This window comes from Lutzomyia longipalpis, chromosome 3 (genome assembly GCF_024334085.1).
Source record: "Lutzomyia longipalpis isolate SR_M1_2022 chromosome 3, ASM2433408v1".
NCBI classification, from domain to species: Eukaryota; Metazoa; Arthropoda; class Insecta; order Diptera; family Psychodidae; genus Lutzomyia; species Lutzomyia longipalpis.
The window spans coordinates 8,046,395-8,102,435 of record NC_074709.1 but is presented as its reverse complement, the minus strand read 5'-3'; the positions used below and the strand labels follow the sequence as shown (position 1 = coordinate 8,102,435).

Here is a 56,041-nt window from a genome sequence, read left to right as displayed (position 1 = left end):
CCCTTGTATTCTTCTAATAAGATGTTTTATTGTGTTTTTTTCATGTTCTAATCTAGTTGGCATTTCTCCTACGTCTGCTAACATAGATGTTATTGGTGTGGATTTTGTATATCCCATTACGATTCTGAGGGCTTTATTTTTAACTATTTGTAAAATATTTTTTTCTAATAGATTTTCCTTGTGATCCCATACTACTGGGGCAGCATAGTTGATTCTGGAGTTGATTAGAGATTTATATATCATAGTTAATGATTTTGGATGGGCTCCTCCCCTGCTTCTGCTAAAGATTTTAAGGAGATTTATGTATTTCTCACATTGTGCTTTTATTTCTTTTTTGTGGATTTTGAAATTAAGCTGTTTGTCTATATATACTCCTAGTATTTTGTGGTATCTTTCTTCTTTTATTTTTATATTGTTAATTTTTATTTCACCTTTATTTTTATTTGTGTTATCGAATTGTATGAATTTGCATTTGTTTGGGTTTAGTTCTAGATCTAGTTTTTTCAGTTCTGTATTGAGTGTTTCGCATAATTTATTTGCGTTTTGGTATAGTTTAGTGTTGTTTTTTCCTGAGACTATTAGTGTTATATCGTCTGCGAATTGTAATAGTTTGCAATCTGTTGAGTTAATTTTGTGTAGATTTATGGTATATAAGTTAAATAGTGTTGGGCTTAGTATGCTACCTTGCGGTAGCCCTGTGCTTGTTAATATGGTTTCTGTATAGCTTTCTTCGTCTATTATTATTTCTCTGTTATTGAGTAGGTGTTCGAGCCAGTTTGTTATTTCTGTGGGAAAATTAAGTTCTCTTAGTTTTTTAATTAGTGTTTCAATGTTTACGTTATCGAATGCTTTACTAATATCTGTTATTATAGCTATGCTTTTCATGCCTCTTTTATTATTTTCTTTGATAGTATTTGTTAGATTTAGTAAGTAGTCTGTTGTGTTTCTGTTTTTTCTGAATCCATATGTATTATTTGGTAGTATTTTGTTGTTATATACTAAGTTATTTATTTTGTTTATTAGTATTTTATGAAAATTTTTTGCTAGTACATTGAGGAGTGCTATTGGCCTATAGCTTGTAATGTCCGTTTCATCTTTTTTTGGTTTTAGTATAGGTATTATTTTTGATTTTTTCCAACTGTTAGGAACTATTTGTTCTCTCCATGTCTTGTTATATATATTTGTTATGGCTTTAATGTTTTCGTCCGATAATTTTTTCATCATTTCATGTGAGATTCCGTTTATACCTGGGGTAGTATTTTTGTTTGATTTTATTATTTCTTTTACTTCTTCAAATGAGCAAAAATCATAGTCTATATCTATAGATTGAGTTGTTACCGTTTTGTATTCTTCTTCTATGAAGTTATGTTCTATAAAGTCTATTCCTTGTTCCTTAGTTTCTATAATGTTGTTTCTTCTTTTAATCTTTTTATTGTTAAATCTATTTATTTTCTCCCATATTTCTAAAGGGCTACTCCCTGGATTTATACTCTCTATAAAAGTAATCCATGCTTTCTTCTTTGATTTCTTTATTTCTAGCTTAAGTCTAGCTGTTATTTTTCTAAGTTCTTTAGCTGTGTAATCTGTTTTGTGTTTTTTGTACAGTTTGAATTTTTCTTTTTTTATTTTCCACAGTCTTCCTATTTCTTCAGTCCACCAATATTTTGGTATATATTTGTCATTATTATCTTTGAATGTTTTAATGTTATTGAGTATTATTTTCTTTATTTCTCCTTCGATTTCTTCTGCTGTTGTACATTCGTTTAGATTTAGGTTGTTTTTTAGTTGTATTTTTATTTCGCTTAAGTCTAATTTAGTCTTAAGTTTCTCTTGTAAATTCTGTCTTTCTACACTAATGTTTATATCTATAGGGAAATGGTCTGATCCTATTACTGTTTCGTTTACATTCCATTGAACTTTATCTATTAGGTTGGGGGATATTAGAGTTAAGTCTATAGCTGATGTTGTGTTGCGATGACTGCTGTAGTGGGTGTGTTGTCCGTCATTGATGCATATTAGGTTTGATAATGAGATTAGTTCAGCTATTAAGACGCCTCTTCCGTTGTTTATTGAGTTGTTTTCCCACATATCATGTCTTGCGTTAAAATCACCACCTAGAATCACATTGTTTTTGTTCACTAGCTCATTTAAAAGTTTTCCTAGTTTTTCTTTTATGTCTTTATTTCTTGTTTGGGGTGGGATATAAATTGAGATCAAAATATAGTCTTTATTTTCTTTTTTTATTTGCACTTCTATAACTTCTAGAGGTTCTAGATCACTTCTCACTTTGCTTTTGCTTATTATTTTGTTGTTTATAAGTATACCTACACCTCCGTATCCGTTTTCGCGGCTGTGGAGGTGTTTCCTGAATCCTGCTATATTAATTTTTGATTTTTTGTTTGTCCATATTTCACTTAATAAGGCACATTCGATTTTATTTTCGTTTATGTACTGTTCTAGTAGTGATTTGTTTGATTTTAGGCTTCTTATATTAATTTGTGTTATTTTCATTGGTTAGATTCTGTGTTAGGTTCACTCATTGTGGCTGTAGTGCGTTAGATTGTCTTCCAACGCGTCTCGGATGTACTCGATTGTTTCTTCGAATGTAGTTCCTTGTGAGTATGCCATTTTGCTTATTGTTTGCAAAATGTCGATTAGGATTTTGTTGGTGTTTTTTAGTTTGTCGTTCTCTTGGTTTATTTTTATGACTTGAGCCATGCTTTCATTTTTGATTTGCGTTGGTGTTTTCGGTTTGTCCTCTTTGTTTTCTTCAATCATCTTTATTGCGTCCCGATAATTGCATTTAGCTTCGATCATTTTTGTTTTGATTTTGATCTGCCTCTTTCTTTCTGGGCAGTTCTTGTCGTTTGTTTGGTGTTCTGTTGTATTACAATACTTGCAATAAGTATTGCAGTCATGGTTTTTAGTGTTTTCTTCGGCGCATTTGGGGCACCGTTCCTTGTTTTTGCAGATTTTCTTGAAGTGCCCATAGCATAGGCATTTTTTGCAGTAAGTTGGTGGAGGGACGTATAGCCTCACTCGGAAGCTCGCTCCAAAGATTTTGATTTTTTGGGGGAGTTTGAACGACCTGAAGGTTACTTTCAGTTTGTCCAATTTTTTCAATGATTTGTTTGATGGGTTGTAACTCATCATCCTTTCCATTTTGATTACGATTTCATCGCTTTCTGTTTCCTCTTTTAGTTCATTTTCTCCGAAGTCGATTGGGATGTTGTCAATCACCCCAACTGAGATTATGTACACCTCCGGTACATATATCTTTTTGTATTTTTTGATCCTTAGCAGGTTTGGATCTTGCAGCAGTCTATTTGCTGCATCGTATGTTTTAACTGTGACTTTGTGTTTATATTGTGATAGTTTTTTGACCTCAGCGACCTTATCTCGGCCGACTGAGTTGCATACATCTCTGGCCACTTCTAATGTGCTTGAGGTTTCCTTCTCAAGCATCACAACGAAGGGGCCTTTGTCACTCCTGTTGTACTTCAATTTTTCTTCTTGCTTTGATTTTTTGTTGAGCTCTTCGGTGGAAATTTCGATTTGTGTTGTCTGTCTTTTTTGTTCCTCCATCCTTGGTGTAAGATCCTTTGTTAAAGCTAAGATTTCGGCTGTTTCTTCTTCATCTACGGCCATGGTCGTGCATGTCTCGTCTCTTTGTGTTGAAGAGGATGAGGCCTCCATTTTTTGCTTTTTTGTCTTCTGTGGAGATTTTGATCTGTTTTTTTTCTTTCCTTTGTTCATTGCTTCTGTTGTTTGACTGGAATGTGGAAATAATTCATTATTTTGTATGTTATCATTTCTTTTTGTATTCTTTTTAATTTTGTTTTTTAGTATATTGAGTAGTTCTTTGTTTAATTCTATTTCGTGGTAATTTTTTATTGTTATCACTTCATTGTTAAGTTTCACTTTGTTCGTGCCCTTTTGGGCCACTTTATGTTGGGGAAAGTCACTTAATTTGGGTAATTTTTTATATTCACTGGTGTTTTATTCCTTTCTTATTTGAATTCAATAGTTTATCTTTGATTTACTATATTTATTTTGTGTTTTTAATATATTTTTGTTAGAGCTCTTTTGTTGCACTTCTTTCCACTTTGACAGTCTCGAGAAGATCGCGACTAAAATTCCAACTTGACCTAATGTTTTCAAAAATTCATTACTTTTTGAGGTTATGTTGAAAACATTGAGAATTGTTCTATCGCCCCAAGTGGGAAGTAGTGCAACTATGCTGTCTGTGTTTATTTTCCATTTTCTGTGTTTTTCAATCTAATTTCTCGAGGAAATCCATCAAACTTGACCGCAAAATGTGTACAAATCATTCTAAATAGCTGGAAATAGATAAATTTGATCAATTTCTAGTGTTAAAGAGGATATTTTTGAGGTAAGTTGTAGTTTTTCTTCTATCCGCAATTTGGCGCCACATTCGAGGTCATCATAACCTCACTTGCAATCGGCGCAAGGGAAATTCCATGGAAAAATTGTGAAATATTGCATAAAAACACCGGCAAAAAGTCATAAAACTTATCATATTTTTTACCCTAATCATTCCCTGATACCGCGGGAGTTTTTTGTCTGTACCTCCGTGTGGTTAATTTGCGAAATCCGTGAGTATTTGAAGGAAAATATTCCTTTGGCAATAGACCGGAAGTTATGAGGGAATTTTTTTGAATTCAGGAAGGAAGAAGGAGTGTCAGGATGTTTAGTAGATTCCTCTTGGGACGTCAGACACTGGCGCAGGTGAAGAGATGCAAATCATCAGCTGCAGCAATTAGGCCACAGGTGATTTTCAATCGAACAGAGAAGCAGGCAAAATTCACGGAAGGAAGTGACTATCATGGATTTGTCTGCACCCGGACGGAATTTGTGCCGGATTTCAATATGACGGCATATATGTTTAGGCATGAGACAACGGGAACGGAGTATTTGCACATTGATAGGGCAGATTCAAATAATATCTTTTCGATAAACTTCCGGACGACACCGTTTAATTCCTCGGGGCTGCCGCATATTCTGGAGCACACGGTGCTGTGTGGGTCTGAGAAGTTCCCCGTGAGAGATCCCTTCTTTAAGATGCTCACACGGAGTCTGGCTACCTTTATGAATGCCATGACAGGTCCGGATTATACAATTTATCCATTCTCATCGATGAATGAGACGGATTACCGGCACCTGCAGAAGATCTACTTAGACGCCGTGTTTAGGCCAAATCTGAAGTATTTGGACTTTAAGCAGGAAGGCTGGAGACTTGAGCATTCAGAGCTGGGGAATAGGGAGAGTGATTTTGTGCTGAAGGGTGTTGTTTACAATGAAATGAAGGGAGCCTTCTCGGAGAATGCCAGTGTCTTTGGGCAGCGTTTCCTCAATGAAATCCTCCCGGGGCATACGTATAGGTACGTTTCCGGCGGGGACCCACTGCACATTCCCCAGCTAACGCATGAAGATCTAGTCAACTTCCACCGGAAGTACTATCATCCCAGCAATGCCAGATTCTTCAGCTATGGCAATTTTTCAGCTGATAAATCCATGGCATACATCAATGAGCAATACCTGGCGCATGGGAAGAAGATTGATTCCACCTACAGCCAAGTTCCACTTCAGGTGCGTTGGACGGAGCCCCGGGAGGCGCATATTACGTGCCGGTATGACTCCCTGGGTGGGCCGTTTGAGAGACAAAATCAAATTGCCATTGGCTACCTCATGTCTGACATCACAAACTCCTACGAGACTCTCCTGCTCTACGTGCTGTCGGAACTTCTCGTGCGTGGCCCCAATTCCTACTTCTACCGCAGTCTCATTGAGCCAAACATCTCCGGTGGCTTCAATGCCCTCACTGGCTTTGATTCTCAGCTCCGGGATACGATGTTCGTCGTTGGGTTGCAGGATGTCGATTCCGGGGACTTTCAGCGTGTCCGGGAGATCTTTGATCGCACCATTGATGAGGCAATTGAGAAGGGATTCGAAGCGAAGCACGTTGAGAGTGTTTTGCACAACATTGAGCTCCTGTTGCGGCATCAAACGCCCAAATTTGGTCTGGGGCTCCTCTTCAACATCTCCCCGCTGTGGAATCACAATGGGGATGTTATCTCCTACCTCCAGGTGAGCACAACGATGAAGCAGCTGCGGGAGAATCTCAAGGATCCGCAGTATCTGCAGCGTTCCGTTGAGCACTTCTTCCGGAACAACAAGCATCGACTCACGATGACCATGTCCCCGGATAGGGAGTTTGAGATGAAGTTCTCCCAGCAGGAGGGGGAAGTTTTGAAGGAGAAAGTTGCCCAACTCACGCCGGAGGATAAAGTGAAGATTTTTGCTGAGGGCTTGGAGTTGGAGAAGTGTCAGAAGGGCGTTGAGGATGCAAATATCCTGCCTTGCTTGACAATCTCCGACATCCCCAAGACAATTGAGCGTACGAGGGTGGAAAAGATGATCATCACGGGGACTCCGACGCATCTCATCACGGCTGACACGAATGGGGTGACGTACTTCCGGGGAATCTTCAGTGCTGCCCATTTGAGTGATCAGGAACGTCTCCTGTTGCCCCTGCTGCTGGATGTGATTGATCAATTCGGCACAACGCATCAGTCCTACCGGGACTTTGATCAGCGCATCAAATCCAAGACAAATGGGCTCAGTTTCCGGCTCCATTGCAGTGAGAATCCCCTTGATCTTGGAAGCTTTGAGTTGGGTGTGGAATTCGGGACGTTCTGCCTGGATCAGAATAGTCACGATATGTTCAACATTTTCCAGGATCTCTTCCACAATTTCCAATTCAACGATGTCAAACGCTTCCGGATGCTCCTGGAGAACTACATGTCAAACCTCGTTGTGGGTATTCCCACTTCGGGGCATCTCTATGCTATGCAGGGAGCAAGTGGTTTGGTGTCACAGGCAGCAAATCTCCGGGAAAATCTCTCTGGGATCGGGCACATTGACTACATGAAGCAACTCATGGCCACGCAGAAGCCCGAAGAGATTCTCGCGAAAATAGCCAAAGTTGCCCGGAAGCTTCTCAGGGACAATGAAATGCGCTGCTCTGTGAACTTCAGTGAATCCCACCGGGGGCAACTTCTCGATCAGTACGTCACCTTCATTGAGAATCTTCCGCTGAAGGAAGCCAAATCTCCTGGCCTGACGTCTGATACAATCGCATCGGCGAATAGGCACATTGCAATGAATATTCCGGTGAATTACTGCGCCAAATCTCTGGCCACAGTCCCGTATGTTCATCCGGATTTCGCCCCGTTGCGCATCCTGGCCAAGTGGATCTCCTCAAAGTACCTCCTCCCAGTTGTCCGGGAGCAGAATGGTGCCTACGGGGCAGGAGCCAAGTTGGGCGTTGATGGGAATTTCTGCTTCTTCAGCTATCGCGACCCGAATTGCCGGAAGACTCTCGACACCTTCGACGGGACGTACGAGTGGATTCGGGCGAATGAGAAGTCCCTGGATGAGCAGCAGCTGTTTGAGGCGAAACTCGGGGTTATCCAGCAACTGGACGCCCCAACGGCGGCAGGGGAAAAGGGGGCGGAGGACTTCAAGTACGGGATTACGCATGAGATCTTCGAGGAGCATCGAAGTCACATTTTGACCGTCACAAAGGACGAAGTGATGAGTATGTGTGAGAAGTACTTTGCTGCGGATCCCAATCGTGGTGTAGGACGCTGCGTACTGGGTCCAGGGGAGGAGAGTCTTCAAAAGGACGGGGAGACGTGGTCTGTGTCCAAGGAGGAGTAATTTGTGAATAAAGATAATGATTGAAATGCAATAAAATCCAGTGATTTGGGAAAATGTTTTAAATGACTTTTTTTTTCTTTGAAAAACATTTCTTTTCTTGAGGCAGGAAGTTGAGGAAAACCTGCGGAATGTTTCACAGAATTCCGGAGATTTGCAAAGGAATTTTTTGGAGCTGAAATTATGTTTTAAAAAAAAATATATTTGAAATAAAAGAAAATTTTAAAATTATGAATATCTTTCAATTTTAAAATTTAATTAAAAATCGTTTTTTTAATTTTCTGAAATTTATTTTTAATAAATTCAAAATTTGTTAAAGCTTCCTGTTTCTAAGTTTGAATCACTATTTAGCAAATGAATGTTAACCTGCTCACAGAGTGAGATTCCTAGATCGGAGGTAATTGCAATGGCTGCCATCTCTTGGCAACGGTCAACTACACTTTAGTTAGATTAAAAACCCACAAATAGGCCTGGAGAACAAAAGAGAGCGGAGAATTAGACAAAGAGAGTAGCTGACCATAGAAAAAACGGGGATGAGAATCGTGAGATTAGAAGGAAATTCGGATCTTCAGAAATATTCGTATTATTCGTTAATATTCGGATTAATTGCCAAAGAAATCAAAATATTGGTTTAGAATAGAAAAAAATATTTTTATGCTTGAATTTAGGGAGCAATTTTGGACAAAATAAAAGACAAAATATTTTGAAAATACAAAATATTTTGACATTAAATGTAATTTTGCACAAAATATTTCTCTAAAACTTTTGTCAATCTCTCCACAAAAGAAATTTTTGCAATTTTAGGTACAATAAAAGGTGAAATATTTTGAAAAACTGAAAAATTTTGACGTTTAATGCAATTTTAGACAAAAAACAAAAGATTTTTTGTGTCAATCTTTTGACAATCTTGTGAGAACGTCTCCACAAAAGATTTTTATAGGAGAATTGTAATTTTGCACAAAATAATTTATACATTACACAAGAAATATTTTGTATTTTACAAGTATCTCGTCGAGGTGCTTTTATAAAACCAAAATCTTTTGTCAAACTGGTATTTACCCGTTGCATTTTTTAGAAGTTTTCTATCATATTTCTTGACATAGCAATGGACAATAATGCAATTTAGGTTAATTGTGAAGCTTTGTGCAAAGGGAAATTGTGGAATGATATGAAATTCAGCCAATTTAGCTGTATCCATTTTCCCTTTTCGCGGTGTTGGGCAAAAATGTTATGGAGAATTTCTGTGTCTTTTCGGCAAAAATTTGGGAGATCGCTGACAAGTTCTAACCCTATATAATCAGGATTTTGGGTCAGAGATCCCTTCCCTATGTTCCCGATGCGAGTTTTTATGTGCAAAAACGAAATATATAGGGCTAATTAATGCAATAAATATGAGTCAATCAATTCATGTAAAACAATCATATCAGAGTGACTCCATTAACATTTTCTTGGTGTAATGAAAATCGAACTGATGAGCTAAAAGCCAGATGGTTTTTTGGCCTTCCCAACATCCTTGGGGTACCTAATAGACTACACGCATGTTTGACTTGAATTTCTGAATTTCCCTAAAAATTGATTCAGTTCAGATTGTTCAATTGCCCCAAACGTAAACATAACCTTATAGGAATGTTATCTTCTTCTTATTTTTTCCATCTGTAAACTCTCCACTCGAAAGAAAAACACGTCACAAAAGGCGACAAAATATATCAAAAGTCTCCCAAAAGATATTTTATTCAAAATTGCTCTTCATAAAATGTCTTTTGTAGACTTCACAAAAGACAAAATATATTTTATTTTGTCCAAAATTGCTCCCTTAGTCTTTCTTAGGCTTGAACTTAGCATGTTTCGAGTTGAATTTACTAATTCAGTTTAAAAGTTCTTTTGTGACTGGAACTAAATATTTTTCAGGCTTGTTATTGATTGAGAAGAAGCCTGAAAAATATTTAGTTTCAGCCACAAAAGAACTTTTAAGCTGAATAGTAAATTCAACTCGAAACATGCTAAATTCAAGCCTAAAAAAGATTAAATTCAAGGAAAAAAATATTTTTTCAGTCCTAAGGCAGAGATTGATGAACAAAAGCTAAAAAATATTTAATTAATACCTACACAAAAAGGATAAAAAGTTGTAAATTCACAAAGAAAAGTAGTAAATTCAACCCGAAACGTGCTCAATTCAAACCTAGAAGTATTATTCGGTTTTAAATCTCAAAAAGCTTAAAAAATAATTAATTTAAGCCTAAGAAGTAGTAAATTCAATCCGAAAAAAGCTAATTTTTTATTTCTATTCGATTTTGTGTTATTTGACTTTTATAAAGGGATGTTTATGATGAATTTTAAATATTCAGAACACTTCGTAAATATTCAAATGATTCGCCATATTAACCAAAAAATATTCGTCAGATAAACACCCCTTGGAGAATAGAGTAACGATTTAGTCTCAATTTAGCCTTCGTCGTGCACATTTATACATAATATTGAGGGTCAGAGATTACTGAGGGAGTTGTTGAAAGTCCCTTGCGCTCACTAAGTTGGGGCGCCACAATATTCTCTTCAAATTTACTTTGCACTCAGGCTCCTTCTTCAGGTGCTAACGTAAAGTGTACGAAGTAGCCAATGAGAGCATTTTTCCAGTAATTAATCAGTCAGAGATTGGGAGGGGGAAGGTTTTTATGACCTTTAGCAGTTTCTCAAAATAATTCCACATTCGACGTATCGAAGGCTTTTTTCCCTCTTCATCAGGTAAGTCAAATAGATGGGAAAACTTCGAACTTCTTGCCCTTCCAATCAGAAATCTCTCTCTTCTAAAACACTCCATATTCATTTATATTTAATTTTTTTTTATTTTCAATTAAATTATTTATTCTAGAAACAATTTTAAAGTGAATATAATAAATTAATCTCTGCTCAAAGGCGTGGCTTAGGTGTACGGAGAATTTTAAATGAGGTTTTTCTTCTCTAAAATTTATCTAAAAAACTGATTACTTCCTTCTCTCTCCTTAAGCTTCTCAATTTCTGCTGTCTTCTCCTTGAGCTGCATCTTTAAATTCATGATTTCCTTTTCCTGTTCCATGTACTGTTCCTCAAAGGAATTCTCCTCAATGGTCTTCAAGTGTCTATCGTTGACTTTCATCATCTCAAATTGCTCCTTAATCTTGTAGTTTTCGATCTTTAGCTCCAATTCCGCGATCTTCTCATCCTTCTGGGCGATCTTCTCATTTAGCGTCTCTCCAGAATGACTCACAATACCCAATAAGCCAATCTTCTCGTCGTCCTTCCGCTTCTTCTCATCGAGGCTTTTAGTTATATCCTTCAGTATCCCAAGCTGCTCCTTCAGTTGCTTCAAAAACTCTTCCATTTTCTTTAATTTTTCAAAAAAAAAACTGAACAGAAATAAGATAAGATAATAGTTTATAGTTTAAATCTCCAAAGAAACAAAAATCTCAAGGAAACGTCTCCATGATCCCAAAAAAAAATTCTTTCCCAGATGGATGATTCCAAATTGGAGGACATAGTGGCTTTCTTAACGGATTTTCAGTGGATTTTTAAGCATTCCAATACAAAATTCATTGAGGCTGGCATTCTGGATACTCTCCCTAAACACTGGGCTGAAAGTTTATTATGCCTCAGTCATGCGGATTTCAATAACATCCCCTTTGGGAAGATTCCTGCCAGCTTAGAGAGAGATTTGAAGGATTTCCTTCAAAGAATCTCAGACTTGACCATCACTGTGCCAACGATCATTGTGGAGGAACGTCATTTGAAGCCAATCCGTGGGATTAATCCGAAGAAACTCCAAGAAATCTCCAGACTTTCCCGCCAAATTCATGAAATCTGCCAGGAGAGAGGGATTACCTATCTGGTTGATTTGGGAAGTGGATTGGTGAGATGGAAAAAATGATTAAATCTTTGAGATTTTTTTTTAATAAAAGAATAATTTCATTTACAAAGGGCTACTTGTGCCAGATGCTAAACGAAAGATTTGGGTATAAAATTTTGGGGATTGAATGTGATGAGGAGAGGGTTAAAACAGCTCAAAAGCGTCAGGAAAAATTCTTCCCAACTTCCACGGAGAGTGTAAAGTTCGTGAAGCATTTTATCAGTATTTCCTCGTGGGAATTTATCGCAGATGAGCTACAGAAAGCCTTCCATGTGGATCCAGCGACCACACCTGTTGCCTTGGTTGGCCTTCACGCGTGTGGGGATCTCACAGTGACGTCAGTGAGGCTTTTTGAACGCACAGAGGTGATTCAGGCTGCAATTGTGATGCCCTGTTGCTACCACAAAATGTCCATTGACCGGGGCAAACCCCTCAACTTCCCCCTCAGTGGGAGATTGATGGACATTTTGGGGAAGATCCCCGCGGGAGATGGTATCGTATGTAGGCCCTTTCTGCGACTCGCGTGCCAACAGCCGGCATCCAGGTGGAAGAGAATGACGGAGGAGGAGCATAAAATTCATGGGAAAAACATGTTCCAGCGTGCTATTCTCGATGCTCTCACTGACGAAGGTAATCAATCATTTTTTTTCAAACACTCATATATGTTGCGGCAGGGGGTAGCATAGCGAGGAGTAATTAGTGTCGCACCCGCATGACAAAATCGACATTTTTTCTATGCTACATTCATAGGCCAAGAAGTTCAACGGATGAAGAAATGCGGCGAAAGAGTAACCAGCAGTGACGACTTTGTGGGTGCAATTTGTGGCTTTGAAATTCGAGACAGCATCACCGGTAGCATAATACCGTGGAGCAGTGAACATAGATCAAAGTGGGAGAGTCTCTGTGAAAAGTATCCGCGTGGTGGGGAGTTGGCGGAATGCCTCACACTCCTCCAGACGACAATTCAAGTAATGGAGAAGACAAGGTGATTGGGAAGGTTTTCTCTGGAAATAATTTGATAATTTTTTTATTTCAGGAATTATGTGAGAATGTTATCCTTCTTGACAGGAAGCTGGCTGTGGAGGAAGCTTCCAAAGGATTTTCTTGTAGTTTAGTAAAAATTCTCGATGCCGACACATCGCCCAGGTGTATTGTTCTCATTGCAACGAAGGCTTAAGGTAGGAAAAGATTTTTTTCTTTAAATAAATTCCACTGTTACGTCCCTTAAATAAAAAAATAATTGAATTAAAAAAAATCGCTGAGTATTCCATAGAGGTAACTGGGGTAAAATGGTGAATTTGAAAAAAAATAAAAATTTATATCTCAAGAAATAGTGGGGGCTAATCTGTCTAGTTTTGTTAGTAGTTGCGCTTTATACCCCTGCCTAAGCCTAGAAAGTTTCATAATGATTGATCCAATATTTTGGCTTTTATTTGAAAAACATTTTTCGAACCTCAAAGTTACTCTGACCACTCAACTACAAATTAACTTTTGGCGAAATTCTCTGCAATTTTTTTTTGATCCAAATGCATTTTTAGATAGGGTAGCTATTGCTAAACACGAATCTAATCTGAATTTTCGAAAAAAAATTCCGAGTTTTTCCGTAGAACACTAATAGTAAAAAGTACCCCTTGGGGTAAAATGGTGAATTTGGTGTTTTTTTCTTAAATAACTTTTTAAATTATTGTAAAAATATTTTTCCAAAGTCAGTATAACTATTACATACTCACTATTACCAATTTTTATAAACTAAAAAAATTAAAAAGAAAATTTCTTAAATTTAACGTTTTTTTTTTATTTTTTTGTATTTTTTTATTAAAAAAAAGTTTTAATTGGTACTCAAATCTCTCATTCTCAATAGATATTATAGTGCCTTGCTAAAATAATTTCATTAAATTAAGATTAGGGAACAAAAAACCGCAATTCACCATTTTACCCCAGTGTTGGGGCAAAATGGTGAAAGTGCAAGGGTATGGAAAATGGACTTAAAATTTTCCCCAGGTTCCCCTACTTATTTGACTTTCTTGAGCGAGTATCATAATATTTGTAATTTCTGTTTATTCTCACATTGTTTTATATTTTCTTTACTATTGTTGAACAATTTATTTATTATTTGGAAACGTTTAATCTTCCTTTCTTCTTGTGAACAATAGTATTTTTTGCTTCATTCATTATTTCAAGAAATTCTCTGGGAAAAAATCTGCTTATCTCTACTGTTTGGTTTAGTTCTTCTGATTTATTATACCTTCTTTATCAGGAAAGTTTCCTGGATCATAAAGAAAAAGAGTTTTTTTGCTTCCTGTGGGACTACTAAATAAATTTAAGACGCAAGGAGAGTCAAAGAATTGCTTAAGATTAAGGAAGGTTGTCTCAAAAGTTCTTGTCGAAACTTGACTATTTGTTTAAAGCTAGAAATTAGGTAGAATAGAAATGAACCTAAATATCGAGTTTAATCGTAAAATAACCGAAATAAAAAAAACCATTTCGTCTGTAATTAAGTTTTTAATCAATATGTTTCGGAATGCAAACTCTCCAATTGAAAATATTAATAGCAATCTTGTAAAGGGAAGGATAATTTTTTAAATAAACCATCAAAGTGAATGGATAAAGTCCAGCCCAGCACATGGAAATTTCATTTGCAATGGCCACAGCAAAGAGGTAGGCACTCCTTTCAGCTGACATCCTTTCCAACTTATTAATGGATCTAAGTGATACGCCATATTTTTCCCCAAGACGACCTGTAAAGGCTTCTTCTTGAATTTCCGAGAAGAATGGTCCAATGCAGTAGATTGTTGTCTTAATCTGAGGATAATCCATATTCAGAGCGTGGAAATAAGCATTAATGGCTGACTTTGCAGCAATGTAGGATGACATGTTGGGCGTAGGAGTTAGGGATGAACTACTGGATGTCACAGCAATGTGTCCGTCAATTTTATTCTTCAGGAAGTACCTGCTTACGACCCTGCAAGAATTTTAGCGTTAATAAAACTCCGAAAAACATAATTTAAATCTCTTAAAATAAATGAATAACCTGGCTAGATGAATAGGACTGAAGACATCCAAGTCAAAGACAGCTTTATCCACATCCAGATCAATATCCACCCAGTCTGCTCTCACGGATCTCCCAGCATTGCTGACCAAGATGTCCAAACGACTAAAATTCTTTATGATAGTTTCCAATAACTCCACATGCTTATCAATGTCCAGAACATCCATTCTGAGTGCTAGAACATCCTTTTCCTGAAGTTTCCCACCAGCAGCGTCAAGGCAATCCTGACGAACCCTCTTTAGTTCATCAACTCTCCTTGCACTCAACACCAATTTAACTCCATGAGAAGCAAGGAGAATGGCTAAACTCCTTCCAAGGCCAGATGAAGCTCCCGTAATCCAGACTACCTTTCCAGCCAGTGACGCTGCATAAAGGAAATATTACAAATCATCCCCTTTAAAATTCATTTCTTTTAAAACGAAAAAAAAAATATCTTACAAATCTTCTTCCCGAATTTTAGTTTGAAATATAATTCAGCATTGCTATCGAGCTTGATCCACAGGAAGACACTGATTAGGTAATAAAGAAGGATAATTAAACCAAAGGAACCGAATACAGTAAGGACCATTGGCAGCATTTTGTCCAGAAGAAAGCTCAAATGCGACTGAAAATTTTTGCAATGTTCAAGAGAATTTTAATTGTCCCCAAATTGAGTTGATTATAATAAATTAAGTTACAATGTATGCAAGAAAAGCTATTGTAAATCTTTTTTTGTACAGTTTAAATGGAAATGGAGACAGTAGGACACGCAGCAAGACAATGATCATTTGGTACTCTTATACATATATCTCAAAGTCCGGGTGCTCTTAAGAAAGTGCCAGAAGACTTGAGTTGATAACAGCAAATGTTTAATTAACTCTTTCGCGACTGTGAGGTGTTCAATTTCAATTGAATAAAATTTATTATTATTAAAATTGATTTTTTTGTTAGAATCCACTCGGGTCAGGGGTGGGCATAACTTAGTTTTAGTAAAGTCGAGCTCAATTGAAAGAATATTAAATATTTAAGACGGAAGCATTTTCGTAACTGTCGAAAGTTGAAAAATTTAGGATTTTCAGGGAAAATTGGGACTATGTCAGGCCTCTGCTTAGTTTAGTAATAAATAAGAAATGATTTCTATGAACGACGATTGAAGGGATTATAGGCTGTTAGAGGAAATTTTTAGAACATTCTGACCAGCCAAATGAGCGAAAGAAGTGCAAAATCTTCTACTATTAGTTGGTGTTCCACTTCGTGGCCAACACCAAGTATTGTAATCGTCGGATTTTCCGACCGCCTCAGATCGGGCTCAAACTTGGTATGAGCACGTTTCAGACAACCTACATTCCAAAACTGGTGGTGGAAAATTTTTGATCCGGCCGGCCTGCCGGCCTGCCGGCCTGCCGGTGGTCCATACTTTGTCTTATAACTCGAGAATGGTAGAAGATAGAGACTTCCGGTTTGAAGTTTTCTATAGAAATGTGGGTGTAAAATTTCATTTTTTCGCATTTTGAAAATCCAAGATGGCCGCCATCCGCCATTTTGAACTACCATCAACCACTTCCCTTACAGCTAGAGGTCTAAAATTTTAGTATGTTGTAGAGCTCAGTGAGATATTTTCATCGATAATTCATACTTGAAAATCGGTCGAGCGGTTTAGCAAATATGGCGGTCTAAAGCAAAAAGTGTTTTTTCGATATAACTCAAGAACGGCTTGACCGATTTTGATCATCTTGGTATCAAATGAAAGGTTTCAAGAAGCCCTACAACTGTCTAGAATATTCCAAGTTCCAAAAACATCCGCAAGAGGCGCTAAAATCAAAAACAAAAATTGTCTAACTTTAAGGGGCAATATCTCCGAATCCCCATTAGGCAAATCTTTTAAATTTTGATATGTTGTAGCAGGACTAATAATCTTGCACCAGTCCAAAAATCAAGAAAATCTATGTCGCCGTTTAGAAGATATGGCCATTTGAAAAATTCTTGAATTTGAAAAGTTCTAATAGCCATATCTCTTGAACGGCTTGTCCGATTTTTCTGAACTTGGTATCAAATTAAAGATTTTGCAATTCCCTACAACTTTCTAGAACGTTAGAACAATGTAAAACCATTTTTTTAGGGCAAAAAATGCCAAAAACTGTTTTAGTAAAACAAATAGCCGCCATTTTGTGTTCTAGAGGTCACCTTGAAATGTATCGAAATATATGTCAGATTATAGTTTATTTCAAGACCTTTCCAAAACTGGTCAATAAATTTCTGTAGGTCTTATAGAACCAGAGATATGACCTTTTTTATGCATCAAATTACTGAATATCACAAAAAAAATCAACTTTGCCTACTAATTCTGCTCACAAATCGCACTACAACGCATAAACAAACTTCTACACGTTGTGGGACACCAACTCTTATAACTGGACGCGTTATGATTGACTTTCAAAATTAGTTACCTAATATTTTAATTTTTCACATTAATATCCAACAAACTGACCAATTGAAATAAAATTTTCTCGAAAAGATTGATCGTGAGGCTTTTGTTTTTATAAAAAGGAATTGACCTAATTTCTAAATTTTCTCTGCTTTTCTAAGACAGTGATTAGAAAGAGATTTGATTAGATCAATCATTATTTTCCTTAATTTTTTATTAAATGAATTTTTGACTAAATAAGATAAAAGAGTGATAAGTTAAAATGTCGAGAAAGGGTTAATTTTCTCAATCATGTGACTATGCTAATTATAAGAAATGAAAAATCTATAAAAAATGTTCCTTAATTCTCGATACATTGATCCAATGAGAATAGCTGATAGGAAATAATGTGAACAAACCTATAGAAAGGAGGAATAGATTTTTACGCAAAAATAAAATGAATAAGATAAATTACAATTTGATTTATACATTTCATTTTATCTCGAAAGACTTTTCATTGCATTTTTTGGCCTTCTTTACAATGTATAAATGAGATATGAAGCTTTTCGTACAATTAAATCACATTTAAACACAGAATAATCCACTCTTTTCTAAGAGAGTGCCTATGACGTCAGTCAGACTTCACGAAAAATCTTATTAAATATTTACCTGGGTGAAATGGACTCTGTCAACTTATGAACATAAGAAGTATTTACTTATGAGAAATTTTATAAAGAGACCGCGCGAAAATTTTTTCCCGCGAGTCATTATCATTGTGCCTGGTGGGAAAGATCTCGAGGATTCTTGTAGCGTGAAAAATGGCATTAAAATGGGGAATTGTAGCTACAGGATCAATTGCACAGGATTTTGTAATTGCCTTATCGACTCTTCCGGAAGAAGATCACAAAGTGGTGGCTGTTGGAGCGCGAGATATGAGTAGGGCAGAAGAATTCGCCAAGACTTACGATATCCCGAAGGCATACAAGGGGTATGATGCTATTGCTAAAGATCCTGATGTTGGTGAGTGATAAAATGCATCTGACATTTTTTACCTTAAGTTCAGTAATTTAAAATATTCGCATATCCTTTAGAAATTGTCTATGTGGCAACACTCAATACCTCCCACTACGATATATCCATGCAGATGTTGGAACATGGAAAACACGTTCTGTGTGAAAAACCTCTCTGTATGAATGAAAAATCAGCCAAAAAATTGATAAAATTCGCAAAGTCCAAGAATCTCTACCTTATGGAGTCAATATGGTCTCGCTTCTTCCCAGCCTATCAGTATCTAAAAGAAAAAATTGATGCTGGACAACTCGGGGAGATTAGGAAGGTTAATGCTTCCATTGGATTTCCACTGAGCAACGATAGAATGCTGAAAAAGAATCTTGGCGGTGGGACAATTTTGAATTTTGCAGTCTATCCCATTCAACTCTGCCAATGGGTGTTCAGGGAGCCACCCAAAGAGATAAGGACCTCAGGGAAGCTCAATGAAGATGGCGTGGATATTGAGATTGAATGTGAATTGATCTATAGCAATGGAGTGAGTAAATTTGAAATCAGCACAACGAGGAAACTCAAAAATGAGGCAGTTATTGTGGGGGCGAAAGGGCAAATTACGGTAAGTTTAGTAAGAGGAGAAAATATTAGCTCAAAAAGGACCTTTCTCAATTTTATTGGAACGAATTTTTGAAATTATGGAATTCATTAAGTATTAGAAACTGCATAAAACTGATTTCTTTTAATTTTTAAAATATATTTTTGCAGCTGAATGATATCTTTTGGTGCCCCATAACGCTAACAGACACGGATGGAACATTGAAAACTTGGGTTCTACCTAAGGGAAAGTATCTTTGCGCCAACTTTCCAAATAGCTCTGGGCTCAGTTTTGAAGCTGAAGAAGTAAGGAAGTGCATAAGGGCAGAACAAATACAGAGTAATCATGCTAGTCACGATGAGAGTCTTCTTATTGCAAACATTGAAGATGAAATGCGTAGACAAGTTGGTGTAAAATATGATGCTGATGATGATGGTCAATGATGGTTCGCAGTAATAAAACCTAATCAAAATCTCTGTTAAATATTTTGTAAAAAATTCTGTGTTAATAAATTTGCACTGATAAGAGGCAAATTATAATTTTATTTATTGCTGTTGTTTTATTCTTAAATTAACTAAACACTTGGGCACTTTATCGCTCTTTTGCGACACTCTAACGTTCACGAGTTCTCTGAATGGACTGAAATTAAACATCTTATTTAACATCTGAAACCGCTTGTTCAAGTTCAAATTGTGCCGCTGTATTTAATTTGCAACTTTGTATCTCATTATTTGAATAAAAGAATAATTTTAGACACACGGAAATCCTGATACTTACCTACATAAATGTAATAAATTATATTCAAACACATTTTCTACTACATTTCATATAAATAAAATTCTCACTTGAAATAAGATTAATAGGTCCATTTACACATATCTTATTAAATTACGTAAAGTCTGCATTTTTCTTCTAAATTTGCTAAATTTTCTGTTTGTTCATTCGTCTACGCATCAAAATTTTTAGTAGAGAGATTAAACATCAAGAGATATGGTCTCTAGACACAACATTTAGAACTTGTGGTTTTGAAGAGCTGTTTCCCAATATTACTTCCTTTAACTAGATTTGCCCAGTGCAACTACATAGTATACTCAGAAAATTTTCCTTATTGATTTTGAGTGTCAAAAAATGGTAAAAAAAATTTAATTTTCATAAAATTCAAATAAATTTGGTTAAAGGAAAAGTTTTGGAATTTTTTGTACGAAATTTTAATTATTTTGGTTAAGAAATTGATTTATCGCGCAAATTCAAAAAAACTGTAGGTACATATTACCTACAAAAAATTATTAAAATTGATTTAATTTATCACCAAATTCAGTGCTAAAATACAAAGCCCAAAACTTTCTTAAAGAGCAAAAAAAAAAAGATTATTAAATCACAAATTTGAATTTAAAACTCTCATAAATTGCATGAAGAAAATTCTCGCTGTGTGAGCCAAAGAAAGTAAAAGTGAAGCAATAAAGAACAATTCTGTGCGGTGTACAAAATCAATTCTCCCTCAATGGAAAGATTTTTCTCACCATTTTCCTCCGTGTTGACGTGAAAACTCGTTGTGTGGGGAAAATTAGAGGTTCAGGAAAAAACAGAAATAAAAAGGAGTGGGTTGTATTGAGTGCATTTTGCATTCAAAGCTGAATCCTGCGAGGATTTCCATTGATTTATATTTTTCACACAAGATTTAAGGAGATTTTCCCAAAGAAGAAGAATAGACTTTATTTGTGCGATGCTTTGAGAACAAGGAAATAAAACATTACTCCTTTCTATTTTATTAACATTTCTTCAATTTAATTACATTTTTTTGTATATATTTATAGATTGATTACAATAATTTGATAGCTCATACCATCTCTCCTTAAAATATTACATTAATTTCATTTGTTTAGGTCTTTGTTACTCTTTATTCTTCCTCATTTAGCATAATATGCAAGCAAACAAAATAATGCTTAGAAGAAAAAAAATTCTCTCTCTTCTTGCTGCTAATTTCATTTTATTTTTCTTTTATTTTAATAACATTTAGAAGCGCATGGTAAAATTTCCAGCCATAATTTTTCCATACACACGTATTTTGTTTGCTTAAAAGAAAATCAGAAGGCAATTAATTAAGTATTATGTATAGAAAAAGGGGCCAAAGGAAGTGCTTTTTTTTATACATTTCTCCGAACTAGCGTGTGGCAATTTTACATAGTTTATATACGTATTTGCAATAATTAAATTAATTTTTATTAAATTAAAATCTTCTGCGGGTTTTCATCCCTGTGTTCTCTCGCTCCTTCGTCTCCCTGTTGTCCGCGTCGTTACATAAATTTGTGGTGTATCCTTCTTTACTCAGCGCCTGTATCACTGGGGCTGCTGTTCTCATTCCTTTTGGTCCAGCGTGTGTGTGTGTGGGTGGAAAAAGGGAAAGTTATGACGATGGGGCCAAAAGGGGTGACATGAGATTAATGGGTGTGATGGATTGACAACGAAATTGAGTGTATTGAATTATGGTTGAGGCGTCCAGTGAGGTTTCTTACCTCAGGAGGGATTTTTTTCTAACGAAAAGTGCATTTTTATGCTTTAATTCAGCAAAGGAAAATTCCAAGGGGTGTTTATCTGTCGAATATTTTGGTTTTTTGACGAATAATCCGAATATTTCCGATGATTTGAATATTTTCTTTCACATCTCTTACTTAAAATTGAATAAATCAAAACCGAAAAATGAATTTATTACTTTTCGGCTTGAATTTACTATTTTTAGGCTTGAATTTAGTCCTTTTTGGGCTCGAATTTAATCACTTTTGAATTAAAATTCAATATTTTTTAAGCTTTTGCTCACAAATCTGTGCTTTTTTAGAACTGAAAGCCAAAATATATTTTTCGGCTTGAATTCAATCATTTCTCAACTTAAATTTTTAGATTTAGAACTACTTTTCGGCTTAAATTTACACCTTTTTTGGGTTTAAATAATATTTTCAGGCATTCTGCTTCTCAAAATGAGCCATTTTAGGACTAAAAACTAATTTTTTGATTTCTTTGGCGATTAATCCGAATATTTACGAAGATCTGAATATTTAAAGTTCATCATAAACATCCCTTTATAAAAGTCGAATAAAACTCGAATAAAAATAAAAACAAACTTAGCTTTTTTATGGATTGAATTTATTACTTCTTAGGCTTAAATTAATTATTTTTTAAGCTTTTTTAAAATTTAAAACCGAATAATATCTGCTTTTAGGCTTGAATTTAGCACGTTTCGGGTTGAATTTACTAGTTTTCTTTGTGAATTTACAACTTTTTATCTTTTCTGTGTATGAATTAAATATTTTTTAGCTTTTGTTCATCAATCTCTGCCTTTTTAAGTCTGAAAAAATATTTTTATGGTTGAATTTAGCCTTTCTTAGGCTTGAATTTAGCATGTTTCGGGTTGAATTTACTTTTCAGCTTAAATTAAGTTTTTTTGTGGCTGAAATTAAATATTTTTCAGGCTTCTCCGCAATCTGAGCCATTTGAGGAATAAAAATCAATATTTTGATTTTTTTAGCGAATTATTCGAATATTGGTCAATTAACCGAATATTTCCGAAGATCCGAATAGTTTTATTCAGATAAACACCACTTGGAAAATTCATTATAACAATTATGTGTGAAATTCACTATTCAGACAGACTTAAGATTCCTTAAGACTTAATTTTTTCTTAAGATTCTTAATGATTTCTTAAGATTCTTTAGGAAAAAACTTAAGATTTCCTAAGAAATATTTAAGATTTTTAAGTTTTTTTAAGCGAAACTTAAGATATCTTCAGTCAGGCTGAATGGGGCTAAATGCATATTTTTCGATGATTTTTTCTGATCCCTTTCTGACACTGGAATTTGTAAAAATTATCAAAAATATACATTGAGCTCGACTTAGTTAAGAAATGTTAAGTTTTCTTTAAAAAAAAAGAACTTAAGGGTAGAATTCACTACTCAGTCGGGCTTAAAAATTTAAGTCTGTTCTTAAGTCGGTCTTACGGTTTTAAGTCAGTTTTTATAAGACCGACTTAAAAATTCTAAGCTAGACTTTAAAAAACTGACTTAAAACTCTTAAAACTTAAAACTTAAAACCAGACTCTTAAGGTTTTAAGTCAGTTTTTTATAAACTTTAAAAAATACTTTAAAATTAAAGACTAAAGACTTTAAGACTTTTTAAATCTGACTTAGAGTTTTTAAGTCGGTCTTAACGTTTTATGTCAGTTTTTTTAAGTCTAACTTAGAATTTTTAAGTCGGTCTTATAAAAATTGACTTAAAACCTTAAGATCGACTTAAGAACAGACTTAAATTTTTAAGCCCGACTGAGTAGTGAATTCTACCCTTAAGTTCCGGCTGCACGCTCGAATCATCTAGCGAATACTCTTTTTCACAAGGGTGTTGTTCTTTACAACTCCCTTCCTGCCACCGCTAGATCCTCTGTAGATAATGTGGTGGCATACCTTCAGTCTGAGAGGAAATCTTAACTTTTCATCTATTTTTTATTTTTTTAATTTTTATTTTTTTTTTTTATTTTTGACTTTTTTTTTATTATTTTTATTTTACTTGTTTTTCTTCCTTTTCCTTCTTTTTCTCTATTCACTTTTTGTTCTAGTAGTCATTATTGTAAGAGGGGCGGACCACTAATTTAATGATAAATAAATATTATTATTATTATTATTATTAAAGCGACTTGAATTTTTAAGCCCGACTGAGTAGTAAATTCCACCCTAAGAATCTTAAATTTTTCTTCAGAAATTTTAAGTTTTTTTTAAAGAAACTTAAGAAAACTGCCTGACTAGTGAATTTCACCCTATGTTCGGTAAAATAGGAGAAATGAAATAAAGATTTTCCAGACAATTTATTTCAATTTCTGTTTTTTTAATTCAGTTTAGAATGAAATTTATTTAAAGAGATAATTTTCGCATGAATTTTCCGGGATTTTCCTTACCCATTGCACCGGTAGAGATTCGATACGCCAGTATAGATACACATGAGCCACGCATCATTGGATGCCGCTGAGAAGTTCTGATCGGAAAGTGTTGTCATGAGCTCCTGAGAGCGTTTCCCGTACCTCGAGCCGAGGAAGAAGCGATCATTTCGTGGTGCCACGTTGACTTGCCTCAGGGCTTTAGGGCCGTAGTACTGAGATCTCCCATAGCGACTACCCACGAAGAATGGCCTTTTAATTGCTGAATAAAAAAAATTAAAATCAATAAAAAAGGGATAACCATGAAAAATCAATGAAAGACGATACACAATAGAGGATATTATCTTACAATGAAAGGAAATGCGATATCCTTGAGCATAATTTTCATATTGGGCATGATTTTCTGAGAGAGAAAGGTAAAAGACAAAAAGGAAATTTACGCATTTCCTTTGAATTGCGTTGGTTTAATGAGTGGGAAAAAAATCTCACCGTCACTCTTCATATCGCTGGCCTGGAAATCATCTTGATTTGTTTCACAACGGGTTAGTGATAAAGCAATGGCAAGGATGAGGAATGCAGGCAGGATTGTTGAAGCCACCATCTTTGGAAAATCTATAAAAAGAATTTAAAAAAAAAACCCAAAAAATCACAAAATTCAATAAAGTCTAAAACATGTCTTTAATTTAAGAAAAATGCGTATTTTCTTGCAATTCTAGTTCAAAAGTTTACAGACAAAAACAACAAATTGTTATGCAAATTGTTCTTTTGTAAAAGAGAATGATGACTCACAGTGTGGCTCATCACAATGAAAGCACCAAAGAGGTGTAAAAGAGGGGATGAAGGCACAAAAATAGGTGATTGTTATAGCGAATTAATTTCCTCTCAGCGCATTTTCTTGAGCTATTTTCCAACGGAGAATGATGAATAAGAAATATTTATTCAACTATCTTCTAGGCGAGGAGTTATTTTGCGTCACAGAAGTATTTCTCTTTGAATAAAAGTGTTTTGATAAGATATTCTGTTGCACCTTGTTAAGTATTTTCTCTATTAAATTGTGGGTTTGAAAGTTTCACATATAGGAATATTGTATTATCGAGATTATCGACATTTACAGAGAAAAACATATTCCTTCATCAATTGTATTTCTACCAGTTAGTGCCATTAAATAAGCTATTATTTGAGCTCAATTGTGTTAAAATCGAAAGAGTTTTGTAGAAGATATCGCGGGAATTCCTAAAAAACTAAAGAAATCAAAATGGTGGCTAAATAAAATGGCGTCACGGCGTCCTTGTTTACAGAGCTTACAGAGGAAATTAAAAAAAATAGATGTCGCTAAAGACGTAAAGGGGATTTTTTGAAAACTATTTAAACTGTTAAACACCTGTTCATTGTGTAAAGGTTTTTCCCATACGAATAATCTTCTTTTTCTATGAAAAATCTATTCATAGAATTTGGCTTCAAATTCTAAGAGAGGCTGCAAAAAATATTTTATTCAGTCCCTCTTCAGCCCAGCTTCCTTAATCTTTTTCATCCAGCCTGATAGATGATTAATGTATAAAATATTGAGACAATTGGTTAATATCATCTCCACTCAAATGTAAATTAGCATGTAATTAATATTCGTAGTATATTTCCCATTGTTTTCGAAAGGGGTAAAAAAAAAGAGTAAACCCTAAAATGAATCGATTTTCCTAAAGGGGTTTGGATTGAAATAAATTCAAACATTTCCATGTGAAGAGATTAATTCTTCCCTTGGAAAAGGATGGTAATCATGTGGAACAAGTTCCTGCTTGTTCTCCATTAGCAGGAGAGCTTCTAATTCGACACTCTTGTCGTCCTCAATGAGACTCACATCCTCCACCCCCTGAAAGATGCGCCGTTAATCCAGCATCAAGACACGCTTTTCACCTTTCCACGCTTTGGCTTTTCTCATATACATGTATTATGTACGTTTATATGAGACAGAGTATGGGAAAGTCTCGCTGAAAATTTTCAATAAAATGCGGTTACTCATGCGAAAACTTTTCCAAAAACGACCCGTGGAAAATTCAATCACGTCAGAAGGATTTTTTTACGGTAGTGGTTTAGAATTCAGGGCTGATTTTCATGCGTCTCAATCCCGGTTCGCGATGTGCAAATAAATTATGCATTGAGCAAATATGCAGCAACATTGTGACCTCAAATACCACAAAATTAACCCCGATTAAATATTGAATGTGTAACATGAATTAAGCAATGACTTTGATGTTATTTCCCCCAAAATATTTGCATCAATTATGCAGTCAAACAGCTATTAAATCCTACACAATATTTGCGCGCGACATGCAGGGCAGGTGGGAAATTTTTGCATAGATTTTCCGGGGTAGATAATCGCTATGTTCGATGTTTGGGGGTGTCAATGCACCACGGTGTTCAACAGCATAAATTGGAGACATGGAATAATTTTCTCACAAGGGGTTAATCTCCTCTGTGCCACTCCTTTATTGCCCTTTTGGTCGTTGACACTGTGTGCAATTAACGGCCCCCCAAAATGAGCAACAAGTCGCGGGAAAATTATATCCCAAGGTGCGAATTAGCTATGCGTTCGTTGCGTGTTTTAATGAGCACTGCATGGCACAATGATAAATCATCCCCCACATTCATCCCATTCATCCCTATCCGGGTTGTAACTATATTTAATCCAGGCATAAACGCTTTTTTTTCTCCCCAACCTACACAGGTTTATTTCCACGTAAAAATATGTATGTACATACATATGTGTGACGTATTTTGCGTAGAAAAATGTTAAACTACATTGTTGTCCTTATTGTGACCTTTTTGGGTTGAACGTTTAGTGCACGGATCAGTGAGCATAAAGCCGTGGGTTCAAATCCAATGATTAACTTTTTTTTTTAAAGACTTTTTACTTTGTCTTGAAATGAAATACGTTCCTATTGTGATAAAGAAAGTTAAGAAAACTTGATAGAATATAGATGAAACTTGAAGAAAATCCAAATGAAGAAGCAGAGATAGCTCCGATAAGCCTGATGAATCCAATGAAGATGCTATGAAGATGATGCCGTGGGAGGAAAGCTGGGGTGGAATCAATTAAATTACTAAAACACATTAAAGTGCATTATATAAAATTAGACGAAGCATCTAATGGCAGGAGATCCCTGCTATGTATGTACGCCTTAGGGGAGGAGTGCGAATCCCTGCGATGCATGTTCATTGCAAATTGCTTTACACAAATAAATTGATACGCTAAACTTGTGCGAATTGAATTATTCCAGCACTCGCGCGCGCTTCAATTAAATATTTATATCAATACTGTTGGGGGAAAATTTAGTTTCCACCAACATTTTCCGCGTTGAGGTGAATTCAACTCTTTTTTTCTGTGTGTGTGTGTGTGTTTGCAATCACGCGGGATTAGCGGAAAATGTATTTTGAGATACTCTGGGGGCTTTGCAAAATTTCACAGCAAATGACCACATAGTTCTCCCAAATGGATTCCGAAACAATAATATAGTGTTTGAGGTGAAATAAAAAACTTTACTATCTATTCAAAATTAAAACTTTCCTCATTGAATTTCCCTTAGGAGTTCCAACACCGATATAAATTACCTCTCAGTCACAAAAGTCTTTGAACTATTTGACTTTTTGCTTCGCTTTAGCGGAAAACCAACATTAGCGGTAAAAAAAAAGAATATCCTTTGTTGGATGGAAGAACTGGGGCATCCTTTAAGAGGAGATTCAGGTCAGAAAATCACACCAGTCTGCTGGTGGAGTGATATTCTATTACGCACGTTTGTGGTATTTTCCCGCGCATTTTCTCACCCACACCCGTTATACGGTTTTTGCTCTCATTAATAGATTTTTAGCTAATGAATCAGTATGCAAATGAAGGGAGAACCCTCTCGAGAGCGTCGTCACGGAGCCCACCGCAATCCAATAATGCAATTATTTTCCATTAATTCTAATATCCATTTTACCACATTATCCCAGCCCCACATTGACACCCATGCGTGCCAACAGGTGGTGGGATTTTCTCTTTTGCAGCTCTCTTTTCTTCCACACACACATTCAACCCTAAATATCACCCACAATCGCACGCTTTTCTTCCATTATTGGCTTTTTATATCATCATCTATACACCAAAAAGGGGATGTCACTATTGCGATTAACCTTTTGGAGACCCATTTCAACGCCTCCCCAAAGCCCCAAGCTACACGACCTTGTCTATTGGCATTGTTAAATGGTAAATTAACATATTAAAGTTCAGCCATAAGTCTTGTGCTTTTTTATTGTTAATTAAATTTAAAGGTAATCGCTCATTGGACATGATTTATTCTCTATCATTTTATCATCAAGAGGTGCATTTTGCTTTTATCTGATTTTATTTGGCGGCAATTTTATTAGCTTTTAATTACTGAGTTGGAAACTAACGCTCTAATCGGGATTCTTATAATTATTCCTAAATTATTGCCTTCGCTTTAAAATTTTCTTCCAACACAAAATGTCTCCAAAAATTTTCCGTGTTTTCAAAACTTCAAATTCCCTTAAAATCCTTTTGCTATAAATTACAAAATTAATTACAAAACACGTCAATTGAGGGAAACTTTTCAATTTTTCCTCAAATATAAAGAATGTTATGCGCATTTCAAGGAGTAAGTCCCCGGCATGCAACCAAAATTGGTTTACAACTCGCTACAGAATGATTTTCCAAAGTTAAGCACGTTTTCACATTGGAGAAAAAGAGATAGACAATTTTTTCAAGGGGAATTCTTAGAACATTCTGGAAACATCAAAGAGGAGAAATCGTTTATCTCTTTTCTTCCAACGCGAAAATGTGTTTAACTTTGGAAAATCATTCTGTAGCGAGTTTTCCCAGTGGATTTCCCCACCAAGTGCTATACCAAATGAAAGATAATTAAAAATGCTACAAAATAAGGGATGTTCCAGGTGGTCCCATGCAATATTGTGGAAATGGGAGGTGAAAGAAAAATGCGTGATCGGAAAATCTTTCCGAATTTTCACCTTCTAGTGCATTTTGAAAAATGGTTTTAATATATAATATTAAGCATTGATACAGCTTTCATTTGACACCAATCGCAATATTCTACAATTGCTAGAAATTGAGAAATAAATCAATATAGGTTAAACAGAAAATCGGAAAATTCGTAGGTTTCCCAGCGCTTTTCCGGGAAATGACCACGCTTATTTTGAACCTTTAATGATCCCTTACAATAATTTAAAAACCAATTTTGGTTGCATGCGGGGGACTTACTCCTTGAAATGCGCATAACATTCTTTGCAATCTCCCTTGAAGCTTTAAAGGAAAACTTAAGGAAACGTCTTTTTCTTATTAGAATTGTTATAGAAAATATAGAATTTTTCTCAAAGAAATTCCAATAAATTCCATTTCCGAAGGGAAATTGCAAGAAGTTCTGGCGAGCTATTTTTATGCACAATTTAAAATCTCCCTGCTTGCAATTAGGGTGCATTAACTCCACTCCAACGAGGAACTATTTTAATCCATCCCCTCGAAGCACATGAGTAAGTTAATTAATCGATCAAGCCTCTCAATACGGCAGGTAATTTAAATACAGCCAGTCAATTGAGCATTTCCCTCCGTACATTGCTTATCAATCTCTCTGGTTGTCTTCACCCCCAATCGCCTAGTGAGCTTCTTGAAGGAGATGCGTCTCTCGTCCTTTTCTGCATTGATATTCACATCATACAAAGTCATGAAGTACTTTTTTTTCCACGTCGCCTTTCCATCCACGTACATTCATTTATTTGCGCGCGAAAAAGTCATTCTTATTTAGAATTTTTGCTATTTACTCATTTTCTTTAACACCCCCGCGTTTTTTTGCCTCTTTTTGGGATTTCACCTGAATTATAGATTTAAGGGAGAGAGGGTTAGAGGTTGAGGGAATCGCGATCAAATTATTTCTTTCTAAATTGATTAATTCCCATTTGATTTGAATATTTAAATCATTTTCAGCCGACGCATGACTTTCTCTCTGTTTTCTTTTCAATTTCCCAGCAAAAATGTTGAACGTGTTCTCGATAAATTATCGCAAGAACGCTCAAGATAAGGATACGAACTTTCGTAGGTATTGATTCTTTCTGCATGGGCAATAATGACGGAGTTATTGGGAAAGTTGGTGAATGGGGTGAATTTCTACGTTTCCTTCCTAGAGGCTTTTTAGATTATTAAGCAATCAACTAAATAAAATTACAACACTATAAAATTCTCTTAAAAAAACATTTAAAAATCTTATTTTAAAACGCTTTAACGGCACAGAGTTTAAATCTTTCGTATAATTCGTATAATTTGTGAAAGTAGAAAAGATAGTTTTTAATAACTCATTCAATTCATAAATTAATGGTTGAAAGAAACCTTTGGGGAATTTAAGTCCATTTTCGTATCATCAAAAACTTTTTACAACCCCTTCGTTTTATTGCACAACATGTATTGAGGGGATGAACTGAATATCATCCCTTTTTTTCCCTCGTGAATTTACAAACATACTTTCCATACAGCATAGCAATGCCGACCGGAAAGAGCACGATGAACCTCAAAAAATCCACGAGGGAATAAATTAAAATGCGAAATATCATCAAATGTTTTTCAAAAATAAAATCCTTTTATTCTACCGAAGTAGAAATTAATCCAATTAATCCGATATATTTTTTTACGTTGACTTTCCCACGAGGAAAAGGGCAACGGTATTGGTTATTATTTTATGGTGAGAATTTTCAATTCATTCATACAATGATAATGCAAAAAGTTTTCGCAGTTAAGCCAATTAAAAGCAACTAATAAATTGCAGGGAAATACTTTTTTATCATTCAGGAAACTCTTTCATTGTGCTAAAAGGTTAAACGTGGAAAGCGTTATAATGTTAAGAGTAAAAAAATATTAATTAATTTATAAAATATTAATAAAGTTAATGAATTAACTAGAAATTGAACAAAAAGTGGGTGGATTCTGTCAAAAATCTTTTCTTTTCTTGTAATTTGACGGTGTTGTAAGATTTTGACATATAGTAATTTTTAAATCGGTCTACAGGCGCTTTAAAAAAATATAAAGAAAAAAAGAGACCAGTAAAAAGTTGTAAATGTTGGAAATTGAAGAAAATTGTGAAAAAGTAGAGAAAAAATCCGAAAAGCCCTCCAAAATTCCGTTAAACGAGATATACGCGTTATTGACGCAATCCGTCAAAATTAGACTTAACTGATCGCTAAGGAAGACGCGCAAACAGCGTCGAAAGCTCCTGAGATAGTTGTTTTAATTCGGCTGAATTAAGACGCAGGTCCCCTGCCGACGCTTCCGAAAGGAGTTCTGTGCTCCTAAAGTATCTTTATTTAAAGGAAAACCTATAGACGGTTTTATTCCAGAAATCTTAAAGAAAATTGTTTAAAAAGTTCCGGAAAAGTCTTTTTCTTTTTAAAATACGACTAAAGAATGAAAGAAACTGTCAAAATCTTTTGAAAGTCCTCATAGAATGTCAAAATTTTTATAGCATTCGATTTTAAGGAAGAGAATAGAAAAGATTTTTTTATAGAATCTACCCCAATGATTTAATAAAATTGTTAAAATTATTTTCTTCCGACTTGAAAATAATAAAAATAACAAAAAGAGAAAAACTACAATGCAAGAACTTATCCTAAAAGATTTTTTTCATTAGAGTTTTTAAGTCGTGTATTGTTAAAGATTTTCTTTCATAAAGAAAAGAATTCAAGCACGAGTTGGTCTATAAAAAGAACTTTAGAAAAAAATATTGATTCGAATAACAAATCCTTAAATTTAAAGGTGCAAAAAGTCAAGAATCTTCAAATGTTGAACACGCGTCCCAAAATTCAACCTCCTTGAATTTTTAAGCCTTTATAAATCCTTGGTAACTGTACCTGTATAATTTTCCTTCTTCAAGATCGAATTTCACGAAATTTTTCATTTTCTTTCACTTTTCTTTCCAATTTAAATGTTTTTTTTTTGATAATTTAAAATATTCCTTTTTATTTAATTCTAAAGCCATTCCATCGGCAATTAAAGAGCGCGTATTTTGGGTTAGAGGAAATGAGTATTTTGTAATTTTTATTAAGTAGGTACATACGCAGGAAATAATGAATTATTGAAATTTCATTTACTGATTTTCCACACTTCCGTTCGTCTTTTCTTTATACAACACAAACCCCATGCGAGGGTGGTGGGAAAATTAATGAATTTCCGGTAAGCCTCAATGCCCCAAAGGAGCCACGAGGAAAATTTTCAGGAGGAGAAGAAGTTTAAAAAAAAAAGCACTCACCTCTTGGTTTTTCTTTTTGTTAAAACACGAGGAATTTGGTGATTTATGACTCCGGCGAGGCTGCAGGATCAAACGCACAAACACACAGAATTTTATGCCAGGTGAGAGCGAGCTTTCCCTCGTGTGTGGTCAGTGACTTTAGCACCTGTGGAGCGATAAATGCAGACTAAGTTGAGCAGCACGCTGTCGTGGCTTTTTATAATGAATTGTCTGCTATGTGGGCCTCCTTCGTCATCCTCAACCTCCTGCTTCATGCTACACCCGCGGATGTGCGCAGGTGCTGTAGTGCTTTTCTTTTGGCGCGCTCACAGCAACTTCCGCCTGCTGGGTGGGATGTTTGGCGCCGCGGTGGATGGTGATGGACCGCGCGGGGACATGAATCACCTGGTGCGGTCAAGACGTAATTGCATCCAATAAATCTCACCTCCGTGGCAATTAAACGTCACAAATCGCATACATTTACTCGCATGAGCTGCCTGGCCAGACCCCGTGTGTGTGCCCAAATATCCGGAGTCCCAGAGGAGCCATATGCCGATGAATTAGTTCATCAAACACATATTGCGCACCGCCCTTATCGTACATGGAGACATACAACAAGGTATCTTCTTCATCATTGCCTAATTGTGACACGTAAAAAGCCACTGAACATTGTCCCGGACCTTTTATTAAAATTCTTTATCAATGCGCTCACAGATTCATCCTTATTTTGTACGTTTTTTTTTGCAAGAGGGGCAATGATAAGTTTTTCTGCGAGAAATTAGGTTTTCTGATGCAATGAGTTGATTATGTTGTAATCTTTTTTGGGATCTGCTCAAAAAGTTCAAAATGTTTAGGAAAATTGTTAAATAAACTGTTTTATTTGTTAATTTGCTTTCACAGAAAGTTTGTGTTGATCATGGTGGATGAAACCGTTAAAATTTAAACTTATTTCAACAACAGATGCAAAAACTATGCTAATTTTCCCTTCAATTATAGAATAGAGTAGAAGGTTATAAATACATATCTCCTGGATCTTATTTTAAGGTTCTAAAGAGCATGAAAAATTCCATTAAATACATAAAATCTGTCTCCACATTAAACGAAGGCGTCTAATTCGCATTTAAAAAAAAATATGGCAGATAAAGTTTATTTTATTAACCCTTTGTGGGCCACTGGACGCCTTAAACACATTAAATCTTTCAAAAGAAAAGAAAATGGCAAAGAAAGTAATAAAAAATATAAATAGATACTTTTTGAACAAACTTTCTTCTATCTTTTCATTATTTTGAGAAATTATCTCTCATCATTTAGTTTGCAAATCATCTCTCGTTAATTTGTTAATTAATAATTAGAATTATGGTGAAGTAATGAGGACGATTGATTGAATTGATTCCTCGCTTATGCAATTATATGATGCAATGAATTTTCCCCACTTTCTCAGCCATCAAGACGTTCAATATTTACTTGGCAGGAAATTCAATAAATCGCTATAAATTTTACACCTTTTGCCCCTTTTGCTATTATTTTGATCTTCAACCTCTTCAACCATCTCTCGGCCACGTTCTATTTAATTATTGGAAAATTTTATAAGGTGTAAGAAATGCCTTCTCTGATATATAGAGTATAGTTGTAATTGATTAGAGGTTGAACTTATTTTAGTTTTACGATTTTTCTCTCAATATGAAGGCAAAAAATGATTTTTTATTACATTTTTAACTCTTATAAATTCCCTGGAACAAAATGATGTAGGAAACCCTGTTTCAGATATTCTTTTTTTTAATTTTTTAGTTTATTAAACATAATCTCAACATTTAATAATTTTTTTTTATGAAAATTGTAGGAAATACCTTGTTTTTTTTTTTAAATTCTAGAGTTGGAGATCGATACGCCTCAATCCTAGACGATTTTCTGAGTTTTTTACCCTTAAAACCCGAAAGGGTTAAATATTCTCAAATAGAATTTATTTTCCAGAAAAAAATCTTTTTATTTCTTTTGTTTCAGTTATAGTTAATTACGTTTTGTTTTTGACGAGATATAATCCCAATTACAAAGAGAACGAAAGAGCGCACATGAAAGTCAATCATAACGCGTCCAGTTATTAAAGTTGGTATACCACAACGCGGATGGGTCAGTCTATGCGTTGTAATTTAATTTGTGAGCAGAATTAGTAGGCAAAGTTGATTTTTTTATGAAATTCATCAATATGAAAGATAAAAATGCTCATATCTGAAGTTCTATAAGACCTACAGAAATTTCTTGACTAGTTATGGAAAGGTATTGAAATAAGCTATAATCTGATGTATATTTCGATACATTTCAAGGTCATCTCCAGAACACAAAATTGCGGATTTTTGTTCTACCAAAACAGTTTTTTGCACTTTTTGTCCTGAAGGAATGGTTCTAGAGGTTTCTGATGTTTCAGAAAGTTGTAGAGTTTTGCAAAACCTTTAATTTGATACCAAATTGAGCAAAATTAGATAGACCGTTCAAGAGATATGGCTATTAGAACTTTTCAAATTCAAGAATTTTTCAAATGGCTATATTTTCTGAACGGCGACATAGATTTTCTTCATTTTCGGACTGGTAAAAGATATGAAGTCAGGCTACAACATATCAAAAATTCAAGGAAATCTATGATCGGGATTCGGAGATATTGCCCCTTAAATTTAGGCAATTTTTGTTTTTGATTTTAACGCCTCTTGCGGATGTTTTCGAAACTTGAAATGTTCTAAACAGTTGTAGGGCTTCTCAATACCTTTCATTTGATACCAAGATGGTCAAAATCGGTCAAGCCGTTCTCGAGTTATATCGAAAAAACACTTTTTGCTTTAGACCGCCATATTTGCTAAACCGCTTGACCGATTTTCAAGTATGATTTGTTAATGAAAACATCTCACTGAGCTCTACAACATACTAAAATTTCAGATCTCTAGCTTCAAGGGAAGTGGTTGACGGTATTTCAATATGGCGGACGGCGGCCATCTTGGATTTTGAAAATGCGAAAAAATGAAATTTTACACCCATATTTCTATATAAAACTTCAAACCCGAAGTCTCTATCTGTTACCGTTCTTGAGATATAAGGTAAAGTTTGGACCACCGGAAGGCCGGCCGGCCGGAAGGCCGGCCGGATCAAAAATTTTCCACCACCATTTTCGTAATGTGGGATGTCTAAAACGTGCTCATACCAAGTTTGAGCCCGATCTGAGGTGGTCGGTTTTTCCGACGATTACAATACTTGGTATGCCACGATTGTGGTATACCAACTAATTCGAGGGTCTCACGGGGACCCTCTGCTTGGCGGTTGGTCAAACAGCGCTCAGGAGGTTAAAAGTGTTTCTTCCATGTTTCACACATCGATAAAACATCACTGTGCGTACACTAAAATTGAGTAGGTGTGCGTGTGAAATTTTTTTTGCGCTTCTGAAATCGCGTGGTAATTTTTCTCAATTTTTATTTTAATCCAAAACACACAAAATAGGTAAGTTTTTCCCTATTTTCACCATTTCCGGCTTTCTTCGTCATCCACCCCATGTGAATGATGTGTAGGCTAAGGGAATTGTTTAGTATTTATCGGAGAAATTGCATGTTGAAAATGTCCCCGCAACACCTTCGCGTTTTTTTTGTGCATTGCCGAAAAAATAGCTGGGTAATTAGCGGGTATGAGGTGTTGAGGGACAATTTGGATGGTAATTGCCCGGGAGCTAATGTAAATAAGCAAATTCGGGGACAAAGCGGGCATTTGATGGGAGGTTTTCCTTTGTCGTGGGAATTGAGGTTATGTTGGCAGGAAACTTCCATTTAAAAAAAGGTTTCTCTTTGTGGTTTTGCAGCGATGCCAGAGTTGACGGAAATCAAAACCACACCCGAAGCATCCGCCCCAGAGACGGAGGAGAGACCCGTTGAGGAGGGTGGCAGCGATACTGACTCCGAGGACACAATTCCAGAGTTGGAGGATGCTGGTAAGGCGGAATCTTGAGATGTTTTTGTTATTTGGGAATTGAGAGAGTTTTTTTTTTCAATGCAGGAACTACAGCAACTCAACTCGGTGGTGGTGCCACAGGATTGCCAATTGACATGGTTTCCAAAGCTAAACAGTCACGTGGAGAGAAGAAGGCACGGAAGATTATGTCCAAGTTGGGTCTCAAGCCCATTCAGGGTGTCAACCGAGTGACAATCCGCAAATCGAAGAACATCCTCTTCGTGATAAACAACCCAGATGTCTACAAGAATCCCCACAGTGACACGTACATCATCTTCGGTGAGGCAAAGATTGAGGATTTGTCGCAGCAGGCACAGGTTGCGGCTGCGGAGAAGTTCAAGGCCCCCGAAACATCTTCAGCTCCGGGTGATGCAGCTGGTACCACGGCAACAGTCGCCCCGATTGCGGAAGAGGATGAGGAGGAGGTGGACGAGACGGGTGTGGATGAGAAGGATATTGACCTGGTGATGTCGCAGGCGAATGTGCCACGCGGGAAGGCCATCCGGGCGCTGAAGAACAACAACAATGACATCGTCAACGCCATTATGGAGTTGACGATGTAAAACCAGCCCAACCGGTAGGAATCTGTTGCACGTTCTCCCTACAATAGTTTCATGTCCGGGATATCCTTCCTCCCCTTCCGGAGGTTCCCCCTTTTCGCTGAAAATTTTGTCCACACTTGATGCATTTCTCTGATTGTGGCAAACAATAAAGTCTTTAGATCTTGTCTCACAAAAAAAAAACTCTTTTCTTTAACATCAAGAATTTTATTTACACAAAAAATAGCTATTTGGTTGGTTAGTAGGAAGATCTTTACTTCTTCTCCGGGATTTGTGCTTCCTTTGCCTTCTTCATCTCCTTAAGCTCCGTCTCTGTGCCTTCGTCGTCAAAGATCTTGAGATCCTTCACGTAGTACCAAACGCCCGCATCAAATAACGTTCCAATGATCACAAAACCAGCAGCTGTGAAATTCATTAGGTACCTGCAAAAGAATTTTTATAAGCAAAGGGGCATTCATCTGGCAAAGAATTTGTGAAGAGAATTTTGGGAAATTTCAGAATAATTCGTTTAATTTGCGCAAAAATGCTTCAGGACTCTCACCTCAGTGTCTCCCCGTCGTAGAGCCAACAATTCCCAGTCCCCGTGCACGTTTTCCCCCACACGAGGCACGTTTTATCCAGAATAGCGCCGAAAAAGATCGGACTGGGAATGAAGGAGAACAAACTCATAATCATGAGACTGAAGCCCATGGCCACGGGTTTATCCTTCTCCTCGACACATCGCACGGAAACGAGGAAATTTGACGCTCTTCCCGTGGCTCCTGTGAATTTTATAAAGCACATAACAATCAGGAAGAGGTAGAACTGCTTGTAGCAGTCCACAGGACACGATCCAGGTGTTGCGAATCCATGCAGTGCGCTCTATAAAAGATTTTTTTTCAAAGAATTAATTAATTACAACAAAAATGAGTTAAAAGTACTTCACTTCCGGTGGATTTCACGTAGTCCTCATCCCAATCTGTGCTGTAGTTCCCAAAAGTATTGTCTAGAGATCTTGTGTGGTTCTTGCTGTCGATACAGCTGCAATCTGTGAATACTTTCCCCTGATCTGTGATAATTTGCTGCTTGCATCCCGCATGACAGGCAGAGATGAAGGTTCTCCCATCTTCACCGCAAACTGGAGAATACTTCACATAGTCGCAATGGCAATTGTTGTTGCATGAGCTGAAATTCTGAGGGAGATTCATCGCAGCTTCCCTTGCTGTATTTGCCACCGTATACTCCGTCACCATGGAGTTGTCGTTAGCAGGACATCCAAGGAATACGTAGCCGATCATTCCTACAACGGAAAGACCTCCCACGAGAACATTCCAGGCAGCCATATACCGTGCTCTTGGGCGAAATTTGGAGATCACAATGCCAGACAGAAGGACACCAATAGCTGAGAAGACCAGTGCAACTGTACCAGTTACCAGACTACAAAAGAAAATTTTGTGTCAAATTTCAACAGAAAATGGCATTTCCACACTCTATCTACCTAGAAACTGATGCTGATTGCCTGTACTGCGTCTCAATGTACTTTGGCGTGAAGATCCAGTAGGGCATATAGCCGAAAAAGTAAAATATCGATGCTAGATTATTTAGCATTAAGGTGTTGTTGGAGATCAGACGTTTGAATGTTGTTATCATGTCTTTTATGGATGCAGGTAGTTCTGCTTGTACTTCTTCATCGACTTTCATACCCAATTTAGCTTTTTCTGCTGCTATTCGCTTCCTTGCAGCTGCTCTTGGGAGGATTTTCGGGAAGAGACCTTGGAGGGAAGATAAATTTTTAAATAGATTGCATCAAGAACTGAGAATTAGGAGACTGTTTAGGTCAGTTTCCTGGCATAAACAGTCTGTGTTTATTGGCAACTGTGTATTAGTCTACGCTTCTTATTTGTAGTCTATTTTGTAGCCTGTTATGAAGCCTGATATCTGTATAGCCTGTTGTGTAGCCTGATGTTTGTATTGCCTGTTCTTTAGCCTGCTAACTGTATAGTCTGTTTTGTAGCCTGTTGTCTATATAGCCTATTATATCTGTTATGTCTAGTTTTCTAACTGTAACCTGTTATGTAGCCTGCTATCTGTATAGCCTGTTGTATAGCCCGATGTTTGTATTGTCTGTTCTGTATCTAGCTATCTGTATAGCCTGTTGTTAAACTTGCTATCTATATAGCCTATTATGTCTAGTTTTCTAACTGCAGCCTGTTATATAGCCTGATATCTGTATAGCCTCCTATGTAACCTGCTATCGGAAAAGCCTGTTGTGTAGCCTGCTATCTATATAGCCTATTATGTCTAGTTTTCTAAAAGAAGTCTGTTATGTAGCCTGCTATCTGAATAGCCTGTTGTATAGCCTGCTATCTGTATAGCCTGTTATATAGCATGCTACATTTGAAGTCTGTTTAACAGCTTCTTAACTAAATCCTGCTTAGATTAAGGAAACTCACCAAGAAGAAAAGCGAAAACAATGAGTACTCCTGCCAGAATAAACCATCCCAGCCACCATGCTCCTAACCATCTGGGATCTGTGTTGTTTATTGTGGGAGTTAACGAAGGCGAAATGTACATTTTGAGGCAAACTGATGCCAGAGCATAGCCCATAGCTGGTCCCAACATCCTCAAGAAGTACGATAAGCTAATCAATGCTGGAGTTTTGGACTTCTTCACGTTGTCATCCATGTAGGATACACCTAGTGTGTAGTACAGTGAACTGCCAACACCGGAGATTAATTGAGCCAGGAACAGGATAACTTGGGGCATGAGATTTCCTTCCTCCGTTTCACATTCATCATCTACACTTGTCCCTGTGAGATTAATGAAAAGTAAGTTCAGTGCTACTGAGGAAATAAATCAAGATGGCGGCATTAGCTTACGGTTAGCCTTGCAGAGGATCTTCATCTTCTGCGCCTCCATCACCTCGTGCGTTGTATTTTCGTCAAATGTGGCGCCATATTCTGTGGTCAGGGAAAGTGCATTCTCCCCGGGACCGTAAATAATGTGCGGCAATCCCGTCAGCACGCAAAACAACACAATCGTAAATAATCCTAAGCGGAGAAAAGTCGCAATTAAACAAATTTGTGCAAAAAAAAATGTTTAAATGATAGAACAAGGTTGTCTAGGAGATTCATCCTGCCTGTTACTCCACACAAGATCAATCACCCCTCCTTACCAAATGCAATCCATCTCGGACGATGTCCTTTGCCGCCGTAGTAGCTGAGGATGGCCGAAATGAAGAGTGTGCTGATGTCATTGCCCACTGAGAGGATCCCTGTGTTCTTACTCGGGATCTTGTACCGCTTCTCCAGCGTCGTGATGGTCCCATTGAAGTATGCGTATGTTGCACTGAAGATGCATCCAACGACGCCGTAGAGGAACACGTATGCCTTCTTATTGGCAAATCTGCAATGTGTATGGGGGAAAAGTTAAACAACACCGTGTGCAGCGATCATTTCCCGCGCAGCTAATCCCACAGAACATGGCAAATATTGATCTCAAGTCAGACGCAAAGCTTAAGATTTTTCCGTGGGTGCGGGAGGCACGATACGCCTGGTCAGTTTCTTATCATTCGTGTGCCAGTTCTCTGGAGGGGCGCAATGACTACATCAAATGATTGCCTGCCTATTTATTTCTTGAGATTTATTTGAGTGCCTTCTCCGTGATTTCTTTCAACTTACTTGGGAGTTTCTTATCGGAAATTAAATAATTGATTAAGATTTTTAAATTATTTATTGTATTTTTGGAAGTTATACAATACAGACGGTTAATCTGATATGGTGGGAAAGGAAAGTAGCTATAGTCTAGGGATTTTATTCTAAAATAAATCTTGAAAGTTTTTTTAAATAAAGATTCAAAAGATTTTTTTTAAGATTGAGTTAAATTCCCAAAGAAAAATCATTATGACTCAAGTAAAAGTACAAAAAAAATTAAATATGTAAAGTATTCTGAAGGAAAGCTTGATTATAATTCTAATTGTGCATCACTTAAAAAATAATTTAATAAAGAATATTTAAAAATATCTAAGATTTTTTTTAATCTTAAAAAAAGCTTCATATCTTCATGAGCTTGAATTGAAGGAATCATTTTGCTTTCCTTAGGTCATGGAAAAGGATAAGACTTAAATCTGAAGGTATTAAAATTTTAGGGTTTTCTTTTGTTGCTCAGGATATTTTTTTAATTAAGTTTTCAAAAGTAATCCAAAAGTTTGTTCAACTGAAATTAAATTACACTGAGAAAAATATTTTTGAAAGTTCCCAAAATTTGTAATCAGACTAGAATTTTTCACAATTATTTATTTAAATTGATCGATTTCGGATTAAAATTGCTTAAGAAATTGCTTTACTTGTGTTTTGGACTTGAAATTTCGTTAAGAGTTGATTAGGTTTTTATTAATTTGAAATTTTGATTAAGAGATCAACTCTTTCGTTTAGGTTACACTGAAGCGTAAATTAGGAATCTTGAAAATTTTTCCTTCAAAGGGGCCAATTCTGCCAAAAATCTTTCTTTTATTACAATTCAAGCTTTGTAAAATTTTTGGTATTCTGTATAAATGTATAAAAATATGAAAAATAATCTTCTATAGAAATCTTAAAAGACTTTTCTAAACGATTTTTTGAAAAGAAAATCTATTTTTTCCATTCACTGCGCTATATATTTAGTAAAAAAATATTAAAAGTATCAACTGTCAAAATCTTTCTAAGCTTTGAAGTTTTAAAAGAGAATTTGACAGAATCGATCCCAAAATTTGAATTTCTTACTCAATTTCTTATCCACCATCTACCTTTTCTTTTTCCTTAAACTTTATTTCACAATTTCGCAAGAATCTTTATCATCAAGTTTCTTTATTTCTTTAAGAGCTTCAAGATGATTTTCCATTTCTCAAATTTGTGTTTGTTAAACAAAAGTATTATTTGCTACAAATCTCTGCAAAATAGAACCTTAAACTAGTTCCCCCAAAAAAGAAATCTCCCGCCCACCCTCCTTGACCTTCTCAATTGTGCTAATGAGTCCAATGTGGTGAACTTTCCTTGTAGCTTTCGCGTCAAACATGTCGTGCAACAAAAAAAGAGCTTTTTGCCTGGTAGCTGTCTAAAAAGTCTTGAATCAACAATGATCGTGGAGATTTGTGACAATTGTAATTCCGAGAAATTTATTATCGCGCATTTGAAAGAATTACGAAAAGGCTTTACTGATGAGGAGGAATGCGGGGAGGCGTCTCTTGAGGAGGCGAATCTCCCGCAGACTTGCTTTCGATCTTCTCTGATTTAACAACGGAAGTCCATCCGAAACGTTGGACTGATTGGTAATTAACTGATCTTGCTAACAATTTTTTTTTTAAAAATCTTCTGTACCTCTGAAAGAATGTCCCCTTGAATATCCAAAATCCACATGTTGTCTCATCAGTGAGGGGCATGTTGTTGAAGAGATCTTCGAGATCTTCGGTGGTCTTTGTGGCAACTTTGTGATCATTGTCCATTTGGTGGCACTTCACATTATTGCTCTCCTTCTCCTGATGATTGAGAAGGTGCTCCTCATCTCCCTTGCCCTCACTCACTCCATCTCTTGCACTGTGATTATTTACACTCATATTTACACGAATTTTCCAAGTCACTTTTCTCTTGCAAAATGATCTGTCTTCAAAAGGAAAATGCAAACTGCTCGAATATTGGAAGAAACAAAATTCACAATCACCATATAAACATCTTCTCACTGTGGTTCATCTGCAAATGAAACGGTGTTAGGACTAAATTTACGATTTATATATGATTTAAACTCATCAGTGCTTATCAAATTGCCCAAGACGCATGTGTAGTGTTGGGATGAATAGAAAAAGACTGGAGGAGGCATGATAAGAGAACAATTGCATCAACCCGTCTTGATTTATGGTGAATATGGTGTAAAGACCCAAGGCACTCGCCTTAAGTGATCTTCAAGTGAATTTTTGGATGGCTTTCCTTCACTAATTCAACTTGCGAATGCGCGCAAAATTCCCGCCAAATTTTTTTCTTACAAGAAAAAAACAATCTTTTGCCTAAGATCGCGTTCTTGAGACATTTTTAAAAAGATTTTCCGTGATCGTTGAGTTGAATATTAAATTATTGATTAAATATACCGTGATCGCGATCAGTGATTCAAATCAATGTGATCGTGATCTTTAAACTAAAATCTTCATGATCGCTACATTTTACTAAAAATTCTGATTAATTATGATCTTTCTTAATTAAAAAAAAAAATTCTTTTGATCGCGATCTTTAACTACTTTGCGATCTTTGAGTGAAATCAACGTGATCGCGATCTCTGAATTGAACCCAAATATAAATCGCTGGAGCTAAGAGAAGGAAGATTATTGCAAAAAATAAATTTTGCAAATGGAATTAGAGACACTTTCAACACCAGAGTAATCCAATAACCTAAATCCTGAATCTACATTTGCAAAACGATCACAACAATCAGTCACTTAAGTGCGCGAGTGGTACACAAATGAATGGGAGACACTTTAAATCCGGAGAAATATCCACGCAATTGACATTGTGACGGCCCAGAAAAGCAATAAGAAATTAGCAGAATGAACTTTACTTGTGCCTCCAGAAAGTTCGGTCTCTGTTACACCCCAAAATCCCTCTTCTGATAAGATCGTGATCGCGAGGATCACGCTATGAAGAAATCTTTTTTTTATTCCCCAAAATATTCACAAAAATTGCACTACAAAGTTTCTAAAAAGGAGCTTGATAGCCACGGAATTGAATTAATTTGTCTTATTGAGACTAGAGAATTTACTAAAAGAAAAAAAGAATAAAACTTCCCCCGAAAGATCACCTTTGAGAGGCACCGAAGTTATCAGTTGGACCAACACTAGGCGACTGGGGAGGCAAAATTGAGCGACACAGTAGTGATCTTCGTGCTCACTGTTAATATATTAGTGTCACTAATCAAATATTATGTGGTCAGATGGTCTGAACCTTTTTTAAAGTATATAAATGGTTAGTTTATTCGCCACGATTGGGGAGATCTCACTTAAAGTTTAAATGACCAGCACGAGCTCATTCGCGCGGTAATATTTCACGAAATCTTTCACTCTACAGACAACGAGGGATTGTTTTTCTTATATCTCAGCACATTTTTCTTTTAAATTTTCTTAAAGAGTTTTAAATTACATACGGCTTATTTGTAGGAGAAATGTGAGTCTCAAAATATTATATTGTTTCATTTAGTATAGGGAAACGTGGTCTAATTCCGACCTCCAATATTAACTTAGTATTTCAAAAAGTGTTTAGTCATCGGAATATGAAAAACTTCCTCATTCGTAGAACAATAAGGACATTTTATCTTGCAAAGAATCAAAGAAAAGAAATCTTAAAGATTTAAAAATTTTAAAGGGAGAAAAATGTAAAATGGCGACGCAATTTTTTTTCTTATTATTTGTGGCAATATTTGCCGTTTTTTTCTATATGATTTCAATGAAAAATGTGGTTTCTTTGGCGATATCTTCTTCTTTTATTATTCTCTAAAAGATAATATGGGTTAAAATTGTTCCATGAATGAAGAAGTTTTTCATATATTTATGAATAAACTCCTTTCATTCATTGAACGAGAGAATTCTTTTAAAAAGTTTGAAGTGACTGCTCAGAATATTTACTCAAAATGAGAAAAAGATTAACAAAAGTAAAGAAAAGTGCAGGAAGGTGAATTTTTTATATCCCTAATTAAACCACCCCCGAATTTATATACAAATCCTTATAAAAATCCTTCTATCGATAATTTTCAATAAAAAAGATCTCTCCTCAATGTATTTTGCAACAAAAAGAAAGTATTTTACTAAATTATTCTCTGTTAGCTTTTAGGCTTTATATGAGATTTAAAATCTTCAACGGATTCTCAATAAAATACACTGACAAACAAAATAAAAAAAAATACTTCTTGTCTTTCCATTTGGAGACCATAAGGAAATGTTATGCAAAATATATCATAAATCTACCCTTTTTTCCCGAAGCGCATGCAGTTCCACGGCGCGAATTCTCTCTGTGAGGGGTGGGGGTGTTTTCGCGCGAAAATGGTGGAGAATCAATAAACAAATTTTTATTTTTATGAGATTGGCATCATCTGTTTGAATATTGCGGAAAACTTAGTTTTATTATCTCTGCACTCCTGCCTGTGGCTACATTTTCTATGCCTCCGTCAGTTGGAAATGGAGAGATTTGTATGCTTGAGAATTTTCCACGATATGCGAATGGAGTTTCCTCATCCTTGTAGCACGATATGGGAGAAGGTTGGGGAGGAGTGGGTGTGTGTGTCCCAGAAATGTCTTGAAAAATAAACAAGAGAGACACAATATTTTTCGGAGGGTGGCGAGCCAAGAATTCTTATCTTTTGCGCGGTTCCTCGTTCTCTGCCTCATGGGTTATGTAAATGAAGAGCTAAGGGTTGGGGGGTATCGAACACAAAGTGCATAAATATATTTTCTCTCTTGCGGTAAAATGATCTTCAAAGTGAATTTATTTTAATTTATTGCAATGATGTGAAGTGGAGGATAAATTTAGACGAATTTTCTTCTTTGCATTAATTATTTTTTAAAGATTAATTGAATATTTCACAGGAAAGTGTCTCTGTGTAAATTATGTGTTAAATGGTTGAAGGATCGGGAAAATTCTTCTGATTTTGTGAGAGAAATTAGAGCTTTTACATACATACCTGTATAGATAATTTTTTCCATCACATACATTTCGGCGATTTTCGGGGACAAATTCAAAGATTTTCCGTTTGTCCATTGAAAATGATTCCGTGGGATGTTTTTGTAGATCAAAGAGAAAATAGAAGATTTTTCCTCGCACAGAAAAGACACTTTTTCTGTGCAAACACGAAAAGAAGGAAGATTTCTTTTCTGCGAGAAATTAGATAATTGATGTGGGATTTTGTTTATTTCTACCTCCCACCCTCAATATCCCCCCGGAGCACAGTTTTTGTACCTTCTGATGATTTCTTATTACTTTTCCTTTATGACGGAAGAGAGATTAGGGGTTGGCAGAAAAAAAGAGAAGCTCATAGAATCGAATGAATGAGCAAATTAAACGCACACACAGACCAAAATGTCTTTATTTCTTCTTCTCGCAATAAGATTCGTTTTTTTTCTGCCAATTTCAATTGGTGATCGAGAGCGAAAAGCTTTCCCGCCCAACTAATTTTCTTATACATTTGGCATTTGAGGAATCATGCGAGCATGATTAATTTTGTCAAAAGGAAAAATTTTTCTTTTGGTCAAAATAAACAGATAAAAAGGCGTTTGATGAGTGAGGGGGAAAAATGGAAACCACAGAGAGGAAAAAATTTTCCATTTGTCGGGAAAATTCCACAGAGAAATAAATATTAAGCAATGTGATTAATTATCCTTGAAATTTCCCCATTTGCGGAGGAGTTTTCAATGTGAATATTGAGAAGACTTTTCACGGAGGAGGTTAAGACACAATTAAACCATTAATATCGTAGGATTATTTGGTAATTTCACGTTTTTATGCCCTTTGTTTTCTTTCTTGCATAAACTCCATTGTGCAACCCTTTCTTGGCGTCATTGTTGCACTGTGGAAAATGGGATGAGATGAATGAGAAAATTCAAATTCTAAAGAATTTTATTTGATAAATCTCATGATGAAGTTAGGAGATAATATAAAACATATTAAATAGATATAAGGAATAAATATTGTAAGAAATTTTCTCGGAAAATATCAATAAAAAGAAAAACTCTCTCCACAGCCATTGAGAAAGGTTCTGAGGGAGCCGAAAGCTCTGGAAGAAGAATTGAGTTTTCTTTTTTTAACTCCTGGTTAAAAAGAAAAGCCCCTACTGACGAAGACCGGATCAACAAAAAAAAAAAACAATAATAAATTTCTTAAAATCACTTTCTTTATTTAGGCACAAATTCTTTTAATTATAAAATGATGGAAGTAATATTTATTTTTTTTAATTTCAAAGGAATTTTTCGGAAAAGTGACCGTTGCGAACTTTTAAAAAATTAGGGAGCTTTAAAATAATTATTTTCTTGTGTTGTTTTTATTTAACAGATTCAAGGCCTGATGAAGAGGAAAATAATTCCCGAAACGTCGTGCGTAAATGTGTAATGAAAGCTTACAGTTTCCTTTAACCTGCTGGCCGCCAAGACCTTGGAGCTTCCTTAGAGCGCCAAGGTGGGGTCGTTGAACGACCCCAAGAAGGAAGTCGATTTTCTCATAAACTATAAAACCGGGAACTGTCGGGTCACTACCTTTAGACTCCTTATATAGTCCTCTTGCCCCTTGCATCACAAATTCGCCACCCGGAAACACGCAGAAGAAGATATTAGGGAAAAACATTTTTCACTCATTTTTCACACTTTCTTCGTGAGAAATTTGCCACGAAGTTGACCGCAACTGCTATTTTTTTTCACTACTTCCCCACATTCCCCTCACTTCCCGCACCGTGATAAATGGCAATATTTCTCGAATATTCTTTATTGTTTTGCACATTTATATGCTTCTAATTATGTTTTATGTTGTTTATGTTACTTATTCGCGATAATTCTGACACTGAGATGGTAAAGTGAGAAAGTAAACACAACCCTTCAACCCCCTTCAACCGTATGATTTATGACTAACTTCATTCTAAGAAATTTTCCGCAGCATGGCCGTTACACCAATTTTTGAATTCCCTTCTTCTACATTTTCCTTAATAACTTTTCTTGTGGTGGACGGATTGAGCTGAAATTTTTACACAACCTCCTCAGATAACCAAAGAACTTATTTCCAAAAGATGGGAATGGTATCTTTTATATTTATTAAGTTATAGCACGAAATATAGAGCTGGGGTCGTTCAACGACCCCGCTTGGCGGCCTAGAGGTTAACTTAAAAATTCTTTTTTTTTTTACGTATTAGGGCTATATTGCAAGTTTTAAGCCCTGCTATCACTCCTTTTTAAAGATTTGAATGATTTTTTTTCAAGATTTCAACGATTTTCTACAATAAAAAATATCATATAAAAATTGATGAAGCATATTCGATTTCTCACAGTGTACCTTCAATTGCTCCAAGCTTTGCTCCAAAAGAGCTTTTGGAATCAGCATGGAAATTCTTGCTATTAGACAAGGATTTTGCTCTGTGTGGTAAAATTCCTCCTATTCGGTGCATTTTCACTATGCGATTCCTGGAATAAAATGGCAGAATAAAGCTCCATGAGTTGAGGACCTCCTTTTAACCCGACTGGACGCAGTGATGGAGCTTGGGCGGAGGCAAGTACGCGGTGAGAACAATAAAGCAGCAAAAATGTATTAAGGGGGAAGATTCCCGTGCTCGTGGGACCTCCCGGATGGTATTGTTTCACCTAAAAAACCTCCTTTTGGTATTAGCATGAAATGCTATGGCCAGAGATTTTTCTTTTCTTTTCTCTCACCGCTTTTCGAGCGAATATAAATGGTTTTTCTCCGGGGGAGGAATTACGGCGGGACGATGAGGATTTTTGCTATTCATATTTGAAAAAGGATTTATTTTAAATTAAAAATATTAATGAATACAATGGAATGAAAATTGCGAGAGTCCTGGAGATTCTTTACATTGTGGAGAGGTATACGGTGTACCCATCATCCCCCCACCTTAAATGCCTTCATGGAACTATTGTTACCCATCCAGTGGAAAGAGTGAAAAGTTGTAGTAGAGATAATTTGAATATTTTCAGTGGGTATGCCAGAGACTATTTGGTGCACTTAATGTTATATCGTAAATTACAAGTTTTCTGATATCAAAACTCCCCAAAAAGCGATGAAGAATGGTATTTTATTCATGAGAAATTGTTCTTCTTTCGCGAAATTCCCACCCCCGCGAAGAACGCGAACAAAGTTATGGGAATTCTTGAAGGAACTATCGCATCGGATCTCTTCTATTGGTGCACGTATGTGGGGAATCCCACGAAATACCATCGCCTTTTGGCAAAAGGAACTTACTTAATTCTAAGTGAATTGTGGGAAGATTGCAGTCTGCATTGGGGTTATAATTTTCTTAAAATCCACGTGAAAATGTTCCCCTGGGCCAGGGGTGGGGGAGTTTGTATACCGTCTTAGGAACAATATTCCCATTTCCCATTCACCTACACCAGGGAGATTACAATGAAGATTCTGCATATGTGTTTCCCGTTTAAACATTCACGGTGCTGATAATCCTCTTGTGGTGAACACACCGCCCTGCACAGAACATTTCCCCGATGCCTCAGAGATCCCATCGCAATGCGGGGTGAGGTGTTGTGGGAAAAGTCTTCTTCATCAACCACTGCTGCACATTGTTTCAATTTATTCGTTTGAATGCGTCGCAGGGCGATTTGATGATCTTTGCAATCTCACAGGGTGATACACGATAAATGGGGCTTCAAATTCAATTACCCCTACCGCAATCTTTCGTCGTGGTCCTTTCTCCTTCATTTTCTTGCGGGGTTCCTTTTTAAATAACCATCACACAATAATCCGTGTCTTGTGCGACGAGACAAAAGAATTCGTTACTATCCCCATGATGGAGGACGTTGGAGGATTTCTCCCATCTAATTTGAATCTCTTTTACATTTTTCATTCTCAACAATGGACTTTCTTTTAGTACCCATCTTAATAAGAATTTCTACGGTGTGGAGAAAATTAAGTGGGGTAAGTTTGAAAGGATTAATTTATTTATTCATAAATTCTGTCTCAATTCAAATCTCTTGGTCGATTTTGATAAATTCATTTTGTTATTTTTATAAAAGATCTGAAAAATTAATTTTTCAAAATTTTAGATTTTTCAAAATTTGAAAAACAACCTATTACAGCTTTTGAAACAGAATATAACTTTTCTAATAAAATTACACACTAAAAATAATTTTAGAAAATTTGCTACTAAATTTCCAGTTAATGTACTTTTTTTTTCTTTTGCATAAGTCAATCTATGAAATATTGTAAAGTTATTTTTTTCTCTATAAAAGTTAAAAAATGAGAAATGAGAGCAAGAATATTTAATTAAAAGTGGTTATGTTGGACTCAGATGGCTCACTGCTAGGCTTTGCCATCTTATCCTGAATTTCTTTGCAATTGTTTATTTTTTGTTATTTATACTCAATGTAAAAAGAATTCAGTTGAAATAAATTAACAATAATAATAAAAAAAAATAATTTTCCTGGGAAATTAGTCTTTTTTTACATGAAAAACAGAAGAATTTCCCATGAGCTTTTTTTTAATAAACTAAATTTTTACTAAATCTTTTGTTTTTTTTTTAATTTTATAGTAAAAGTAACTGAGAATTTTCTGTTTTATGTCTTTTATATACAGATTTACTACAGTTTAGTAAAAAATAAATAAAAATTAGTTATTTCTCGTAAACTTTAATAAAACTCATTTTACTAAAATTTTTCTAATAGAAAAAATTCTTAGAGATTTTCTAAAACACCGGAGAGTGCGCATTCTGTATTTTTTACTAAAATTATTTTTAATGTGTAAAAAGAGCATCCCTAATTTTTTATAAAATATTTTAAAAGAAAAATTGAATATTGAATAAAATATCGCGAATAACTTCTTCTCTAAAAATTGAAGAGATTTAAATTTCTTTTGAAATCCCTCACCCCGCATATTTCCATCTCAATCAGGAATCAGGACCATCCATTATCAAAGAGGAATTACCTCTGCAAATTCATCACCACCTTAAAATTTATATATGGATGAATGGGAGTTCCATGTCAATCGCTGACAGAGGGATAGTATGTGGGGAGGAGGAATCTTTGGGAGACCAAAGAAAAATGATCCTGTCTTTTATCATCCGTCTTAAGGAGTCTCGAGACTTAAAAGTCTGCGTGTTGTCGTGTCTTTTGACTCCGAGAGGGGAGAGTCTCATAAGCACCATAGGGCAGGGTGATGATGCTTAAGCCTCCCCCCCTGTGCCGGGGGGTGAGACAACAATAATGGGAGGGATTTTCCTCATTTGCGTCCTCGAAACCCTCATCCTCCCAACTTCGGTGAGAATAAAAAGAAACAAAAACGGAATTAGTATCTTGCCGTTTTGAATTTATAATACATCGCACACACTTTTTTTTCCGTGTCCTCCCTGAAATAAATACACCGCGGAGTCCTCCAGCTTTGGTCCAAACATTAGAATTCAAACAAATGTAATCTCATTGTAAGTCGCTCTGTATAGATTAGGAAGTATAAGAAAGTGGGAGAATGCTGTAAGAAGGTTTTCAAGAAAATTATATTGCTTGAAAATCTTTCTCGAGATTCGAGAATTTACAAAGAAAAGAATTTTCAGTAAAAATCAGTAAAAATACAAAGATTTCAGCAAGAGAATAACATTACAATTTAATTAATAACATATTACTACTCATACATAGTAAATATTACATTATATCAGTCTATTATTGGATTTTAGCATAAATTGCTTCACATTTAGACGAAATAAAATATTATGGCGTCAGAAGGAAAAGCACTTTTGGCTCAAAATTAAAATTAATTAGATTGATTTGGGAAAACTTTTGGAGAAGCTGGGTGAGCTTGAAAGCTCGCTCTTTCTCGTTTGAGTACACACAGTACCGCCCCACTAAAGAAAATGCCTAAAATAGATTAAAATATATTGACGCAAAGTCATATTGTACGGTAATAAATTCATAATTTATGTATCACAGCGACGAGAGAGATACGATGATTAAGTTACGGAGGCTCGTCTCGCCTTGCTAAAAGGCCACCCTCTCTTGGTTGTTGGGCGTGGATGGGGGTGGAAAATATTGCCATAATAATTGTCGTACACATATAAGCATAATCAAATACGGAAGTGATTTGATAAATTGAGCAGTGTCGTCTCCTCGTCTTCGGTGAATGTCACATTTGCATTGAGGATGCGGGGGTGGCGGTACATCAGAAAAGGGTTGAACCCCCTCTTTTCATTTCTCGTGTAATTTGATCAAATTTTCAACATAAAAGTTGCGGGGCTTTTGCCCAAAATTGCCAACATTGCCCGAATCATCTGTGTGGGCGATGGAAAAGTCCTTTGAGGTTCTCCCAAAAATTCCAAGAAGCCATTGGCTCTATGCAGAGAATGGGGGTCATGGGTAGACGTCGCAAAGGAACTTTGGCCACACATTCTTCTCACTAATCCATCGTAATTAATTTAATTCACTTCCTTGGAGCTGTAATTCGGCATAATTCCTCGTGTCGAAGCGTGACGGTCATTTGATTTTGAGTCTTAAGGAGAAAATTTTGCGAGTCTCATAAAAATGGAGCATAAAACTCATCTTGTTTGCATTAAGCGATGCGCACTCTTCCCCAAAAGGGAGCTCCTCCCGTGCCAGAAAAGTCGGGCGGGCTGTGGGGGGGTTGTGTGAGTAAATCTTTTTGTTTGTTAAACCCGAAACGAAAAACGAAAAGAGATGCTCGAGGGGTGGATGAAAATGATCCTCCACCCGATTGCTCTAATTGTTGGATGTTGCTAACGTCCAAGAAGTCCCATTTCCCAACGATGTATTGCAAACAGTTGGACATGAGAGCCGCGGAGGCGGCAGTGAAAGCTTTTGAGTGGAAAGAGATTAAAAGAAGATATTTTTTCAATTCGTAATCATGTTTTATAAGTTTTCGAATGGTTTGGTGGGAGGACTGTAGCAGTTAAGAACTTTAGCAGAAAAAGTTTCGCAGTTAAGAACTTTATAAAAGACTTTTTGAATAATTTATTCTCTTCATCAGGACCGAAAATTCATAAAAGAATAAATTTAAATACTTAACGATCAATAACTTATTCAAATCGGTTAAAGAATACGCCCTCTATAAACGTTTTGAAGAATTTATTCTCTTCATCAGGACCGAAAGTTCATAAAGGAATAAATTTAAATACACAACGATCAAAAACTTATTCAAATCGGTTAAGGAATACGCCCTCTATAAACGTTTTGAAGGATTTATTCTCTTAATCAGGACCGAAAAATCATAAAAGAATTTTAAATACAATTGCAGCCACTGAGGAAGGTCCGGATAAGGGTTGAAAGCTTTGGGAAGACGTCTTTCTTTTTGGACGAAATTTTCTACCCCTGGCGACGACCGGAAAAGCAAAGAAAACTGTCTTATGCCAGGTTCAACACAAAGTTTTAATACATAACGGTCAAAAACTTATTCAAATCGGTTAAGGAATGCGCCCTCTATAAGCGTTTTAAAATTAAGTAAAGAGAGAATAACTTATAAATTCCTTAAGAATTATTATTACATAAGCTTTTCTTAACAAAAAAAAAAAAACATGCTGCGCCGCAACCTTTGAAAGAATATTCGGCTCTCACCTCCATGCTCAACCCTTCCTCCGCATGGCACATGCTTCTCTCTGCCCATAGCATGAGCCAGCTAGTATAGAGTAGAAAAGATGGGCTGAACGAGCCGGAAGTAATTGCTGAGAAATTTATCGACTAAACTTAATGTAGTGGGAATTAAATTTTCCCAATTGAAGTGGAGCAAAGGAAAAGGAGTAATGTAATCCATCTTGAAATATATATATATATATATATATTTTCTTTTTCCTTTCTTTCGCGTGGGGTTTAATGGGGGTACAGTGGCAAAAATAATTCAATTAACTTTGGCAATCTCGATGGGAGAAAAACGCACACAAAAATGGAAAAACCTCTTCCCAATTGCTGTGGAAAATCCTCCCGGACCTCGTGAAGCAGATGCTGTGTGATTAGTATATTTATGGGTTGATTCTTTCACGCTTCGTCTAACTAAATATTGTCTCTCAATCATAATTTTCCACCCAAGAGGGGGCACGAACCTTTAATTTCTGGATAGCCATCTTTTTTGCCAAAGGGATTAAAACATAATACCTCGCCAAGAATACGCTTTTTTCTCGTTTTCCTCCTCCGTGACCGTGGCGAATGTCGAGGGTGGTGGGATGATGTTGTTTTTTTGCGCCACCCCCTGCCTATTACCCCGGGGATTTCGTCATGAGAGTCCTTCAATAAAATGAAACGGTTTTAGGATGCCTGAAGCGCGTGGTTTTCATGATTATTTACCAAGAACAAAAAAAAAGCAGAGACCATCCCCTTAAAAAAATCCTCCACTTTAGTATTTTTTTGTGTTGGAAGAAAAACCATTTTTTTTTTGGTTCATTTGGAACGAAGAAACCCCTTTTTGGATGCTACTTTTTCCCATCACGCCGTTCTTTTTTCCGCCGAGATTGTGGTTGTATTAATTTCCATCTCTCCACGGCGTACCCCTCGTTATGTACCTTCCCTACATTGTCCATGGGGTACTCAAATGATTGGAGAAAACGGGATGCCCAATAAGTTACGTCAGGGTGGAGATTTTGAGCCAAGAAAAAAGGCAGAAGCACCGCATGAAGTACTAATCCATCGTTTAATTTGGCTTTTCTCTTTTCTCGAAAAGCGTCCAAGAACAAGAGTAAGACTTCCTTGGAACTTTTCAGTCCACTCAGTGTTTCCGATCCAATGATTACACTATGCAACGTATTTTTTGAGCTTCAAATTTCCTTGTTAAGCTTGTTAAGGTAAGAATATTTTCACAGAGAAAAGTTAGGAAGACTTTTAGTAAATTCGAGGAAAGAAATTTTTTTCTTTAGAAAAAAGTTTTTTAATAAAAAAATAAGGGAAATAGAAAAGTAAATCAATAATTTTTCTTCACAAAATTTTCCTCAACTTGTCAGCAAAAATTACGTTGCATTGTGTTTTAATTGTAAGCACCACCATAAGGAGCAAGTCTAGTCACGTATTCGCTTAAAGACGTGAAAAATTAGCAGTGGAAAATTAACACTTTGCTCCATAACTAACAACTCTCGCCTAGATTGGATTGTGGTGGTCGCCTAATTTAGATTTAGAGGGTACATTGGAATTTTTCGCATAAATGGCCATTCATATTCCAATGGAGGCTTTCGCAGGTATGAATTTATGTTCCCATCGCGAGCATCCTGTGTCAAGATTTTCCTCGCCATATTTCGGGATTTATTGCTTTTAATGCCTCTCTTTTTGAGGAAAAATCAATAAATCTGTGGAAAACAGGGTGAAAAGTCATTTTTTGTACATATTTGGAAAATTTCAGTAAAATAATTCTACCAATTTTTCCATTGATGGAGCTTCGCGAGGGAATTGGGTTAATTGATGTTGCTGAATATAATGCCGTTGTGGCTTCCATATTGCAATTAAGGGTGTGGGTGGAGCACTCCCATTGCAAAATTTCGGAATTTTGTATTTTATTTAAACAAAAGTATTTAATTTAATTTAAATTTCCTTTCAGAGATTTTCCTTTAATTATCTCCCGGCATTTGGCTTTAATTTCGTCATCTCGTACGAGTGGAAAAGCCCGTCAAAGTGTGTGGGTGGGTTGGACCGGTAAAAAGCCACCCGTGGGTTATGCAAATATTTTGAAACCGCTTCAAAGATAGGCCAATTTTGAGAATCAAAGCGTTTTATCCAATAAATTTATTAATTTGAGTCCACCCTTCGTCACATGCGATTTACCAACGATATACTTTTTCCACATCCCACCGCAAACATCGAGGGGTTGTTGTTGACTCGCCGTGCATAAATATGAACAACCACCGATGACACGAGATAGTCCCTTTATGGAGTGGATATACGTGGTCTGGGGGTGGACTAGCTTATATGAGGAATGGGGTGAGCACTTCTACGCTTTGCTGGTAAGTTGTGTAATCTTTTGTCCGATGGAAGTATCCCAACATTAAATGTCAAATAAATATTTATTGGAGGAGCATCTTGAGACTCTTCCAAAGCCAAACTTCTTAACTTCGGGGGGGGGCTCTCGCTCCCAATTCTGCAGTCATCTGTCATTCCTATCGCAGCTCAAGAGACTCCACCGTTTTTCTTTTTGCCCGCGTCCATGGGATTCTCGTGGATTTGAGTGTCCTTCAGTTAGCATCATAAAATGTGTCCAAGCGATTGGATGGGGTGGTACGGGGGTTGAGACCACCCTGGCTAATGGGAAATAAATCGAAAGATAAAAAAGCATGTAAGAGGATTTACTCAAACTGACCCCTTGGTGAGTTCTGTGCAGAATCAATATTTCATATATAAATAATTTTACAAAATACCTCCTCCTGAGCTTTTCCAGTTGTATGGGAAAGTACCAAAAGAAGAAAGTTGCAATATAAGAGGCATTATATCGGTATCAATGTACCAAATGGCAATCCACCCCCTCAGCAGGGATATACCGAGAAACAACCCCACAATGTAACCCACCCCACATGCTCTTTCAAGGGGGGTGTGAGTGCTGAAACTCCATACAGAACACTGACCAAATGCATCTTTGGAAATAATATTCAGACGAGCTTCCGTCTTTTGCGTTGTGTGTGCATTTAACTTTTCAAGTGTCTCTCAGTGGAAGTTTTCCCGCAAAATTTCATTAAGTCACTTAAGCATAGTGAAAGTGGTTATCTTTCTCCCCTCACTATATATCCACTTGAAGGAGAATTTTCTTCTCATCTTATAAAGAATATTTCCTCACAGCTTCCAAGTGCTGTGTGCTGTTGCTGAAATTTCATTAATAATAGCTATTAGCTCAATTTTCTTCCTCTCTGAGGGGGTATAACCCTATCTTTTATTGAAGAAATCGTTCGTTAGCCCTCCTATTGCCATGAGGGGTAGGTGAACGACCCCAGAGACATTTTTTGTGTTATTTTGCATTGGCTGAGATTTGGTGGATAGATTTAGTGTCAG

At 36.1% G+C, this 56,041-nt stretch overlaps 7 protein-coding genes across 7 annotated transcripts; 4 read left to right on the top strand and 3 right to left on the bottom strand.

Annotated features, from left to right (window-relative positions):
- The first annotated feature begins 4,190 nt into the window (after window positions 1–4,190).
- On the top strand, window positions 4,191–15,585 carry LOC129791913 (uncharacterized). The gene is made up of 6 exons (XM_055830537.1): window positions 4,191–4,393; window positions 11,225–11,620; window positions 11,689–12,247; window positions 12,368–12,585; window positions 12,654–12,795; window positions 15,386–15,585. The coding sequence occupies exons 2-5, from the start codon at window positions 11,225–11,227 to the stop codon at window positions 12,792–12,794; spliced, it is 1,314 nt and encodes a 437-aa protein (XP_055686512.1). The 5' UTR covers window positions 4,191–4,393; the 3' UTR covers window position 12,795; window positions 15,386–15,585.
- Window positions 4,426–7,806, top strand: LOC129791809 (presequence protease, mitochondrial). The gene is made up of 2 exons (XM_055830343.1): window positions 4,426–4,616; window positions 4,687–7,806. The coding sequence occupies exon 2, from the start codon at window positions 4,708–4,710 to the stop codon at window positions 7,741–7,743; it is 3,036 nt and encodes a 1,011-aa protein (XP_055686318.1). The 5' UTR covers window positions 4,426–4,616; window positions 4,687–4,707; the 3' UTR covers window positions 7,744–7,806.
- On the bottom strand, window positions 12,816–15,243 carry LOC129794317 (dehydrogenase/reductase SDR family member 7-like). Its single transcript, XM_055835115.1, has 4 exons — window positions 15,105–15,243; window positions 14,649–15,030; window positions 14,241–14,579; window positions 12,816–12,840 (listed from the first exon to the last, which is right to left on the bottom strand). Exons 1-4 carry the CDS (start codon window positions 15,241–15,243, stop codon window positions 12,816–12,818), a joined length of 885 nt encoding a protein of 294 aa, XP_055691090.1.
- Window positions 15,586–17,860: 2,275 nt separating the features above from the next.
- Window positions 17,861–19,092, top strand: LOC129794316 (trans-1,2-dihydrobenzene-1,2-diol dehydrogenase-like). The gene is made up of 3 exons (XM_055835114.1): window positions 17,861–18,069; window positions 18,141–18,673; window positions 18,820–19,092. Exons 1-3 carry the CDS (start codon window positions 17,868–17,870, stop codon window positions 19,090–19,092), a joined length of 1,008 nt encoding a protein of 335 aa, XP_055691089.1. The 5' UTR covers window positions 17,861–17,867.
- Window positions 19,093–20,394: 1,302 nt separating this feature from the next.
- Window positions 20,395–32,121, bottom strand: LOC129792013 (RYamide neuropeptides). Its single transcript, XM_055830727.1, has 4 exons — window positions 31,859–32,121; window positions 24,054–24,176; window positions 23,586–23,826; window positions 20,395–21,010 (listed from the first exon to the last, which is right to left on the bottom strand). Exons 2-4 carry the CDS (start codon window positions 24,163–24,165, stop codon window positions 20,971–20,973), a joined length of 393 nt encoding a protein of 130 aa, XP_055686702.1. The 5' UTR covers window positions 24,166–24,176; window positions 31,859–32,121; the 3' UTR covers window positions 20,395–20,970.
- A 3,093-nt stretch (window positions 32,122–35,214) lies between these two features.
- LOC129791971 (nascent polypeptide-associated complex subunit alpha) lies at window positions 35,215–36,561 on the top strand. Its single transcript, XM_055830662.1, has 3 exons — window positions 35,215–35,317; window positions 35,670–35,798; window positions 35,864–36,561. The coding sequence occupies exons 2-3, from the start codon at window positions 35,672–35,674 to the stop codon at window positions 36,379–36,381; spliced, it is 645 nt and encodes a 214-aa protein (XP_055686637.1). The 5' UTR covers window positions 35,215–35,317; window positions 35,670–35,671; the 3' UTR covers window positions 36,382–36,561.
- Window positions 36,562–36,564: 3 nt separating this feature from the next.
- LOC129791830 (solute carrier organic anion transporter family member 74D) lies at window positions 36,565–43,222 on the bottom strand. Its single transcript, XM_055830383.1, has 9 exons — window positions 43,177–43,222; window positions 41,712–42,080; window positions 39,533–39,762; window positions 39,237–39,407; window positions 38,811–39,167; window positions 37,856–38,129; window positions 37,299–37,794; window positions 36,920–37,239; window positions 36,565–36,800 (listed from the first exon to the last, which is right to left on the bottom strand). The coding sequence occupies exons 2-9, from the start codon at window positions 41,945–41,947 to the stop codon at window positions 36,632–36,634; spliced, it is 2,253 nt and encodes a 750-aa protein (XP_055686358.1). The 5' UTR covers window positions 41,948–42,080; window positions 43,177–43,222; the 3' UTR covers window positions 36,565–36,631.
- Between the last annotated feature and the right edge of the window lie 12,819 nt (window positions 43,223–56,041).

Bases quoted from the DNA above. Each gene is read 5' to 3' on its own strand.
- LOC129794317 (XM_055835115.1), bottom strand. From the start codon at position 15,243: ATGCTGCCAATGGTCCTTACTGTATTCGGTTCCTTTGGTTTAATTATC. The intron at 15,031-15,104 runs GTAAGATATTTT...TCCTTTATGCAG, and splicing joins AAAATTCGGGAAGAAGATTT to CGTCACTGGCTGGAAAGGTA. The intron at 12,841-14,240 runs GTGCTGGGCTGG...TTTTTATTTAAG, and splicing joins ATTGCAAATGAAATTTCCAT to GGACGTAACAGTGGAATTTA.
- LOC129792013 (XM_055830727.1), bottom strand. From the start codon at position 24,165: ATGGTGGCTTCAACAATCCTGCCTGCATTCCTCATCCTTGCCATTGCT. The intron at 23,827-24,053 runs GTGAGATTTTTT...TTTTTTATTCAG, and splicing joins CAGCGATATGAAGAGTGACG to CAATTAAAAGGCCATTCTTC. The intron at 21,011-23,585 runs GTAAGGAAAATC...CTGGACCAAAAG, and splicing joins AATCTCTACCGGTGCAATGG to GAATGAGAACAGCAGCCCCA.
- LOC129791830 (XM_055830383.1), bottom strand. From the start codon at position 41,947: ATGAGTGTAAATAATCACAGTGCAAGAGATGGAGTGAGTGAGGGCAAG. The intron at 38,130-38,810 runs GTGAGTTTCCTT...CTTCCCTCCAAG, and splicing joins TGTTTTCGCTTTTCTTCTTG to GTCTCTTCCCGAAAATCCTC. The intron at 36,801-36,919 runs GTGAGAGTCCTG...ATTCTTTTGCAG, and splicing joins TACGACGGGGAGACACTGAG to GTACCTAATGAATTTCACAG.
- LOC129791809 (XM_055830343.1), top strand. From the start codon at position 4,708: ATGTTTAGTAGATTCCTCTTGGGACGTCAGACACTGGCGCAGGTGAAG.
- LOC129791913 (XM_055830537.1), top strand. From the start codon at position 11,225: ATGGATGATTCCAAATTGGAGGACATAGTGGCTTTCTTAACGGATTTT. The intron at 11,621-11,688 runs GTGAGATGGAAA...TCATTTACAAAG, and splicing joins TTGATTTGGGAAGTGGATTG to GGCTACTTGTGCCAGATGCT. The intron at 12,586-12,653 runs GTAATGGAGAAG...TTTTTATTTCAG, and splicing joins TCCTCCAGACGACAATTCAA to GAATTATGTGAGAATGTTAT.
- LOC129794316 (XM_055835114.1), top strand. From the start codon at position 17,868: ATGGCATTAAAATGGGGAATTGTAGCTACAGGATCAATTGCACAGGAT. The intron at 18,070-18,140 runs GTGAGTGATAAA...CATATCCTTTAG, and splicing joins TGCTAAAGATCCTGATGTTG to AAATTGTCTATGTGGCAACA. The intron at 18,674-18,819 runs GTAAGTTTAGTA...ATATTTTTGCAG, and splicing joins GGGCGAAAGGGCAAATTACG to CTGAATGATATCTTTTGGTG.
- LOC129791971 (XM_055830662.1), top strand. From the start codon at position 35,672: ATGCCAGAGTTGACGGAAATCAAAACCACACCCGAAGCATCCGCCCCA. The intron at 35,799-35,863 runs GTAAGGCGGAAT...TTTTCAATGCAG, and splicing joins TCCAGAGTTGGAGGATGCTG to GAACTACAGCAACTCAACTC.